At 37.9% G+C, this 72,089-nt stretch overlaps 1 long non-coding RNA gene across 4 annotated transcripts; it reads left to right on the plus strand.

Moving 5' to 3' along the window:
• The first annotated feature begins 42,697 nt into the window (after positions 1-42,697).
• LOC132335807 (uncharacterized) lies at positions 42,698-59,992 on the plus strand. 4 transcript variants are annotated; one of them, XR_009488733.1, is made up of 6 exons: positions 42,698-47,631; positions 49,154-49,437; positions 50,229-50,377; positions 52,241-53,969; positions 57,756-57,884; positions 58,742-59,992. It is a non-coding gene; the product is annotated as an uncharacterized LOC132335807 (long non-coding RNA). The 4 variants fall into 4 exon arrangements; XR_009488731.1 differs by having other exon boundaries at positions 42,698-46,570; positions 47,426-47,631; positions 52,241-57,884; XR_009488732.1 differs by having other exon boundaries at positions 42,711-47,631; positions 52,241-52,389.
• Positions 59,993-72,089: the final 12,097 nt, after the last annotated feature.

Raw genomic sequence — 72,089 nt, forward strand, 5'->3', positions numbered from 1 at the left:
TTTTTCTACAGTCACAGAAAGTGGCCTTGTGAAACCGTCACAAGTTCTTTCCTGCCTGTGTTTCATTTTATTAATGTTTGGCAAAAGATATTATATTTGCGTAGTGTGGGTTTAAAGCAGGCTTTTATAACTATAGTGTTATTACCTTTTACCCTCTATGGTGAACATTTATGAAAAAATCCCATCTCAGCAGGAACTTCTGAGAGCTGATGAGTAAATAGAGGTAGTTCCAGGAGAGCACTGGAAACAGGGCTTGTGGTTAACCACCATCCTGTTGGATGCAATGATGCTGCTACCTTTGTATATTGCCATGTATGCCCCTTTATGCACTGCAATTTTTCACAAATTCCTAAATATTTTTATGGACTATAAATCCATTAATGAATAATTCAGACTTCAAGTTTGGGGACAGACATGCAATTGATGGGGTGAAGAGAATAATTAGTGGAGTTCTTTGTCTTGTTTTCAGGTGCTGAGATAGGATATTTGCCAGGAGTTCCTTGGCCACATGATAAGCTGAAAATAATTTTCAATATCCTGCTAACAGCTCTTTTCCATCTAATGCCAACAGATGCCCTGGGTAACTTTCTACTAACTGAAGATTAATATTGGGAAAAGTTCTTTTTAAAAAAAATCCCAAGCATGCAAAGCTTGTCAGGAAAGAAGGTGGGGGAAGCTGGGAAAAGTTGAGTACCAGAGGCCAAAGCTGAGTGGCAGCTGTTGCACGGAGGAAGCTCAGTAATGGATTCCTGCACCAGGAGTCAATGTTGAGATCGCTCAGATTTCAACAGTGTTGATGGATATAAAGTGTGCTGGCAGCATCACTGGAAGCACAGAGGAACTGAGGAACTTCCTCACAGAAAGGGTGTCAAACATTGGAATGGGCTGCCCAGGGAGATGGTGGAGTCACCGTCCCTGGAGGTGTTTAACAAAAGACTGGATGTGGCACTCAGTGCCCTGGTCTGGTTGACAAGGTGGTGTTTGGTCATAGGTTGGGCTCGATGATCTCAGAGGTCTTTTTCAACCTGATTGAGTTTGTGAATCTGTGATTCTCTGAAAGGCTTTACATTGCTGTGAGAGGCTTTACATTGGTCGCTGCACAAGGAAAACTCAGAAAAGCTTACAGCCCTACATGGAAATACATGCTTTTTTCACAAGTTAGACACGTCTTCTTATCTAGAGGTAGAACATTTCTTCTCTTTCTGGCACTGAAAATTTACTGTGATTTACTCATTATCTCTGTGAGTAAGATGTTTCTTATGTTTAGAGAGTGTTTTCCTTTCAATTAAGTCTGAATTTTGTTGTCAGAAAAATTATCTTTAACAGTCATTAAGTACTAAAGTCAGTGGAATTAAGACCTTGCAGATATTCCAGCTGATATTTTATCCATTTTATATTTCAAGCAAAGAGGAGAAACCTGCATAGTTTGAGAACTCATTTCTCTTGCTTGATCAATAGCCTATGTATGAAACTTTCCAACAGGCAGAAAATTCTTGAAGTATAATTCTTCAACACAGTTAATCTCCCAAATTAAACTCCACCTATGAGCAGATGTGTCATCCACTGGAGCACTATTTATCACAATAAAACTTAAATATAGGCTTGGCTTACAACAGGCCCATAAATTGAACTGTCTGTTAGATACTTTATGTCCCATTGGTTATGAACCTCTTCACAATCTTGCCTGTAATTACTAAAATGTATTGCTTGCAATTTTTGCTGAATTTTTGTATTTAAAATATTAAGTGCTTGATGCACATGTAACTTGGAGAAGAATTTAAATGCATCTTATCTTGAGAGAACCCTTAATAAATTGTTTCTATTTATTTCAAACAAAATCAGAATGTCTTCTGCTCCCTAACATCTGATAAAAATACCTGTGGATAACTATTATGAAAGACTGGAATTTCCACCAGTCATTTCGGCCAGTCTTGCGTATTTTGAGTTCTATCTCATGTCTCCATTAGACATTTTCTCTGAAAACAACATGAGGGTAAAAGGCTTTTAAAAACCTTGGGCTGAAATGAAATGTTCTGGCTGATATATTTGTACTGTCATATTAGCTTGGGTATGAGCTCACTCTTGAAACTGAACTCTCTAAATAATCCTCCTTCAGATTTTAACCATGCAGCCACTCAACTGGAATTCCATATGGGGAGAGGCAAATGCATCATGAGTGCTCGCTGCAACCTCACTCCTGTGCATACAGGCATGGGCAGCAAGCAGCTCAGGGCGTGGTGAATAGGAACCCACACTCATATATCTAAAAGAATCCATATTAAAATAAACCCATTGAAACCTGTTGTTGTTGGGTAGCAGTGATCCCATGACCCTCATTGTAAGGATCCTTTCCCCAGCTCTTTCTAGATTGCCTGCTGTTATGTGAAATATCATAATGACAAATGTCAGCCCACAAGTGTCCAGGAATACTGCATTGATATGAACATTTCTTTTGATCTTACTACTTTACAGATGAAAATACTACAGAACTTAAATTTGTGAGGAAGGTTTCCATTATGAAATAATAATAATACCCATACACTGTAATTTTTTTTTATATTGAACCTGTGGACCATGGCTTTTTGGCTTTCCAAAGAAGCTTTGGAGAATACAGCCTAATGTGTAAAGTAAGTTAGATGCCGCAAAAAGCATAGCCCCAAGCTCCTTTGTTTCTTGAGTGAACCCCACAGCATTCCTATCCACCCATCTAAATATCTATAAGTCAGAAATCCATTATGAGTCTGTCTGTGAGTCTCTGAAATCCAATGACATCTGGAAATTTGATTGCAGTGCGATCTAGTGGATAAAACCCAGAGCCAGGAGTTTGTGATTCCTCAATGTTTATCTGATTTTGCTGCAAACATATTGCCTATCATTAGGCAAGCTGTTTAAATGCCATGCCCTGGTTTGCCATGCTGCACTAATGGGAGCAATAAATACCACGGAACCCTGCTAATTAGAGCACCACGCACTCCTGCTGCTGGTCAGACTGGTGAAAAATTGCTGTACTATAGCTAGAAGCAAATACATATTCAACTATGCTACAGATATTTCTAACCAACATTAGCTTTTCCATAGAAGATGAAAGAAAATAAGTCATTGTTTTCATGTTCTTGTAATAAATATATTTCTTAGGATAATCAGTGCAGATAACACAGAAGTTAATGTTGAGAGAAGTCAATTATGTATGTAAGTAAATAACCAGAAGAGTAAGGCTTCTCTGTGCCTGTATTGCTGGGTGTTTTGAAATTTAGCACATGAATACATTCTGCAAAAGCAAATTGCATATCATTTTTTATCTAGCATCTATTTTTATGCAAATACCACAATTAGTAGTAGGTCCAGTGAACATGAACACTTCTAATTACTCCCATGTTGTCATGTGATTTAAAATGAAATCTTCTGCTTAGTACTAAAGCATTTTTCAAATTATAGCACAGACTGTTTAGCTGTTTTGGCAGCTTTAATATGGTTTACAAACAGGAGTTCCTGGAAACAGGAATTATAAAGGTATCATAAGCTGGATAGTTGCAATCTAATTGCAAGTGTCAGGAAAGACTCTGGTTAGGAGATATATCCCTCACTCTCATTCTCAGCATTACATTTTCAGCCTTTTTTCTCTAGCAAGGTAAATGTCCTGCAGATCTAAGACTACTGCTGCTGCTGCTCACAGTAATGAGCTCACCTCTACCCTTTCTTATTTCATCCTCACATCAGGTGTTTTACCTTTTTGTACTCAGTTCATTAGTTTTGTAAGGCAGGGACCATCTTTTATATTTTGCATTCTCTAAGTCCGATGAAGGCTGATATATTTTATGTTTATAAGTCACATTCACCACTCAAACACCATTTAAATGTTGCTTCTTACAATTCATATGTCATAAATTTCTATATTGGCTAAGTATGACATCAATCAGAGCATACTAATGTAGATTAAATCAAGCTAAGGAGGGGGTTGTTACATCCTAATGTTACAATTTCCTGTAAGAATACAAAACATCTCATGATTTTTGTGTGCAAGAGGGGACAAAACCATTTCTGTTTTGCAGCCAGGATCCCCAGTGTGTATAAGCATGTAGTGACAGCAAGGGACAATGACAGACTGCTCTGTCCCATTGCTCCTGCTGGGAGGTTGCAGAGTGATCCTGGGTGGTATGTGTGGGATGCAGAGACCAGGAAAAGCTGTCAGGAGCTGCACCATCCCTCAGCTTTCTCAAGGGTGTTGTCAGGGGACCTCCAGATGATGAAGGTTATGCCCACAGATCTTTTTCAGAGTGGGAGGTAGGCCTTATGTCACTTATGAATAATAGATTTTAAAAAATAAGACAAATTACTTTTCTCTCTAAAGCAATGATCAAGATCATTTTTAGAGTGTCAGAATGCTATTATCATGTAGAATCTCTTTTCCAGCCATCCCAAAGTGTGGTATTCTCACTGCAATTCCCTGTGGTCACACAATGGAAACAGTACAAAAAGTTGGCAACAGGCTGTCAGCACATAAAGAGAAGGACAGGGGCTCCTAGCCATCTCAGAAGGCCATTTAAGCCACTGTCCATTTAAGCCTGTTTGTGTGTCCTGAAGTGGCACTGCACAATCCTCAGCTGCTCTGGTGCCTGTACATGGATATGGGACCACTGTCTCCTGCTCCATCACTCTGGCACCTCCCGTCACACCACCACCATGGAGAGATGGTGTCGGGCTCAGTGCATCTTTTACAAAGAGCTCAGCTAGAAAGAAGATTGCAGGTTGAGGCTGGTTTAAAGCTGATGCCAAGATGTCTTTTTAAAATGTATTCCACGGCTTCTGCTGGGGCTCCATCCTCACCACAGCCTGATGTCCAAAATCTCCTCATAAGCCACTCCCACCCCACTGCAGAACACAGGCATGCCCCGAAGGTAAGGCACTCTGAAATCAGCATTCCTGTGAAATTCTGAATCTAAATTTGTGAGTTAAACCATCTATAGTCATGTAGACTTTATGACATTTGAGCTTTTGTGTGCAAAGGAATCTTATTTTAAATAAATCAAATTAATTATTCAAGAGAGCATAGTATTATTATGCTAATACTTTAACATGCAGAAAAAAAGCATATTTTACAAAATAATATACAAAAGCATATTTTTATGCTTTTGTACTGATATAATTTCTCATATGCATCACTTTAGATAACTTCTTTTGATTAATTGCAATATGGCTAATAGTCACTGTAAGAATAAGGAAATGCAACTAATGAAAAAGTAGATGAAATTACTATGTAGGGTTGAATGGGTTATATTTTGAGCCAATTTACTTTCATACATTAATGTATTATCTATGTAAAATATAAATATTCCTTCATTTGCATTTAGTTTTTAAATCAGAGATTTGAATACAGAGGACTGAAATTATCTGTCACTAAAAGACATATAAATACATAAAAAATAATTCACAGAGGCTTTATACTATACCAACTTTCAGGTGATGAAATTTTCAAAAACTGTTTCCTCTGGCCAAGTTACATTGTGATTGCAATAAAACCTGAGTTAAATTCACAATAATACACAGCAATTGCATGCAGTTGGTCCTAAATGTGCTCTACAAGATACCAGCATGTATTTCATTATTTTATAGCTCATAAGGAGATTTTTATGTTTTTCAGGCTGTAGAATCTATCAGTAACAAAACAATGTATACAGACATTTGGCCACTCACCGTTTTCACCAATGCAATAAAACAAACAGGTATGAATCAATAAAATGCTGCCAGGGAAGGATATCCACTCTCTGCTTGGGGAAGTCAGAGGAATGGTTTCTGACACAGGTTTCACCCAAAGCACCAGTGGTTCCCAACAGTCCCAAGCACAGCTTGGGAAATAAAACTAGTCAATTGCAATAGGGAATTTGGCTACAGCCATGCTTTTTTAGATGACTCTACAGTATGTGCATAGCCCTTCCCTTGACAGTTGTCCTCCACTCAAGCAATGGCATGATTGCATACTAACATGGATGCAGCCATATGGTTCATGGTGAAACACAGGGGAAAATGATCTTGTAAACAGAAATTTCAGAAAAAAGTCCTATTCTGTCAACTCTGATTTTATTGTAAGCACCTATTTTATCTAGAACCTTAATTTCTGGAAATAAGTGATTTCATTACTACCTATTAAGAAGCATCTTCTTGATGTGCTTGAAGAGCACAGCTCTGTTTTAGTTTTATTTTCTCTTTCATTTAAATTTTTAATCTTAATTTTTATTACACTATAAGGGAGGGGCTGCAGAGTGCAGCCTCATACTGCAACCTGAAGTAATTGTAACATCACTTGTTAAGGGAGTCAGTGCCATGCTAAGATGAGTAATATCACTTAACATTGCAAACACTGCACTTTAACCCATGGAAGAGGTTTCCTGTCATGGGGATAAATTTCTGCTTTAGCTTCATATTTTACCAAGTCTCTCCAGCCTAAAGCCACTGTAACTCTGCAGAAAAGCTTGTGTTGGATGACACACACAGAGAAAGAGGCTGAAATGAAAACCAAAGACCTGTCTAGCCTTTGAAAGATCTTCCAGTGCTTTAAAAGCCAGGTCCCAGTTTGTCATTTCTTCTGGGCTCTTAAAAAGAAATCTCACTTGAATTCAGTTTTTTGCCTAAAGGGAAGGATGATTTTGCAGCAAAAAGTGCGAGTGAGCTTTTATGTTCTGACTGATAAACAACAGCGTACACCAATGGCCACTGTATGAGCTTTTGAGCTTTTACACCCATTGCCAGGAAATTATTTCCAGAACCCTCTCCTGAAGTATTGTATAGTAAAAGTGCAAAGGCGAAAAGGGAGCTATCAGTAAGAGCAAGATGTTTCTTATGGGGGGCGTATGAATAAGCTTTAAATTGACATATCTCAAATGTTGATGCTTCATGATATGAGAAGTGTGTGAAAAATAAGATTACTGTTTCAATAATATGTTTTATTGGCTTTTCCTAAAATTATAATAGCAATAAAGATGGATGTTGCAAAGAATCAATTTTAGCCCTGTGTTTTATGCTGAACCTTCCTGACATCTGAGCTTCTGCAACATTGGGAAGTGACATTATTACTTGTTCAGCGCTATCAAACTGGAAATTTCACCTTATTAAAATGCAGTTGCTATGGAAACACCATAGTTCTGTGATTTTTGCTTGCAGGCGGTATAGAAAAAATCTTAGTATCAATATACAAGTCAATGCATGTCATTTTAAAATATCTTCTTGGTTCTCTGATGCTTATATATACCAGTAGGAAATGTAAGATGTAGCACTTTATCTTAATGTGCTGGAGGAGTGAAAGACACTTTTCACCAACAATCTTGGGTATATGCCATAGAGACATAATACCTAGACAGATACACCTCCTGAAATTGCTTTCTTTTTTTTTTTATTAAAGCTAACACTTCTAAAGGCCCAGTTCCTGTCACTGTTTTATTCATACTTACTTATTTCATTTGAATATTTGCACTTTAATTGCTTTGTCCTTGGGGTTTAAAGGCCACTTTTCTTTCTTGAAAACCCTGAAAAACCTTTCAAATATATACCATGCTATCATCCCTTATGACAAGGAAATACAGAGCCTGATAAGATTAGTGCCTAGGATATACAAAGAAGCACTGAGTAGAGCAGGAAGAAAAGTGCATGAAACAGTGCAGACTGACCTTTGTCCACTTCACCATGTTAGCATCACCATTTAAACTGTCCTTTTTTGACAGTTTAATTTTCTTATTCTACCTTCTGTCATTTAGGTCAGGAATATATATTCAGCTTATCAAATTCTGGACAGCTAAGGATTTATTCACAGCTCTGGCACAGATTTTCTGGATGTTTAGTATAGCAATAGGATATGAATTGGGTCAGAGCAAAGGTTTGGTGTGAATAAAGATTTTATTCAGAGTCTGGTCAAAAGTGGATGCCTAATAGCAAAGATCTTTTCTGAAGTTGTCTTGTAGCCTCCAGCAATGAAGTGCAGGGTCCTCCAGGATAGATTTTCAATTCCATAGTTTTTTTTAATGCGTGGTTTGGTCAGGTAAGTTTTATGCCAACCAGAAACCCCTACTGTGCTGCCCAAATTTTGCCTTGGGACTGTGTGAAGAACCTCATTGGTTTTGAGTTTGCCATCTGATTATCTCACTTGATGCTCTCTAGTTCCTGAATGACAGGAGTCAGTAAGAAATCATGAATTAGGTATGTAACCCACTTTCTCCACAAATTCATGACTTCATAAATCATTATTGCATCATTCACAGGCTATTGGTTACAGGCCAGCCACTGCAAGTCCACTCTCCTGTGTCTCACCTTGAAACAGAAATAATGAGAGCTCTCATTTTCAGAGAATGCATCACTGCATACTAAAGAAACCACTTTATTAAAGTCAGAATAATAAGTAAGATTATGGCAATGGATTGGTACTGAATATGCCTGGTTGAAAAGAAAAGCATCTCAGACCTTACTGCACCTGTAGTGGGAGTGACAGACCAGGGTGGGCTCTTCTATGTCAGCCACCTATGTTTCTGCTGCTTTGGCAAGGTACCATCGAGTGGGAAAGGCAAGGGGGCTTTTCCCAGAGATTCAGTTGCTGTGCTTTGGAGCAGCATGGATCTCTGTGTTTGGATTGCTGAGGTACCAACCATTCTGAAAAGGGAAGCTTTGTCAAAAAACCAAGCCTGGGCTTGAGACTGGTGTGGCTGCACCTCAGATCCTGTGTTTGGTTTTGGGCCCCTCTCTACAGGAGGGACGCTGAGATGCTGAAGCCTGTCCAGAGAAGGACATCAAAACTGGTGAAGGGTCTGGAGACAAGGAGCTACTGAAGGAGCTGGGGTTGTTCACCCTGGAGAAAAGGAGGCTCAGGGAGGACTGTATCACTCTCTACAACTGCCTGAAAGGAGGCTGTAGCCAGGTGGGGGTTACTTCTCCCAAAGAACAAGCTACAGGATGAGAGGAAATGGCCTCATGTTGTGTAAGGTGAGGTTTCAATCAGATATTAGAAAAGATTTCTCCACTGAAACGATGGTCAGGAATAGACTGCCCAGAAAAGTAGTGAAATCTCCTGGAAGTGTTAGAAAAATGTGTGGATGATGACACTTAGGAACATGGTTTAGTGGTGAAAATGGCAGTGCTACATTAACAGTTAGACTCCATCTCAAAAGACTTTTCCAGCCTAAATGATTCTTCGATTCTGTGACAGTGTGTTTGTCCTGTAAACACATCCTGAAGCATTTATAGTCAAAATAGAGGGCACTGTGATTGTAAGGCTGAGGTTTATAAAAATGCACTGAGCACCATACTGGCAATTTTTGTGTTGAATAAGAGTAGTTTGGAGGTTAGCACTTCTTCCAGACATCACTGCCTCCTCCTTCTCTTATTAATTGAGGTTTGCCCCCTCTATTCAGTTGAAACCAGATGGTGACTGACTGTATTTCAGTCCCCCATAAGCACAACTCTGCCTGCATGATGGTGAGGGCTGGGTGACTGATTGATGCCTAGAACTGCTAGAGTCCACTAGGGGAGACATTTCCATGCAGCAACTTGAACATGAAATATTTAAGTCTGAAGAGTATATGTACTGAGATGTGTTTGTGTAAGCTAAGGCTAGGACAAAAAGGATTAGTTGAGAAGATTTCTGACCCATGCAAAGAACCTTAAAGTGCACAATTAAATGAAAATCCTTGTTCTAAAATTAAATTAATTGCCTTTGTAAGACTTGATTTCTTGCTGAAGCTCTCCTTCAGCTCTGCATAATTATGTAAGTAAATATCAGCAAATTCACCATTTTCAAATGGCTTGAAAACACTTCTTTTAATGTGATGCTATTACTGCTAATTCTATCCTGGAATGACTCTACTAGAAATACTTTTTCCTCCTTGGTATAGAGAAATTATCAGGAGACTTGTTCTCATTTAACTCCTGCATAGAACTCTAGGAATTTCAATAAACTATGTTAGTTCTTAGAATGACTACATTTTCTTCCTTATTTAATCTTGAGGGGGAAAAAAAATGGGAGTTTACAGCACACTATCTGAGGCTCAGTAGCACTCAGGAAATGAAGCCTCTGGGTGCACAGAACTATTATGTGCCCCATTATTATGAAGGAATGTATTTTTCATTTCCAAGAAGTCTGAGTCTGTTAGCTATTCAGTATAGCTGTAGGTTAAATGTTAACATTTGATACAAGTGGCAGGTGTCCAGACACTTGGTAAGTGGTCAAACCTAAAAACTCAGAAAAATCAGTCTGTTACTTCTGCACAGGAGTTTTGGCAAAGCGAAGTAAGAAATGGAAGGTGGTTACTTTCTCCACATTTCACAAGGGCGATGAATCTTTCCAGCCCATTTCTGTATTGCAGTATATCCCTGAAGTATGTATTTGCTAATTTTAAATTTTTAGGAGAGCAGAAGAAAGACAGAATTCTGTTTGATGGTTTCAGAGTATTTAGAGGCCTGAAGGGTCCAGCCCTCTGTTAAAGCCAATCCCATGTCACAGTGGTGGGTGGCAGTTTGTGTTGATCTGTGTGTTTGAAACCTTCCTGTAATATCCACACATTTGAAACCTTCCTGTAATATCCACACATTTATTCATGGGTTGTTTGCACCCAGTCACTTTTGTGCCAGCTTCTTGCACAGCCAGCTGTGTTCTACTTTGAGTATTAGTTTTTGACATGCACAGATTACTCAATCACACGTGGGTAATCTAAGTACACAAGGACCATTGAATTGTACTCCCATGTCAATAATTTGCAAATTCCTACTCTGATTTCTTCACATTCTTACAGTGTAAACAAGAATCAAATACAGAGAAAAATAACCTAAAGTTCTACTTGAACGAGTTGCATTTCAAACTACTCTCTAGAGAGTGAAGGGAAAGGAGAAAAGAGAGTCCATTATTTGAACAGCAGGCAAATACATAATGTGATAGAAATGATGATAGTTTTGGGGAGATATTAAAACAGTATCTTTGTGCTGCTACATGATAGGGCTCTAATTGCTAAATTAAATGACACAAATTAAAAATACTTAGTCATTATCATAACTCCAGAAAAATTCTTCAAGACTTCAGAAGCAGAAGTACTTCAGGGATAAAAACACCAGCAAGAAACTGGGGAAAAAAAGTTTGATATATAATGCAAACTGAGTTGTTTAAATACTCAAAATAAAGGGTAAGTTTCAATATTTTATTGCAAAAAAGATCTTGCCCATAGGTAATGGTAACTCTGTACTATGGTGCAGTAATGAACCAAATTCAGAAGCACTCCTTCTCTTGCTACATTATTTCAGTTTGCTGAGGGAGTTCCAAATTTTGCCATGGTTGCAATAATGCAATTTTTACAAGGTATGTTATACCAGATATGAGCAGTATAATATTTGGAAATGTGTTTTCATACGCTTAATTTATTATGCACCAAGGACTTTGTGTCATGAGGAATTCCATTCTGGTTGAGTAGGCTGCTGTAATAGCAATTTGACATCCTTTTGCTGTCTCTCATTATCAACTCAGATAATGTTCCTATCTTGGAGCTGCTGTCTTTGATAAAGAGAATGAAAAAGATTTCTTCTTTTTCTGATGCACCTCGGGGTATTTGGCCAGGCATACATCAAGTCAACTGCACATGGCTGATATACTGAACCTTAAATTTACTAAAGTTTGTTAAAAGTTGATTTCTGATAAATCCTTAAACTTCCAGTATTTGTGATCCTTTCAGTACTGTTAAAAAATTTCCCCTTAAATACAGTAGTTAACAAGCATCTCTGAATTTCTAGAATCATTAAAGAAGCCTAATTTTCAATGCACGAATATCAGTGGTAAATTCTGAGCACTGAGGGAAAAAAAAATTAATGAAAATTGAAGCCAACATCCTGTAACAATACAAACTACCTGTAGTAAGTGTTTTGTTAATATTCCTGGCTTGCTGTTGCACTCAAAATTCTGTTGTCCCACTTGTACAAACTGATCATTTCAGCTTCCTTGCTGTACCATAGTAGGTATAGTTTCTAACCTGCTTATTTGAGCTCTGAATGGGGTAACTGTAGCAACATTACAAAGAAATGGCATTTTCTATGATCAGACAGCCATTATTTTGGGTAATCCAAGAATAACACAGAAAGAAAATCATGGTGAAATAACAGCTACCTTCATACTCCCTGCCTTGATTTAATTTGCTACCAAACTGGAAATAGAAATTGGATCATCACTAGTTCTTGGCCATTTTGGATATTGTAAAACAGAAAGCACAGTTTACTCTAAAAGAAAACAGTGATGACCACATTTTCAATGTTAAAGAGAAATTAATCAGCTGTCCTACCCAGGTATGCTTTGTTAAAACTTCACAAGTATCAATTTTCACTTAGTAACCGTACTCCCCTTACTCCAGCCTCACAATAACATCTAACAGTCGTTTTTTGACTTTATCTTTAGAAAATTAATGCCTTTGAAATGGGCTTTTGAATCTGTAGTAAGAAAAATGACACCAGCTAGACAGGTTATAGAATGTGATAGAGACAGCATAATAATCAAGTTGAAATAATGCTAAAAAATCGCATTCTCAAATTTAAAAGTTTGGATGTCTTAGAATGACTTTTAAATTTCACAGCAAACATCTGCCCATTGTTACTTCTGCCTGTATGCTCTGTGCACTTGTTAAAAGGGAACACTAGAAGAATCTACATTCAATGTACAAAAGATCTAAGACAATAAATCTGGAGCTCAGAGCAAGGTTTGTCTTCTTCCAAGAGCCTGGTTGGTCAGCTAAATTCTTTCTTGTGCTCCACTGAGTTGATGAGGATCTTAGGATGCACCTGTGACACCGTAGAGCTCTCCAGGACATCCATATGGCAGATGTGGCAAAAGATTTGGGCATACTCATGTCCTGCCGGGTAGAGGACTGTGGGCCAAATGTGATATCTGACATTTCTTTCAGAGGTCTTAACAATGGCATCTAATGTCCTTTGATGTGAGCAAGCTCCAGGGTGTCTGAGACATCCATATGGGATTGGCAGGTGTGGTACTTAGGAGGGACTGGTGTCCTTCTACATCTACAGCAGCACCTAAAATGTCACTGACCCCTCAGGCTGGTCACAGACCATACTGGAATACTTTTTCGTAGCAATCTAAAGGACACACATAATTTATAATAAATAATTAACATGGATAGTTTAGGCATATTTTTCTCACAGAAAAGCTATGAGCAGATTTGGATTTATTTGAATCTATGCATTATTTAAAATTATTAGCACTTTCTAGTGTTACAGTTTTTATACTCTATAGATCAACTGCACTTAATTCTCTAAACATTATTAATATTTGATGCTCCAGTTCTGCTGTTTCTTGGTGAAAGATGGCACAGGGCTGGAATGGATATATCTCAGGTTAAAGTGGAGTCTTGTTCATATGTCCATGGCACTTCTCACTGCTTTTCCTGATAATAGTGTCATGTTTAGGTGAAAGGGAGTTTATAAATTCTATAATTGGGATAGTGAAAAATTGTTCTAAATGGTTGTTTATTGGGTTTAAGGGTAAAATATTTGCTTTACTCTTGCCCACAGTCAGTTGCAGTTTACCCGCTGCTGAGGGCAGGTGAAGGTTTAGCTCAGCAATGAAGACGTCAGCCGCCTCTCCAAATCACTGTCTCTCTCCATCTGGAAGGCTGCCTGGAGATGACCACCCTGTGGCACCCTCTGCAATCTGGTGGTGCCTTATGCCACAGTAAGAGCCCCAGGAAATTGTCTACATTTCAAGAAAACATTTGAGTCACACTTAGAAAGAAAGCTGAAAATGAGCAGCAATGTTTAATGTTCCAAGATGCAGAAGGATTGATAGTCCTTAAGTCAAAATTTCAGCAGGAGGAAATTAATCCACTTGCTAAACGCAGCCAACAAACTGAAACAGATCTGCCCCAAGCCTCTTTGCTTTATTTAATGGCTTAATATAAAGAGTAAAACTCAAAAAATTAGCAAAAATCTCCAATATGAACACTGTCATCTTACATTTGGGAGGTTAATGGGGCATTTTATGGAATTTTTGAAGCTTTTGTTCTTTGCTGATGTAGGTCACGTGAAGCAAGTTAAGAATATGTCTGGTTAAATGACATCTTCTATCCAAATAATCACTGAGACCTGTGAGGTGTTTAGTGGTGAAGTACTGACACCATTATGGATAAAGATACTTTTGAGCTGCAGAAGGAATGATACTTTCTTCTGGAATTGATTTCTTAATGATGTTTATATTATCAAGTCTCACTTGGTAGGAAAGAATTTGGTTGGGCCTTGGCTAGGAGCACTGTAATTTAGTCCATGACTACCACTGCAGAGGCTCAGTTAAGTGCTTATGAAGTTCAAAATAAAAAAGGAGAGATTACAGGACTCACCATGGGTTTGATCAGGAGAATAGCCCAGCATGGTGTATGGCACATTGGATTTTCTTCCCTAATTAGTGTGGTAAGGCGGCAAATATATTGAATTGCAGTGTTCACCAGCTTAATCAGACTTCAAGATAATTGCTATGCAGTCAATGTGCCAGTGAGCAGAGGTGCCAGATATCAAGGGCTGATTCTCAAGGGGGAATTCAGTGCTTGGGTCTTCTTCCCATTTATACTAACAGCTGCTAACTCACAAGGTCATAGGACACATAACTGAGCAGTTTAAAGGAAAGAACAATAACTGTGATGAAAGAAGAGCTACCTGAGTAATGCAAGCTGTCAGCTACTGTCTTAAAAGGATAACACATCTGCCTTTGAAGAGTGTTGCTTGAAATGTCAGTAACTAGATGTCTGCTTCCTTCATGGTGTACTGCCACAGAATGCATCTTCCACAAACAGCAAAACGCAGGTATTACAAAAACAGGTTTGTAATGCTCAGAAAAACAAAAAATCATTTAACACTCACTGAACAGGGATATATATTTAAAGCTATTGTAGAAAAGTGCTGCTCATGAAGAACAGCTTAACTGTTTTCAGTGTGAGACTGCCAAACAAGAAAATTTAGCAGGCAGAGTTCTGAAATGCATGACAGTTTATAAGGAAAGAAATGAAAATTATCATCATGGGAATAGCTATAAAACAGACAAATCTCGAATTTTTTTACATGAAAGCAAATAACAATCTATGACAGAGAACAGAGCTGCCCAGGGACAGAACTTTTCAGATGTAGATGAGAACAGGAGTAACTAAAATGTTATTTTGAACTCAAATAAGTATTCTAAACTAAACAATTTAGTGTTGTTTTGGTTTTTTTGTTTTATCCGGTTTCTAATGATGGGAAATTTTATGGACTGGAATTATTTGAATAAAAAAAATTGCTTAGAGGAAACATTATAAAATTTAACAATGACCAAAGAAATTACATATTTAGACAACGCCAAAGAATTCTAGGAAAAATAGGTTGGGCAGACTATTGGAATTTGGAAGGCTGGGCAGAGTTTTTTCTTGCTTTGCCAGAGCTTGGGATTAAGCAACAGATATGGAAAAATATTTCGTTCATAAAACAAATAAATGGAAGACAGTTTTCATGTTATCAGGTTTTGTTTGCATAGGCTGGACAGATGAAATTGCAAGCCCTTTCCTTTTGAGGAAATAAGCCTTGAGAAATATAGTGTGTGGCAGCTTCTGTTGTTTTAATTCCCTCTTTATATTACCAGCTACAGACTTGCAAAAAAAAGTCTTCTTAGTAGGACAAATAATGGAGGCTTTCTATTGACTGCATTGAGGATGACTTTGATTTCAAAAGCTTGTCATATTACACCTTTTTCATTTAAGATATCAGTTACTACTCCCCACACCATAAGAAAATAGAGATACACTTTTTAGTGCACTTCATTTTCTCCTGTTGCCCTGTAACAAGCCAGGTCTTTCCATGCCCTTGTGAACCTGAAAACTTTATATATCCTGGGAATTCATTGTCAGACAGTGTCAGCAGGAAAACAGAAGGAAAAAGGGTTATAATAGACCTTCTATTCCTTTCTCTCACCAACCCACTCAATCAGTTCTGAAATGCTAGAAGGATTTCAGCTTCAGTTCAACATACCCATTTTCACTACAGCCTTGGACCAGAGACTATTATAACAATCCTTTTCTCTCCATTTATAACACCAGCCTTTCAGACATCATCCCTGGCCTCTGAAGTGACAGGTCTAGTGGCAAAATGCAATGGGGTGGATTCAAATCTAGCTGGGAGTTTGGTCTGAAAATACTCTCCAAACTAAATCAGCATTATTCTTACAGGTCAAGCCTAGTAATGAAATATAGCTTCATCTTCTCAGTAGCAATGGCAAGCTGGGAGCACAAATGTGAAAAATTGGACTCTAAGAGTCAAATACATTTCCCAATTACAATTTTTAGTATGATTTTTTTAGAATCGTACTAACACTAATGCAGCAGGAAAGATTCAAGCTCTTATTAGATACAATGAACTTTATCTGTACAGTTCAGAAAAGAATGTATAAGTCTTGTCTTAAAAACACAAAGTTGTGCTAAATTGCCTTTTGTTTTTCTTTTTGTTTTTCTTTTTGTTTTTCTTTTTTTTTTTTTTTTGGCCAAATTTAAATAGAGAAAAAAATCTACAGTGTACAGCTGGGCCAGAAAATTCTCTGTTGAACATTACATGCCTTTCATCTACCAAAGGAAAAAAAAATTATTTGACTTAGGGATTTTGGAATATTTCATGATGTTTCATGCTAAATAATTAAAATTTATGTGTTTAATTTTTAAAATACCAAAAATGTTAAATTTAATGCTCTTTGGTAATAAATTATTTTCTCATTTTAAAATGAGTGCTTGGTCTAAAAAGTTTATGGCAATTTTCCTCTTAGAAAGACAAGAAATTATTTCACATCTCTGAAACTATTATAAACTAAAATATTGCACACAGAACCAAAATAAATTCAACGTTTTGTTTCACAAAAAAAAAAAAAAATTCAGTTTTAATTTAAAGAAAATTTCTTTTTCCTGGTGACAGTAGGCAAATAGGTACTGAATATATTTTATTTCCTGTCAACATGCTTGCATGTGAGAATGACTAAAATACACAATTTCTTGGCTTATATTTAAAATTTTTAGAGATTTTATCCTTTGTTTTTCTATTATTCTTCTTGGAGAGAGCACATCTTGAGATACAGTCCCCTGCATCAGATTTTGAAACATAGGAACCATCCTACAGGGATTCTGTCTTGTTTGTTTACACCAGAGGTTACAGGAGCACTTTCTGTTTGAGTATGTAAATAGTTAATGAAAAGCCAGTAGATGGCACTCCAGAATGTGCAGCATTGATCATACCTAAGAATTAGAAACCTTGCTGTGCTCTGCAAATGGCTTCCTCAGCCTTCTCTGCACAGGAGACCTCTAACACCCGGGATCCAAAGGAAGCTGAAGGAAACACTGCGCTTTGTATCTAAGTGTTTGGCCTGGTCTTCTCCATGAACTTTGCAAGTCTGGATTTTGTATGTCTGATATAAATAATTGCAGTTAGCTTCTAAATGCAGTAAAAATAAATGAGAAACCTGTAGGGAATACTTTTGGTTCCTTTTTGGCTATATATAAGACTGGATTTCAGTTGGCAAATGCAAATTACTGCATTTTCTTCAAACCGAGTTTGGTCAGTTTGTTCTGATGCTGTTTGATATTTTTCCCAAGCCAAGATTTATTCCTTTAAAATAGGCCTTGTAACACTCCCCTTTAACCCAATATCAATTACTTATGCAAACAGAAGAAAAACAGTCTAGTGAAGGGGCCTTCTTGGTTTTCTTGGAAACATCCTCATCACCACACTGGAGTCTGGGAAGATCTGGCCTCAGCTGGAAATGTGGGAAGGTAGAGACTGCCCTCCCAGGTGACCACCATCAAGTTGTTCTAATGCCCTGTGGAGGCTGACCTAGAACAGAGGCTAGATGGAGTTAAAGAATAAGGTAGGTATTTATTAGGAGGCCTCAAAGGATCCACCTTGGGCAGTACAGGAGCCCAGCCAGGATGAACCAAAAATGGTCACAAAATGGACAACTGGTCACAGGGTCTCACACTTTTATAAGTTCTGGTCCATTTACATATTGGGGTTAATTGTCCTATTATAGCTTTAGCCCATGAAGTCCCATCCTTCTTGTTTTTTCTCTCTTCGTTTTGCCATTGTTTATGCTCTCAGGCCTGAAATTTGGATTGGTTGTCCTTGGTCCCCAGCTAAAGAAAGAACTGTTTTGTTTACCTACTCTATGAAGAGAGCTTACCATCCCTTAATATGAAGCTCAGAACTACACACTAAAGCAGTACAGAATCTGAAAAATATAAAAGCTAAAACCTGAGGCACCAGTAGCAGGGGAGAAATTGTGTGTGGTCAGTGATCTGTGATCTGAATGGCTTCCAGATATGGCTCTGTTGCTCATAATGGGCACAAACACCTGTCTGATAAGGGGATATTTATAAACATGGGCATATTTGAGTCTAGATGGGGGCCACAAATACGAGCAGAGGTGCTCCAGCACCTCTCCTGTGAAAACAGGCTGAGAGTTGTGGTTGTTCAGCCTGGAAAAGAGAAGGCTCTAGGGAGACCTAATAGCACCTTCCAGTACCTAAAGGTGCCTACAAAAAAGATGGAGAAGGACTTTTTTTTACAAGGGCTTGTAAGGACAAGGGGGAATGGCCTTAAGCTGAAGCAGTGTAGTTTTAAAATAGATATTAGGAAGAAATTCTTTGCTGTGCAGCTGGCAAGACACTGGAACAGGCTGCTAGGGAAGCTGTGGATGCTCCATCCCTGGAGCCATTTCTGGCCAGGTTGAACAGGGCCCTGAGAAAACTGGCCTCTGTCCAGGTCTGGAGATTTGGAATTAGAAGAGCTTTAAGATCCATTCCAACCCAAACCATTCTATGATTATATGAAGTTCCTTGAACATTCATTTCAAACTTATTTTTCAACTCTCAGGATTGCTCTGCAGGAAAGATCTTTTGTTAGTGGGCTCTTGTGAAACTAGTGAGGCAATTTAGCACAGATTTGTCTGAAAACAGCATGACTTTGGCCAGCCTAGCTGCTTGTCTGAAACATTTCTCTTACCCTTGTGTGAGGCACAGTGAAGTTGTATTCTGCCAGTTAGGACAATTGAAATGAAGAGAAGACAGTCAACAAATGTGGCTAAGTTAAAACTATCAGGAGGAGCAAAATCCAACTGGGAGAAGCAAAAGGAGCATCTAAATTTCTAGGAGTTCTAAATTTCTATTTGTTCAACTAACATAAACTGTCCATCCAAATGTGAGGGGTATTGACTACTCTGCTGTGCTAAAGGGAGGAGCAGTGCAGGAAGCAGGATGGGGAAGAGAGAAGAAGTGATACAGAGAAAGAAGAAAGCAAAGCCCCGGAGAGTTCTGTTCCCCACAGGGAAATGGGAGAGTGCAGTCACTGCTAGTGGCCAAGGCAGCCTGATTTTCCATCCCCACCAGCCACTGCTCCCTGTAACAACTCAGCCACCCATGGTGTTCCCCTGCTTGTGCTGGCCCTAGAAGAGCAGCAGGCTACACACTGGCTGACAGAAAGCAAAACTGAGGCATGGCCATGGGGTGTGGCATCCTTGTCACTCAGGTCTGCAAGTCTGACAGCCTGCATGACCTCTGTAGCCACACCATCATGGCTGGGCTTCTGGGGAGATTTTGTAAGAGAGGAAGAAAAGTGAATTTTTGTTGTAGGATACAAAGACACTGAGCAATACTTGTGCCATTCTAATGGACCTGAGAGATGAGAAAACTCATCTAACACTGATGTAACATGAGGCCTAAGTTAAAGAGGACAGTGTTGAAACATGGCCTTAATAGGAATATGCCTTCTTTGACTTCCAACTTTGCTAAATCCTTTTCCTAACCATCACATGCTAGGTCCCTCCATCTTCTGCAAGCTAAACAGGCTTCAAGGATCCATCCAGTTCTTATGACAGACCTTGCCTTGATCTTCAGCTCTTACTGTTTTGATAGGTTAGTGATTTTCCTACCTGGGTATTGCTCATGCTCCTCTGCATTCCCTTTCCTAAGCAGCTTCATGCTTGCTTCCCCTGTCTTACTGATGTCAGCCTTTCCCCCTTTCCATCATATTCCCTCACTCTCCCCCCTGCCCCATCACCTCCTCTGTTGGCAGCCAACCTCCTAAGTGTATTTTTGAGTATAAAAGCCTGCAAGCAAGGAGTAAGAGAAGGCAGGTTATGAAGGATTGCAACTGAATAGGCCCATAAGGTGCTAAATAACCCTTCTCAGTAGCACAGAGTCTGGAAGTCTGATAAATGGAGCCTTGCAGATGTTTCTAATCCAGCAGTTTTGCCTGGTAGGGAACATATACTGAGGGGTGATTTGGCAATTCTGATATCAAAGAAAGAATGAATGAATGGAAACCAAGTATTGATGGTTTAGCAAATGGAAGTTTAAGCAGCAGATGCACTGCTTTGTACCACAAAGCAGTGTACCAAGAAACTTCTTAGCAATAAAACAGAAACAGAAGGGACTTGTTCTATTTACATAAGAACAAAAAACATATAGCCTAGAACAGTTTCAGCTGAAAGTGACCCCTAGGTTCCTCTGTTTGGCCCCCCAAAACCACCATCACTATTAAGAATACTTTCTTTTCTCTAGTCAGAGCTGTCCTTGATACAGGAGCCTCTTGGCAAGTTTTTGCCAACAGCGAGAGCAAGTTTTGGTAAACATCAGTTTTTTTGCAGCATGCCTTGTTGAATAGAGCAGAGGTGGTATCTTATGGGCCTCTCAGCATATTGATAAATGCAGTTTTATCTGCTCATATGAACTTACAGAAAGATGTGAGATTGTGTCAGAGATTTTTAAAGAAAAGTGCAAGTTCATGATGACCTATGCACATCTTTTTTTTTTTTTTCTGTCTTTCTTAGGGTGCATTAAAAATACTGAATGAGGAAGGTTTCTTCAAAACTATCTGATACCAGAGTGATGTACTAACATTAGGAGCCTCCATGCCTGCAGGAGCTTATCACCCCGGCCCTCTCCTGCCCCAGCTTTGCTAGATCCTCACAAAGCTAAGCAGGCTGACATAAAACACAGGTTGAAGACATTAACTACTTGCCAACTGGATTAATACTTAGAGAGAGTACAGTCATTTGAAAGGTCAAACACTGTAATTGTAGTCATATCTGATACATTACACATTATCTTAATCAGAAAAAAAAAGGTGAGAACTGAAAAATAAAACACTGCAATATAATACAAAACACTATCTGGGCACTGTTTAGAACTAAAAACTGTGGGAAAGTGTCAAATCTAAAATGAGCTGCCTGCAGAATAAAACTGTGAAAGAAGTACAAAATTCAATTTTGTGCTTAACTTGAACAGATCTAAACCCCTTGCATAAAATAGGCAGATTTTGTTTCTATAATGATGTAAAATTTTTACAAATTATTTATCTAATTTGTTAGAGAAAACAGTTTTTATTACTGTACCATTCATCACCTGGGTTGCATTTTTTCCAGTGATACACAAAGAAAATCACACATGGGCTGCTATTAAGAGTACACCATTATCCAAACATAAAGAGACTCCAAAGACATACAACTGGTTTGAAAGAAGTAGAAAATCTGATAGAATGAATGCACTCATAAGGGCTGAAAAAGATCACGAAGATTTTTCTTATATCTACAAAATGTTTTTCAAATTAAGTTTTCCCTTTTCAAAAAGAGGATGCAGATGCTAACAGAAAGGCTGTAGATCCTATTCCCTTAGGCCAATTTAACACACAGCACCCAGTACCCTACTTGGGTAGGACACTTTTTGCAAAAGTGCAAATCATTCAGAAACCTAAATTTATTAGAAATCAAATATTTCCCCATAAATTTTATTTTTCTTATCCTGAAAGGTAACCACATTATAAGGAAAAGTTTTCCAAAAGCAAAAATATGTAAAATTAATCATGTTAAGGTCATTCAAAAGGTAAACCTAGAAAAAGTGAGCACAGAAAAAAATGCACCTGTATTAACTTACATCCATTTCATCACCTCCTACCTCCTGTCACTTGAAAATCCATTGACACACTTCAGCAAACTAGCAGGTTTCTTAGTATGAACATTTCTCCTCAGGTGAGAGGCAGTGATTCCATTTTTCTGTGTTTTATAATCCTTTCAGGAAAAAAAACCAAAAACCAAACAATCAGACCAAAACAACAAAAATTGGAGGGAATAAGAAACCCAAACAATTTGATCTGCTTGATATTGAGGTCAGATATAGTTCCATACAAAGACTCACCAGGGAACAGAACACAAACCTGCTGTACATAAACCTTTCCAAAGAGCAAGAACTACATATTAAAGATTTTTATTAGATGGTGGTTTAAAGTGTCCCTAGGCATAATACAAGCTTTTATTTTTTTTATGTGTTCAAACAGCACAGTTGTAAGAGAATCAAACTGTAATGCGCCATGTGTCAGTAATTCAAAAAGGAAAGCCTGTAAAAATTAACAGTCAGGAAATAATAAGAAGCTGTATATCAAGAGAAGGATTATTAAAACAAGAAGGATCTGAGCTGCCAGCATGTGGTGAATACCACGCTACAAGAAGGCAAGAGGAATTATGTCATTTGAGTAGCATACACTTGTATGCACCCCTTTGGCCTCAAAGCATCAGAGGAGGCAATGCTTAGTCCCCAACATCAATGGGAGTACCACAGTTACTCCCCCCAATCTCTTGCTTAGTTTTTTTTTTTTTTGCTTTTGGCATATTTTCAATTGTATTCTTAACTGTTGCAAGGCAGTAATAAAGTAGTTGAGAACAGCTCAGTGTTTTACAGACCCAAGAGATCCCACAGCCCAAGATTAGCCATGATGAGTGTTCACTACGTTTGTTAATCCCTCCTCCCAAAGCTGTGATTTAAGATAGTGTAATAAAACACACAGAAAGACAATGAGATCTTCTGGTTGTTTTTTTCTGCAACTCATTCTATACAGGCAGAATCTGATCCCAGGAAGCTTAGAATTCCAATTTGTTTCCATACTTGTGACCTCAAAGAATCATCAAAGATGGAGCCACAATTTAATGCATTATTTTTTTTATACTAATGGCACCACAGGCGCTGCAAGGCTGTTCAGAGCTTGGTGTTCAGGTTTGATCAGGAGTGTGAGGGCTCATGCAGCAAACACTCTTGTTTGCCTATTTCTTAAGGGAAGGATTCCATGGTAGCAAGGTCAAATGTGATCCCTGAAGGTTGCCATGGCAACTGTATATTGATTCATTACATATCAGAGTTTGTTCTGAAGCCTCTCCAAGGCAGGATATTGTCCTGCCATAATTGCATTCCTCTCTGCTCTTCAGCTTTAGTGCTTTGTGCCATGGACAACTGATTCTGAATGCAAAGAAAACTGATGCACACTGATGTGTCTGTTATGCAAGGACAAAAGGAAATAGAGAGAGAAAGGAAGACCAGAGAAAGAACAACAAAAAAAAAAGACTAAATAAGGCTGAAGTGTACACAGTGCACATTTCAGGGAGAAGAGAAGAAAAAGGGGTAAAAAGATGTTCTGATGTTGCACTGAGTCAATAAATTCACTTTAGAGAGTTTAGAGATTAAATGTCCCTCTTCCTGATATGAACTAAAATAAATGCTGTTATGACATGGTGAATCCATAATCCCCAAAGCTGAAAGTATGAGTGAAATATATGTTCCTTTAAGTTCTCCTGGCAGCAGAAAAGTAGAAAATCTGCAGGCTAAAGAGATATGTGTACAGAATCATAGAATAATAGAAAACAAAATCACAATAGACTACAAAAATCAGAATTGTTGGGGTTGGAAGGAACCTTAAAAATAATCTAGTTTCAACCCCCTACTATTGGCAGGGACACCTTCCTCTAGACCAGGTTGCTCAAAGCCCCCTCCAACCTGGCCATGAACACGTCCAGGGATGGGTGTCCATAACCTCTTTGGGCAGCTGGTTCCTATGTCTCAGCACCCTCACAGTAAAATATGTCTTTCTAATGTCTAATCTAAACCCACAATCTTTTAGCCTAATAACACTTCCCCTTGTTCTGTGGGGACTATATGCCCTTGTAAAAAGTCTCCTTTTTTCTTGTAGGCTCCTTTTGGTACTGGAAGGCTGCTGTAAGGTCTCTCTGGAGCTTTCTCTTCTCCAGGCTGAGCAATGCTCTGTATCATTATCCTGACCTCTCTCTGCTGGTGCAGTGTTAAGGAAATATGGAGTAAGCATTGATCATAGCCACAGATCACCAGCTGCATTTCCATTTCAAATTCACATTCAGCTTGCTAGTGAAAGGGGCTTTCCCCCTCCATGAGGTCTTGTACTGTTCATTGAGTGTTACAGGGTTTGTCTCTTGTTTTTTGATAAGCTTTCAGTTCTGCCTTTCATGCTGGAAATTACTAAATGTCCATCACAGACCAGATAACCAAGAAAAGCCAGTCACCACCTCTGAACTTTGGTGATTTCCAAAAGCAATATTTTTTTTGCATGGAGAAATTAAATTACCTTCGGGGGCTGCACCCAAACCTGTCTTCACAAATATCTCTCCAGCAGACACCTCATCCAAACAAACCTGGTCTTTCAATCAGTCATGAAAACCAATCAGCAGACTACTGCCCATCAGCAGAGCAGTAGAATTCAGTTTTAACAAACATTATGACAGATTTACCCTTTTGTTGACAGTAACAGGTGTATACACAGATATATAAACTCTGCTCTTACTTCAGTGCACAGATTACAAAAGTGACAGAAAAACTGAGCCATGCAAGTTGTTGACAAACACTGAACACTGCACTTTACTGAACCACATGTAAAAATTGATGTGTCAAAAAATAGTTAAATAAGAAATATTAAAATTCTGTTATTTAATCATCAAGACATTAAAGATTAACCTGGTTTTCTGCTAGTGATAGTAACTTAGTGTTTTCTTTCTTCTTAATAGAGACACAATAGATATGCAAATTTTTCATAAACATTGCACCTGTATTATTGATTTATTAATTTAGGATTAATTAATTTATGATTTATTATTAAAAATCCTGTCTTGACCTCTATATGATCAGTAAAGTGTAGTGTCATGTAACAGAGAAGAAAATTATGACCAGCTACTACATCCATGCTTTAATTTGATCTGCTTCCTCATAAGCCTTTTCACTAAATTTATGGAGAAGTTTTCATCTCTTCTACTGTCATTAGGTTTGCTGGATATGTTCTGGTTTTTACCATTATAAAGGGCAATAGAATCACCAGCATCTGTCTCGAATTTCTCTATGAAATATTTATATTTATTTGCAGTATTATATGAATATAGAGTTAAAATAATCACGTGTTGCCAACACTTTTGATTTTATTTTCGCAGAGAAGTTAGGTAGTTTCTCTGAGAAAAAGACATTACTTTTCATGTTTCTCTCTCATGTCTGCCAAATAAACTCAACTCCACACCCAAACACATTGCTTGACAATGTTTTATCAGCTCTCAGAAGCAAAGTAGGATCAGTCTTGGTCTTGGAAGTAAAAAATACTAAGAATATTGCAAATATTGTATGGGAAAGGGATCTCCTGACGAACACAAGACACTGGATATTTATCTAATTTTTAACTTTGAACATACTTTTAATTCCTAGACATCCAACACTGCTGGCTTTAAGCCTCTCTTTTGTGACTTTGCTTAGCAAAGGCAAGTGCATGTTTATCTACTACATTTCAGCCACTGGTGCAATGCAGGAGCTCATCCCTGGGGCAGGGTGGTGGAGTGCCCTGCCTCTCCAATGCAGGAGCTCATCCCTGGGGCAGGGTGGTGGAGTGCCCTGTCTCTCCAATGCAGGAGGAGCACCCAGCCCATGCTGGACTGGCCAAAGGGGCTCTGTGCCTGTCTAGGCACAGCTCCCATTTCTCGAGCTGGTGAATCATGTGAAAAGTATTGATTGCTGAAGGGGGTTGTGTGAGCTGTTAGTCTTCCTGTGAGAGCAAGCACCGTGCCCTGCTTGCCCTCTGTCCTCTTCACGTCACAGTGACATGACCTTTTCAAGCACAAAGAGGAATGTGGATCCAGAACTCCCCTGGTTTATTGATGCTGCCACTCAAATGTCTCCCCCTCATATTTCCTGTGATGCCCAAACTTCACAGCTGAAAATCCCACAGGGGCTGGGTAGGGTACCCAGGGTGCACCCAACCAAAGGCCATTCTCTAAACTCCCCTGGTTAAAGCACATCAGACTGAGTTTCTGAGAGGCACTGGGTGGGATGACAGCTTGTAAGTGGTGTCGGGGGATGGCAACCACATCACTTCTTTCACATCCCTCACAGCTCCTGGGAAAAATGGAAGGTATGTTCTTGCCTAGAGTCCTCCCTGCTGGTGTCTTGTGTGAGATATGGAGGCTCCAGGGCTGCATGTGGAGCCATGGTGATGTGACATAAAAACATCAGTAATGTCACACTGACAGACCACATGCTTTGTCAACGTGGCAAAGATTTGCACAAGCACAAGCACTTCTTCACAGCCCTCAGCAAGACAGGTCCTATAGGACCAGACAGCAACCTAAAGAGTGATTTTTGTATCACAGCCCCATCTGCATGTCCCTCTCAATGACCATATCAAGGCCTTTGCATTGGATTTGCTTGGATGGCTTTTTGGCAAATCTTTTTTGTCAAATTCCTTTTCCCATTTAAAACAAGACCTTTAAAATTTCTATAGTTAGTCCTATGAGAAGTATCCGACATCTGTGGAACTGCATTTTTGCAGTGATGAATGAATACAAAATCTTCTGAGAAAGTCCCTACCCAGACTCTTCTTAATGGTGAAGAGGGCAGAGGGGAAAGATCAGTGATGAAAGTGTGAATAACAGCCTACATTAGCATGCACCAACAGCTCATAGCTATTTTAAAACTTGTGAGAAAATGCTGAAGAGGCAAAACAGTACAAATCCTTATGTGTTTCTGTGTTTGCAAGTTTTGAGTTAATTCATTTTTCCTGTGTTGGTTAATAGCAGAGCAGTTTCAAGGCCTGATCCTGTCATTGTCCTGCTGTTCCTACTTTTCATATGCACTCACTGGAAGAAGCCTTTCAATAACACAGGAAAAATAAGGAAGGTTAAGGAATCTTTGAAGATGTGGTATCATTATATCATATCTTTGAGGATGTGATCTGTGTGTTTCAGCCCAAAGGTAACAGAGCTGAGGGTCAAGGGCTGGAACTTAGGGATCATTTTATGCAGAAGCTGGGTGGCATGGCATGATGTAGAAGGTATGACTCTCTTTTCTGGAAAAAACATGCACTGAGACATCAGGGAAGAAGCAGAAGTGCAATTTATTCTTGCTTAATAACAAATTGTATTTCTTAAAGATCTTAAGATCTTTTTTTTTTTTTTTTACTTATCTGATCCATAGTATTGACCACAATTTAAGCCAGCTCTCCCTATAGACATTCATCACTCTGGTCTGGTATTTTAAGCACCCTGCTGCACAAAATAGCCTGTAATTTTATTGCCACTCACACACTGTGACTGAAAGGACCAAAGAATCTGTACATGTGAAATGAGATTTAGGAGGAAATGAGGGTGAAAGGACCAAAGAATCTGTACATGTGAAATGAGATTTAGGAGTAATAGTCACTGAGCTCAGAGTACTAGCATTCAGGGTTATGTATGAGACCACTTCAGCATCAGTTTAAATATGGGTTTTATTGTTACATTTTTCCCCCCCAGAATACTAACCCAGCAAACAGCACAGGTTAGGAAGTGGTCAAAGGAATTGCAGAAGGACTTTTGTCTCAATTGCCCTAATTCCAGGATGTAATCCAAGCAACCCCTGTTCCATTCTGGGGGGGTAATAGAGGGGGGTAATAATTTTAGGAATGATAGATGATTAGTAATGAATGATGACTACAAGTATCAAAAGGTTGTTTTAATCACTCTTTTTCCTGTCCATCTGTTTTAAGTGTGTTTCTGGAATTATCTTTAAACAAATTATGAGAAAGCAGGCTAGTGTTCAATATAAAAAAATAATAAAAATGTAAGGCTGCCCCTGTAATATCCAAAATATATGTTCCTGCTTTGGGGGCCAGATGTCTTCCTCATTATTGTGATTACCATTTATTACCTTTGAATAATCTAGGACCTGTCCACTCAATACAAACATTTCAGAGCACAAAATGCCATCTCTTTTCTTATAAAGCATCTTCAGAAAGAATTATTTTCCACTGTGATTATTTTGACAGCAGCAGAATAAAATGATGAGATGGAATTAATATCTACTGCTGGCCATTTGAGCAAAAGAAGCTACAAATTCATTCCTGCAGGATCAAATAGTCAAGAAAGTTTAGCCTTTCTGCTATCACCACCAGGAGTAATATTTGCTTTGGAAATATTCTATCATATCATGGCACACAGTGCTATAGGAGTAAAACTCATTTATAAGTGAAGTTATTTATCAAATTTGATGAAAAAAAGTCTCCTACTACAAAATAACCCAAGCTTAGAATCCAATTTCCTCAATATTCTCTTTCAGCACAATGTCACTGTCTTTCACCAAAGCACAAATATACACAGGAAAGAGAGCCTACCAGATTCTTTCTTTAGAGGAATAAAGATAATGAATGAAAGTTGTTGCTGTGCTTAATGAAATTTGTTGACATTTTAACCTATAAATGAATTAAGCCTAGGCAGCTAGAACCAAAAATACTTTGAGTTTTCAAATGTGAAGGTCAAAACCATAATTAATCTTTTTACTTAGGTTGTACTTTGAATAAAAAGGCTACTTGCATATTTCAAAATTAGGTCTTTGTATAAATGATAGGAAAAGTGCATAAAAATGTGAAAAACACTGCTTTCTAATTGCAACTCTAACATGGAAGCTGAGGTAATACAAAGAGGAGAATAAAGAGGGCTGAGATGAGACCATATTAAATGAATCAAGGGGTTATTGAAGTGAATAGAGAAATAAGGAGTCTTAAATTTGAAATGTTGCATTTGATTAATTAAACTGCATCCTGAATTTACTAATTGGATGCTTACATGTTGTTGTGGGACAATGACAGATGGCATTGCACTGATGGCAATTAATCCTAGTAGCACTTTTAAAATAAGGCATTAAACTATCTGGTTATCCCTATTTCTGCAGTCATTCCTCTCAAAAACTGGGATGGAAATAGCTATGAGCCTCATTATGGGGAAGAAAAAGGTGATGAGTATCCAAGTAGTTCTAAATAGCATTTATTTGCAATTTAGAATATAATACCTTTCAAATAAAGATATTTTGTGAAATTACCAGTGACAGTGCCTCCCTTTTAATTAACACCTATAGAAGGGGTGGAAATACACTCATAAGCTTACATTTAATTACTGTATCCTGTACAAGGGAACGACATCAAAAATATAAAAAGTTGAAATTGCAAAGTCAATAGGGAAACCACATTTCTACTGGGTTTTGTTGGGTTTTTCTCTCTATTTTTAGTATCATTTAATATCTATTTTTTATATCATCTGCACAGAACAGATGTCCTTTTGGACTGACAGGGGTGTAAAATAATGAACTTTGCTACTCTGAGCTCCCAGGGAATTTTTATGAATACCAAAGCATGAAATGTGTGTTCGTTTATCCTACTGAAAAAATCTTTGTGAGAACTTTGCTAAAGCCTCCATGAGAAAGAAATGAATACTCACTGTGATTTAAGTCACTTAAAAATAGACACAAGGAAGGTCAAAGTTCAGTGCTATGCAGCTGACTCACCCTTTTTTCTCACTTTGTAGTTTAAATTGTTGCAAAAGTCCATGTGGTTGACTTCCATCACTGCAAGTTACATATGAAAACAAATCTACACATTGTCATCACCGGTAGAAAAAATTTTGCTAAGATTACTTTACACATTTGTGTATCTGCCCTCTCCTATATATTTTTTGTAGGCAACTCAATTTTCAGTCAAAAACCATAAAGGAAATTATGAAAATTACTCTGCTTAATCCATAGGTTTGGTTCTGCCACAGAACTCCTTGAGGTTTGGGCAAACCCAGGAAGCACTTTACAAAATACAGACAATAATAATTAAAATAATAAACCTCTTTTGCATGTTTTAGCCTGTGATGTAACCCTGCAGCAAGGAATATTGAGGCAAAGAGTAACTAGGCTGTAAAAGATCTTGTCTAGGAGATCTTTAAGAATGCTGGGATATGCCTCTTAGAAGAAAAATGTCCAATATTTGAAATTATAAGAAGAGAAAGAAAAATTGAAAGAAAAATGTCCAAATTACCACACCTCAGTTAATGCCTCTAGAAGTCACTGGAATTAAAATAACAAATTTATTTAAGTTTTGTGATGTGACGTCTCTAAGTCAGTCCATCTGTATGAAGAATGCTCGGTAGGTGATTGCAAAATAGGTGGCAGAATTTTTTTTTTTTTTAATAATAGATCAAGATTTCTTAAAATAAGAAGCTTCAGGATTCTTTGCTCTTTGACACTGTTTCCAGCCCCACTGAAGTCTCACACTGCAGGAATCCACACATTTGAGTTGGACTTAAGGCACAGATTCAAGAGTACAGATGATAGTCATCACAAAAAACATGTAACATTAACTGCACTCAGAGCATAAGAAAAGGAGAATGTAAAGACATTTTTTCCCATATTTTTTAAGGACCACAGTCATAAGATTCCAACATTATTCCAACCACATAATTTATTGATTAGTGACTAATGCCAAAAGGTCTGAATTATCACTTCCAGAGCAAAAGTGTGAAATAATTCTTATAGATAGTGAAAGGAGAAGATTGTTTATAACCTGACCATGAAAAGTACTGGCCTCAGTCTGTGTTTTCATTTACACTGCTTTCTTTGAAATGCACATACTTCTTAAAAGGTAATACTGGATCACATATGAAATTAGCAATGTCCTTTAGCACTTTTTCTGTCTTATCAGCACTGTTTCTTCTAGATGATGGTAGAATTATAGCAAATCAGCAGGATATTAATCGTGTTTTGGTGTCCTGCATTGTAAATTCAGGTCATCTGTAGGGGTTTGCACTAGAAGCCTCTTATTACCATATTGATTAGGTAAATTTTATAGTCTTCAACATTGTTCTATGCAGTACCTCTGAATACAATTGCTGTTCTACAATTCAATACAAAATATATATATAACACATATGATGACAAATAAATATGTTTATTTATAGAAGTGGAATGAATCTGACTGAGAAGCCTGGAATGGCAGTATTGACACATAGAGAGAAAATACTGATGATTCAGACTGAACTGAGATCTTACAGTGCCTGCTTAATCTTTGCCTCTCTCGCTGGCTCCTTTTGGACCATTGCAATGTGTTGTAGAAAGTATACACTTAGGTCAAGAGAAACTTAGAAAGTAAAGTAGTAGTAGTAGTTATTATAGTTATTATAATTATTATAATTTTATAACTATTATTATTATTGTGATTGTTATTGTGATTGTTATTGTGATTATTATTGTTATTGTTATTATTTTGACTAAAAGGCACCTTTCTGAAGCAAACTATTGCCAGCAGTTTGCTATTCTGTGCATAGTGAAAAATTTGGGACTCATAAGACAAAAGTCCCGACTGCTTCCAAAGACATTAGAATTATGGAATATTCTGAATTGGAAAGGACCAGTCAGCATCATCAAATCCAATTAAGGTGTCACCTTGGAGAAATCTGTGAAGCATTTTTTCCCAACAGTCTCTATTATAGCCCAAAAATTTTAGTTGATTTCTTTGCCCATATTTATTTAATAATCTGTTCCAGACACCTTATTCCCCTGAGCTGCAATACATTTGGAAGTACCTCGATTCCCCATTTACAACATGGTTATGGACAAAGTGATTTTAGAGTATCTTTTAAACTCTTTGGTGACAAATCAGCAAAAGCCAACAAATACCTTGGTGAAACACAGCTCATACACCAGAGTTAAATCACTCTCATCATCTCTCTAAACACATTTGACCCCAATGTAATACACTAACATATGACATGGCTGTGCTACTTAACAAACAATCCCAATTATTTTTTGAATCATAGCAAATATTTTACATTTCCATTATTCTAACCATCATTGCTAAACAATGAACTAGGTATTTAAGGAGCGTGGATTTTTATTAATACCACAAAGAAATTTACTTTTCAATTGAAAGAATAGCCTGTATTTCTCTCAACCAGCCACCAAGGTGGGGGGAAAAAAGGTAAATTAGGACTACCAGATCATTAGAATCTTTGAGACCTAGAAAATTACATCCAGAACTGCTGTCACTAATCATGAATGTGTCCAAGGTTTTGCTATTGAGTGCTTGCCATCCTTAAACAAATCTGTAGTTTGACTGCATGTAGCACCCAGGAAGAATCTCTCAACCCATAAACATAACCCAGTGCCAGGGGGTGGCATGTTATGAGCACCAACATTGCATTTTGCTAGACTGTCTAGTTTCCTACTGAGAAAAGACAATTGATTAAGGTCCTGGGGCTATCCCAAGTGTTACAGAGAATCCTGATTAATGAGCAGCTCACTAAAAAATAGACTCTTCCCAAGGAGCTGTCAAGCCCTGAAGAATTGTGCCAGCACTTCTTAGCTGTGCCCTCCACACCTCAGTGAGCCCAAATTGTTCAATTACTCTTGTATATTTTTGGAGGCATGGGAGGTTTTTCCATCTTTCACAGTCGAGACATTTGCTTGTCAAAAAAGTGACTTTCCCTATCCCAGGGTATTTATTTTTATCAGATAAAGTTATATAAAAATGGCCTTCCTTTCCATTTTGGGTCACAGCTGCTGCCTGTGTGTTGAGCAGTGTTTGATAAGAAGCCCTCACCCTGAGTCAGGTACAGGTGTCCAGCTAAGACTGACTGGGCAGGATTGCAGTGGAGGAAAGGGTTGGTTTTGTTTCCCCTGTTTCAGTGTCTGATAGAAGATGGAGGGACAGACATTTTCCCCTCACTACAGGCTAACAAGGCCAAGCCTGCTTTTGTCTATTTTAGGTGGCAGAACTTCTTTGGGGTGATCATATTGGTGAACAACTGGGGAGCTCTAATAAAATCCATTGCTTCTGGCAAGCCTCTTTCCTAAGGTATAGAGTTGACCAAAGCCAAAATTTTCCTCAGGCCAAGGAAAAACCTAGAAACTTTTAGGATATTTTTAGGACTCATTGCAGAGTCATTTTCTGCACAGGACAGAGACAGGCCAGAGCTTTTCTATATATCAGCAGCAGTCAGCTTGTATGACTGTATTTGGCCATGGTCAAAAATCTTCCTGTAGACAAAATCCAAAATGTAAAACCCTGCTCCTCGGATAACAGAGAGTAATTGCTGTGGAATGATGTTCATCCAGGGATTCACAATAGTGTAACCCTGCCCTGTCCTGAAGTGCTTCATGGAAACAGGAAGGTTATTGAGAAATACTGCTTTGGCCTTCACTTGTCTCAGAATAGGAGGGCAGGCTTGCTAACATAGCAAAGTGATAAATGTGAAGTTCATACACCCTTAAGTACTCAGATGGAGTTTGGATATTGAGTCCTAGTTTAAATAAAATTAAAGAGGAGGTAGTACAACTAGTCCAGCCTGTTATAATACTATTTTTTAAAATTAAATACAGGATTTATTGAATTTTTATCTTTATTTCACTTCTGTTTGCTCTCATTTACTCTCTTGACAGGGTTGGTGGCCTGAGACTTCCTTTAGAAATTAACAGCCTATGACCATATCCTTCAGAAGATGAAAGATTTTTCTTACTTGGTGACTGAGCACTCAATTCTACTCCGAGTTACACTTGTACAAGTCAATTAGCCTAGGGATAATTGAGAAAAAAATCACCAACAATGCTTCTAAAACCTTCAGTCTACTTGCTTTTAATATACTGCACTGAAATTGTTTCAATATAAGAGAAACTAGAGACCCATGTAATTATTAGTTATCTGTTCTGAGGTAGGCAATAGTCAATTCTTGCTCTATCTAGAGCAGATGGTACATTTTCCTCCAGATTCTTAAAAGCTTTTAAGCTATATGAATGTTTTTAATTACAGCTACGCAGTCAAGGCAACTAAAACCAATTGGCTGAAGATGATCTTTAACCACTCAGAGGAAACAGTTAGTGATTCCAGTGTCTTCTTGCATTTTCAGTGTATTTTGTAATAAAGAAAACTCTAAGATAAAGACAAGAATGGATCTCAGCTTACAAAGAGGCTGTGGTATTTCAAAATACAGTGGCAAGAAGCCCTGCTGCTGAAATTGACTCTTTTTGTGACCCAGAACCTTTCTCTGGTGGGCCCAGCTGTGTCAGGCAGGGCTCAGACAGACCACCCACATGTCTTACACAGCACTGGGAGACTTGGGGGCTCCTTTAAAGAGAAGAAAAAAAACAAGAGAGAGAGAAAATATACAGGGCATATGGTCATGATACTATATTTAAAGAAAAATGAAAATAAAATTTGCCAATAAATCACATTAAATTTGTCAGCAGCATCAAGGTTGATACATAACATATGCTCCTATAACAGTAGTAAAATGTGCTTCTTATCCTGATACAAAATGTTTTCTATTTTGTTCTGCAACGGCCAGATGAAAAAATTGTCTCAGTAAACCTTTAGATTTAATCTTAATTGACTTTTATCTGTCTGCTTCTCCTGTCCTGTTGTATTTTTTGGTTAGACAAACAAATTTGAAACCAAAACAGATTTGTTTGGAGCCATATTGGCTCAGAGTGGCACAGGGAGGAAAAAGCACATGCACACTGAGTCAATGCTTTCTCATGTAGAATGGAAGAATCTTAAAAACGCTTTTCCATAATGGCAAACTGAATTATTTTCACGCTACCACCCACAATTAACTTACAAAGTTCAACAGTGTTAAAAGAATGGCAAAACAAAGAAGCCATGTATGCTTTTCACTGCCAGCTTTTCCCATAGCAATTATGCAGCCCTGTGAGCACAGTTAATATTACCTCTGCTCAGAAGCTGCACTCCATGGCCACGAACTGAGATTGCTCTATAATAAAACATCAGGTCCATTACTTGACATTAGAAAGCAATAATTATATCAGTGCATTTGAGGTTCCTTTCCCCTCATAAAGCTACTTTTCTTTAAAGGATTATTCTGACAGACAACGCAGCTGCCTTTTTAAAGGGGCAATATAATCAGCTCCCTCCCACCCCACTGCTACTTGTTTCTCCTATTTCTGGGTTGATCTGAGAAATAAGAGCAGTGCAAATGTTTGTTCCAAGAAAGCACAATGGCAGCAGAGGCAAAACTGCTGCCTTGATTTAGTGGGTCAGGAGGGTCCCTGCGGATGCAGGAACCCCAGACACGTTGCCCTGTTGCTAGGGAACTGCATCGATCCTCTCCAGCATCTCCACTGACACCCTCTCTGCTCCACTGTGATTGAGCACCATCCTTTACAGGAGGGGGAGAGTTAGAAGCTTTGCCTTGGCTTTAATATTTATGAAGTAAACGTTTTAACCATTGAAGCTTTAAATGCCTAATGCTGTTTTCTTTTTCCAGAGCAGCAGCTTCCTTTGGGAATATTTCCATCACTCTAGTATGGCAAATTACTTGACGTTGGAGGCAGAGAGCTTATTTTCTCTGAACTAAATGCAATCGCAAGAGATTTAAGATGTCCACAAAAATAATTGAAGTATACTTTTCCTCATTCATTTTAATTCTCTCATTATTTCAAGATAATTTACGTTTAAAATGCATCATGCTACAGGCTTAACTGAAAATCATCAAAATCAGATTGAAAGGTAGACCTTTCAATTCAGGATATTCTGAATATTTTTATACAGGGTAAAAAATATAAAGCATACATACAAAAATGTTGTGTGTACATACAGAGAATGCTGTTACAAAGAAAGTATTAACTTATCCCAGTGCGGTGCTGTGGGAAATGCCCAGTCCCATACCCAGAGGAATGAGGAGAGCAGGTTATAAGTCTTGAGCTGGCTGATTCGGATGTTCATCTCTGTGCATACACAGTGGGAGGTTTTTAACATCCAGCTCTTCGAGAAGGTTCTGCAGTGGGTGTGCCCAGGTGGTGCTCAGCCCCACCACACTGGTAAGGACCTGCACTAGGGGATGTGTAGCTGTGCTCCTATGTGTAAGGCCCATGTGCAGCCTGGAGGCAGCATACTCTGCATGTCAGCTGTCTCAGGGGAAGGTGGGCCTGCAGACACCTCAGCTGCTGCAGGCAGAGAGCAAACATGCTGTATCAAGCTATATAATTGAAGGAGATGGAGCACCTGAGTCCTGTCCCAACAGATTCCCAGGGAATATGTATTTAGAGAAAGGTGATGCCATGAATCCTCCCAGACTGGAAGAGCTATCAGATGGTATGAAAGCTTTCCAAACCACTTCTCTGACAATAGTGAGAAGAAGGTGAAGAGATGATAGTTTTCCAGATTAAATACAGAAAAATCTCTATCTGAATTTTAAAAGCCACCATTAGAAGTGAACAAAACCCACATACCTAAATAAACCCCTGTTGATTATACATCTATATAAAAATCAATAATTTAAAATGTATGTGAGATGATTAAGCTCTTGGCATCCTTCCTATAAATACTCAACACTGGCAGAAACTATCTAGCAATAGCCTTAGAAATTGAAATAATTGCTGTAATCAGGCACCAGATGCCTGATACTGAGCTGCATAACAGATACCACAGTGACCCGAGGGAAGAAAATGTAGCATAAGGACAAGGTACTCGTGTGAGCAGGAACAAATTTATCAGAAGAGCTATGGGGACAGAATCTCTCTCCCTGTCAGCTTCACCCTGTGGGTCACATACTCTAGTGTCATTATAGGAAATGCTGCTTTCTGCTCTTCTGTTGTTCTAACCATTGGGAATGCCACACCTGGCCCTGCATCCAGCCCTTTCTTTTAGGAAGCCCATACCAAACAACATCCCCCACTGAAATCCCAGGACACTGATATAGAAAATCAGGTTTGTAAAAGCTGTAGTGGTTCCCTGCAAGGCAGCCAGCAGCTCACACTGTTTCCACACATGCAAAAGTTCTTTGATGTTGACATCGTGTGGGTGTGCACAATAGGATCTGTCTCATAAGCACAAATCTGCATCTTTGTCCTAAATCACTCTGTGTATCCTATGGTTAACCTGATTCCTCTGATTGAAATACAAAGTTAATAAACAAAAGAGTCAATTTTGTTTAAAAAATAAAAGTATTCAAACTTGTGCTTTTTAAAAGATGTCAGCAAGTTCTAGAGGACTTGCCTTCAGCCTTGCTACAGCCTTTCTTCTCAGTCTAAAATAAATTCTCGTCCTTTCCCATTTCAAAGCTAATCTTCTCCCACTCGCTCTAATACTCAGTGTTAGTGTGTAACAGACCATGAATTAGGAAATGGCTGTTAAGACAGCAGCAAAGTTCTTTTTTTCTTATGCCCTTATAAGTAACAATGTTATATAATTTTCTACAGCATATAACATAATGGTCTTCTAACTAAGGTGCTGCTAGCACTCAAACTAACACTCTTTCTTCATACAGCATTGACATGATAATAGCATAATACTTCAGGCCATTAAGCCTATTGAAAGCAAATTATTGTCATCAAATGTGATAAAACCTAGTTGGATGCATTAACAATCTTACATTCTGTCTTGATAACACTACTAAAATAGTGATTTCCTCTGCTTAGACTTGCATTGGCAGTTTTTTATCTGTTTCTTCTTGAAATGTGTTGGTCAAATGTTCTGCCTGAATCACTGCTCAGGAAACATTTAGGGAAAATAATGCCTTGTGAAGGCTGACCAAGAACAGAGACTGGACAGAGCTAAAGAGTAAAGTAGGTGTTTATTAAAAGGCCTCAAATAGATCCACCTTGGGCAGCACAACCCAAAATGGCCACAAAATGGATGACAGGTTACGGGGTCTCACACTTTTATAAGTTCTGGTCCATTTGCATATTGGAGTTAATTGTCCAATAGCTTTAGCCCATGAAGTCCCATCCTTATTGTTTTCTCTCTTTGGTCCACCATTGTTTATGCTCTTGGGCCTGAGATCTGGATTGGCCATCCTTGGGTCCTCAGCTGGAGAAGGAATTGCTTCGTCCACCTGTTCCGTGGAGAGAGCTTACTATCCCCTAAAATGAAGCCCAGACTTACACACTAAAGCAGAATAGAATCTGAAAACCATAAAAGCTAAAACCTGAGGCATTGAGGGCAGCAGTGCAATACTTTGGATCCTAACCTGAAGTCTGGCAAACTCAAGGGGGACCCTGCTGTTAGCTGCCAGGTCCCCAGCTCTCTGTGGGCTATCTCATGTAACTAGTAACAGAGATATGAAAAATTCTACTTCCTCTGAAACCTGCTGACTTCTGCATAGCTGTTATACATAGATCCATGTCCATGATACATGTGTTCCTGTATTATACACATTCAGGTATGTACATTACTTATTATCCCACTAATAAACTGAATTCCCATGAATCCCCTCTGGTAGCTAAAAGGTGTTTACACACTGTTATTTTTGTTTTAATTTCTCTAGTGACTTTTTTGGACAAATGTTATAAAAAAGGTTGTTATAAGTATCTGAGAAACATGTACAAGTTTTAAATACTGCCAATAGGATGTGTGTTTTTTATTGCTCAGAATTTTTCCATTTTACTTTTCTTTTTTAACTTGGGGTGGGCATAAGTGAGAAAAGTAGTTCATTTTCCAAAGTGGTTATAAGTTATTAAGTATTTTTAATATCTTTTTTCATAGCAGGATGTCCCTGTTATCTGACACATATCTAAGTAGTATGATTTACTTGTAGAATTATAAAAATCCATCATAAAGTACAACTTTGGAGCACACTAGGTTTTTCTCTAAGACAGTGGAGCAAGAAATGGCAGACTTGTCTCTGATGTGTAATCTAGGCACCACTGCCTGTACAATAGACGTGTAACACATCAATTTTAGTAGCTGTGAACCCTGTTTCTACACTCAATCAATTTAGCAAGTAGCAACAGTATAGTCTGTGGACATTTACACACCAGCAGGTGTGGCAAGACACGCAGCTGCTTGTGCAGGTAGATAAATCCATTGTAGCAAAGAAGTCTAGGTCACACGCGGGTCTGGCTCTTACCAGAGTAAAGCACTGTTAGTGTGTCTCTATTAAAATAAAGGCAGTTTCCCACCTCCTCTACCGTGTCAGACTTTGTAGCTGTCCCTGCAGGTGAATAGATTGTTTCTTGATCACAGCAATTAGCTAAGCTGCTCTCCACATCCCTGTCCACTACTCCTCTATTCTTACTCCAAACTGCACAGCTTCACAGGGGATGTTGGTGTCAAATGCACTTGGAGGGATGATGCTCACTGCTTAGCATTCAGCTCCGAAGCCTCTCAGGGAGGAAGCATGAACTTATCTGGCTGCCTGTCAAAAAAGCTGGCCTGGATGGATAGCAACTGCCTGGAACCGTACGGTAAATAAGACCTAAAGCTTCTACCAAGGGTTTACAGGCTCTGGGCAAACATGCTCACTCACAGTTGGTACATTTGACAGCTTGTATCCCTCAAGTGATCCCTGTGATTTTTTTATCAAAGCTTCATCTTATTTCCACTCCAAGAGTTTAGCTATGTTAAATTTTTTTCTCAGGAAGATGGGGTTTCTTATTCCAGAAGACTTCTTCCTCATGCATGTAATGGGAGAAAGTGGTGACAAGTAATACAACCTCTCATATGAGGTTTCACTTAAGCACATAACTAACATTTATTTGCCCCCTTTTTGTCCCAAATTCTGCAGTGTATCAGCAAGACAGAGAATCAGAAGTAATACAGCCACTGCAGCTTCTTGCAATCATAATGCTGGGTAGAAGGCCAAGGCAAGCAGTGTGGGGGGGTAGAAGGAACAGGAAAAAAAAGTCTTATCCTCTGCTTGGGGCCTTCAGGAGTAAGGTGTTGGTTATGCTTTAAATCTCTATCTACTTTTCTTTTATCCCATTTTACTCATTTTCAGAGACATCTGATTTTAAGAATTTGGAGCTGCCGTCTCTTGGATATCATTAACATAATTACTTATTTTATAATTTACTCACTGGATAGTTCAACACATTCTTGTTGTTTTGTATATGGAATGAGTTGTGTGTTGCATATCACTGATGAACTTCAGGAGCTAGAAATTTAGTACACGATAGAAAAAAGAGAACTATTTAAATGTATTTCTCTATTCAACTCATGACTAAGTGCGTAGGGAGCTTAAAAGTATTGGGATATCAAAGGCTGAAGATTTGCATCTTCTAAGAATGCCCTATGTGTCCACACAATCACTGGTAAAAGCTTTTGAAAGCCATTTAAGATGACATTGACCTCCATTTTCTGACAAACTGGAAGCATTACGTACAACTTAATAAGAGAAAAAGGTGGAAAAGTAATTGACATGGAAAGGTCAAAGCAATGTAAATGTGATGTTTTCATGATGGGAAATATCTTCATAGTTGAAAAAGAAATGAGGCAGGTTATTGCAGATGTTAATATAAAAAAAGCCTGCTGTTAACATTAACATCTGATTTGCCTAATACAGTTCATTACTGTTCAGCATTTCATCTAAATCATTTTCTTATTAATGCTTAACCAATACCAAATAACTCCCCAGCAGTAGCCCTAGACATCTCTATGAATTTTAGCAAATTTATTATGCTTGGTCCTGTTTTAATGAAGCTTCAGTGGATTTATAATGATCAGTTACTTAGAATAAGCAGTGAGCATTGAGGAGACTCTTCATTCTGCTTGGGTGAGCGCAGTAAAATACCAGAGGTTCACTAGAGACATCCTCAAAACTGGACAGATAGTAAGGCTGGGGTGAAAAGATATCCTTTTTCTAATTGTAAAGAGGCACAACTCTGAACATCTGCAAAACTGCTAACTTGAATTCCTCTTAAAAATCCTGAGGATTGTACCAGGACTGATTAGGTGCACCAACTATCCAGACAACAGTTAGTTGAGGAGAAGGCAGCCTGTTGTCCCTTTATCATGCTGGACTGCATCCTTCAGCAGGCGACTAGAAAATTTTAGGAACTGTCTCCTTCCTCACTTTAATTTCAAAATATTAGCCAATGGAAAAAAAAAAATAGTTTAAGGCTTCTAAAATTTTGGACGCTAAGAAATAAAGAAATCAGTATCTCACCAAGAGAAGGGATGTATTATGGCAAAATCTGCAATATTTAGGTAATATAATATTCTTCACAGAATTTTGTGGAAGGAGATCATTGGGATTGATTCAACCACAATGATCAGAATGTTTGCATTTTAATTAACACATGAGAGAATATGTATTTTAACTTTGTAAGAGAGCTGTACTACAGCACCTTTCTCTGAGCACAGATCATAGTAGTCAGCTTTAGAAAACTGTATATTATCTATTCTGAGAAGAAAGGCAGGTGCAAATGTGGATTTTTCTTCTAACTTTGGTGTTTAGCTGACTGCACTGCATTTCAAGCAAAATATGATTTTGATTTAATATTCAATATTTTATGCCAGAAAATATCAATGTCACAATCAGTAGCTGAAACCACTCCTATAACGTGACTCACAATATTTCACAGGTGTGAACCTGTGTACTCAGGACTCACCCTGGACCATTTAAAATGCTGGTCACAGTGAATCTGATGTACAGTAGATAGTAGCCATGGAAACCAGTCGGAGCTTACCTTAATAATATATTTTTTTACAGAAAACTAGATTTCAAAGGGTGATTTTTCTATTTCTTTGGGGGCACAGTGCATTATAGCATCTGGGAAATTATCCATTAGAGGTTTTTCAAAGCAATTCCCTCTTAAAATCCCTTGCAGATGTTGCACAGGGCTCATTTCTGCCCACTGAAGACCAGGTGTGTTATTAAGGCATGATAAACACACCAAAACCTCCCTGGGGAATGCAATAAGTGAGAAGCAGAATCAGACCACACCCAGGCTGCACTGAGAGGAAGCAGCTCCACTGCTGAAAATTTATTTCCAGCCACTCCTGGAGGGACCAAACAGTTGGGGAGGATGTGCTAAGCAACAGGGAAGGCAGGCAGCCAGGCACCTCGAGAATACCTGCAGGGCAGGAGAGGAGGGGTGGAGTCTCTTGTGCAGACTAGATGCATGGTGAGATTTAATGCTTGAAGCCTGAGAATAGGGCAGATGGAAGCTCTTGGTAAATACAGGCTTTGCTGAAATTTGCAGCGTGGAAAGTGAAGTTTTCTGGGAGTAAATAGTAATTTAGAAGGTTTTTTTTATAGGAAGCAAAAAAGCTTTTTGACAGAACATTGAAATCAGGTACTGAAAAGTGCATTCACAACATAATCTGAGTTTCCAGGGACCCACAAGGACCATCAAGTCCAATGTTAAGTAAATGGGCATTGAACCCACAAACCTTGAGTGCATTAGCACCAAGCTCTGACCCACTGAGCTAATCTCATCTCCCTGCAGGGAGGAAAGCTGTCTGGTCAGTAGTGATCCCTGGGGAGGTGTGCTGCTCAGCAGGACTTCTCTGACAACAAAGACTTGGCAGTTCTCTCAGCTGCAAAAATGAGCATGCAGACCTGACTGAAGATGTGTTTGCAGCTAAATATAAGCTCTATGGCTGCGAAAAGCATAGGGGGGGAAAGAAAAAGGGAGAGAAACCTCCCCTTCCTTCAGCAGGGAGCCTATTCCTGCCTCTACACCAGCCTGTGGGGCAGCAGACCTTCACTTTGGCTACTCTGGTGAGCAGCCAGAGAAAGAGATCCACAGGCAGAAGAAAAAGGAATGGAAAGGGTATCAAATGAAGTGGAAAAAATAAATTATGAGCAGAAGCAGAGCTCAAGATGTTTTCCATTGCTTTGAAAAGATACTAAACCTACAGAAACAGGAAGACATTTTATAGATGTAAGATTGATTTTTTTTCACTCCTTAAAATTTCTGTATTTTCAAGTTTGTCATGCATGTTCACTTTAAAACAGTTTTCTTGTCCCATTAACTGTGCTTTGGTGAGAGCATCTGACCTCTGCAACATACCCTACAGGGAATTCCATGGGCAAGTTAACAAAAAATAATATCCAAGTGAGACCTGAAGTCACCCTTGTCACATTCTTCATTACTTCCTATGCTAGGGGAAAAAACCCCAAAACCCAACCAATCTTATGGATGCTAGATACCTGCCACATTAGTTAGAAAGTAAAACCACCAGGAAAAAATATCGGTGCTTTGTGGTGCACAGGGCATTCACAATATTAATTTCAATTAATTTCACTTCACCACCAAATTTAGCAGGGTGCCAAGCAACAGCCTTCAAAGTTTGTGTGACTCTGTAGCTGAAACTGAATTAAGGTCCAAATTTCATAGAGTGGTAAAAAATAGTTAACTGCAAAGGGTTGACAGATTACTATGCATTCTTCCCCAAAACCCAAATATAAAGCTGATTTACTACAAGATTATTTCCTGTCAAATTAAGGAACATTTTTTTCCAGCTTGGTTGGCATTTTATAACACTTAGATGACAAGCTAACTGTCTGATCTCAAATTAAATCAGCAGACTTGTGACATTATAACTGTTCTCTTAAAAAGGATTGTGCATGGAGAGGAAAGGAAAAACAACAGCAACGATTTTAATGAGATTTCCATCTAGACTCTGAAAGTATTCCCTGGTAAGATACTAGCTCACCCTTTCCTGAATAAAATGAAACTCTAAGAGATGTCATCAGGATACCTGAGACTGTTTTTTACCCTGTGGAAAAACAAAAGCTCAATAGCATTTATATTCCTCAAAGAAATAACTTACCTTTGAAAATTTGACTCACAATAGCCAAAAGCTCAGATGACTAACTTACAGTTCCAAGAACATGTCCTCTGCTCTTAAATATCAATCACAAAGTGCAATGTAGCCATCAATATTTAAGACCTTCACCACTGGGAAATAGAGAGCCACTTGGATACTCTTCCTCAAAATTTATTGTCACATTCCAAAATGATAGATGAGATGTCCTCCAAAGTTTTGTCCCATGTAATTGTCTTGATTGTCTTTTGAATTACATGAAATTATGTTCTCTAAGATAGAAACTTTCTGATGATAAGAAAAAAAAAAGGAATCAATTTTTATGAAACAGCTTTTTTTGCCCCCCCTATGCCAATGTGCTGGCATCAAATTCATGAGGCTCTTGAATCCAGTGCAGGAAGAAACATCTCTAAGGGTCACTGTTGACACTCTTCCCATGTTCCCAATTTCCCCTGTCCCCATGAATAATTGTTATCTCTATTGCTCACTGAAATTGTCTTAAGGGATGATTCCAGTTTCTGGCTTTTCCTGTGTTCTTCCTTACTCAACATGAGCTTCCTCCTGTTGCATGTGTGCTGCAATTGAAAGCAGAATGTAGGTTAACCACAAAAATTGCTTTGTTTTGATTTTTTGCTGATAATTTGGTGATACTTTCATGAAGATGCCATCTTTCCTTTTGCATCTCTCATTCGATAAACTTATTTAATGCGGGAAGCCTTTCATTGCTTTCTGTGCCAAATGTTAATCATATTTATTGAGAAATTATAGAACTCCTTCTATAATTTTTCACAAATTGTGAAATATAAATATCTGTGTAATTTAAATATCATCATCTTAATGATTTACAGGGACTCTCAGAATGAAGTGAAGGTTTATAATGAAGATACCATTCCTTCTCTATGCTCTCCTTCTTTCCATTCAAGGAACTAACTAGTAGGAAATTCAAAACTTTCTAATGAGTAAACTGATCCAAAGAGCCTATGGCTTGGTAAAAGTGGAATAGCAAACACTTAAAAGGTCACAGTTTAGCAATATTATGCTGTACTTAAAAAGGAATGATCTGTATTCATTTCAAATCCTCAAATAAAATTCAACACAGATCCTTCCTTAATATAGAAGTGTGATATTTTTCTTAAAAATGCAATTTAAACTGCATTTTAGATCTATATTTGAAAATTTGCATTAGATATTAAAGTGCACAGGCCTTTTTTGACATGAAGCAGACTCTCATTTCTGATTGGGAAAAGCTGTTAAAGGTTGATAAGTGAAATGGCTGAGTAAGTAGGAAGGTTTATCCAGAAGAAAACCATATGCTCCAATGACTATAAATCTCATTAAGAGGTTACGACAACTGTCTTCTTTTGATCTAGTTCAGCACAGAGGTGGGAGTAACCAAATACTGAAGAAAAGGAAAAGCCAATTTTTCTGTTCTTTATATGAATCCTGGGAGCTCCAGTGATGTTACAAGCACATTACAATAAAATTAAAATACTGCCAGCACATAACATAAACCTAGACTGAATTATATATTGACTAAACAAAACATTTAAAACTATCTTGTTGGCATCTTCTGTTAGACGCAAATAAATAATGTATAAAATTACCAATTTTTCTTCTTCACAGAACTTATAGAAAAATGTACTTTTTCATTTAGCTTGGATCAACTTGTGCACAACTTTGTGCTTCTTTCAGCTCCTGTAATTTGTTGCAGAATGTTTCAAAACATTGCATTCTATGCCTTCCCTCCACATCCCCGGTTCAACTTTCTTTTTTTTATTAGCTGGAATAGCACAGCTTATTACATGTTCAATCAATCAATCAATCAATCAATCTCCTTGGAATTCCCATCCTTTGACCAGGATCTTTTTTGCACCTGCTCCTGCAGTCTAGTCTATGAAATTTCAGCAAATGTCACTGTCAAACACCCTAATAACATGCTCATGGCAGGCAACATGTGCACTGGTATTAATTAGTCAAGACCATTCACTTTCTTTGTCACATGAACTGTGTTGCTTCTTCTCTTTTTTCTTGTATCTGAATCAGTGGTTGCAATCCCATCATGCTGTGGCTGCTTTCTGCAGATCATCCAGACACCAGGTGTAACGATGTCTCCATCTTTTTTTGGCAGAGAAGATTTGGTTTTATGCTTGCTATGCTCGAATGTTTTGGCCAGTGAAGTCAGCCAATCCATGCTGCAGATTTGACAATGTTCTGAGTACAAGCAACCAGAAATTTCAAATCTTCTAAGGCAAGAAGGAAAGCTCCCTATAATTATGTAAACATGTCTGCTGTGCTGTGCTAGTCACAGCTGCACACCACCACATTTTGCAGAATGGTTTATTAGACTCACTTTTATTGCTGCAATGCAATTGGAGATAAATAGGCTTTACTCCCAGCTAGAGGATACTGCTCAAATAGCAGACAAAAACTTCATGTATAATTCTCACATGAACACATGTTATGTGAGGAATTCATGTGCACAGATAAATTTGGGATCAGAAGAAGGAATGGTTTATGTGCTGGACGTCAGTGGCAGAAACAGGCACATTCAGTCTGTGTGAGGAGCCTTTTCTAGAATAAACAAAAGAATAATTCACACCATTACTGAGCATATTATCAATGAACCTGAGAAACTAAATTTGAACCTTTCTAAACATTTTGTTTCTCGCTTACCCTACAGTCGGCAGCCCCTGGGGAACTGAAAAACCTGAGCAACTGTACCTGAAGAAAAGGGGAAGAGTATCAGAAATGGGACTATTCAACCAAAAGTTTGCTCCCAGCTCAAGTTAAATTCAGAAAGTCATCCTTTTCCCACACACGTGTGCTCAAGTCTAGAGAATTCCATGTTGGGGAGTTAAGTTTGAATGTGTTCTTTACCTGCCATCCAGTCCAAGGTTGTCAGCACCATGAAAGCAATAAATCACATCAATCTCTGGTACAGAATCTCTTCTATTCTACTTATTGCAGATGTGACATCATTGCCTATCTGCCCCGGATGAAATGTCATCAGCTTCAGGCCATCACTTATCCCATCCAGTTCAAATCATAAAATTAAAATTACTGCATATAGAATTCAGGCATTTCAGGCACAGAATAAACAAACCAACCCCCCCCCCCCCACCCATGCCCAAAAAAAAGACTATTTCGCACAATTCTATTTCTTAGAGAATTCTGTATTTGCTACCACTCTTGATCTATACAATACAAACTTAAATTGGCCTGTGTTTCACCTAAATTCCAGGCTCTGTGATGCTTTCAAGTATCAGTATGACTTCCATATTTGAAATTTTGTATTTCATAATACTTAGATACATATTTTTAATAGAGTTGTAGTAATAATTTTTTCCCTCATGTAAATGTAAACAAATTATAATTGAAAACAAATCGTGATTTAAGCAAGAAAAAAAAAATCTGTGTCCTAATTTATGATCATGATAAAAGTATTTGATTTTTTTAGCTTCTAGTGATTTCACAGCCCATGTTGCTTGAAGGTTGTGATCCTTGCTCAGAAAAAAATTTGGACTTTAGGCAACCATAGAAATGAATATATTTTTCATCCATGTGGTTTTGTTCAATTCTTCCACACTATCTTGTTAAGCTGCTTCTTACAAAGCTCTACATTAAAGAGTAGCTTTTTTGCATTTCTCAATTCTCCTGACCAAAAGCAGATGCAAAGACTTGTCATGTAAAGATTCTTTTGCCTTTTGATAATTTTATTAATGATAAGTTTGTATGTTGTAGAGGGAATACTCTACTAGAGCCTAATTCTGTTATAAATATTCATTACCAGACGTACGTGGTCTTCAATTTCCTTTTGCTTACCCCTTGGCAAGAATTTGTAATCAACAGTCTCTGGAATCTTCCTTCTCATAAGAGTGTAATCTGGAGATTTTCCAGGTACATCAAAACTGAATGTGTAAAGTCCATTGCTGATATCTTGAACAGCAGAGGCAGGAATGATAACACTGAGGCAGAACTACAACATCCTGATTGCAGGTAAGGCATGAACAATGTTGGCAACTAATTGCCATCACCGAGGGAACATTGCAGTCACAGACTGTTAATCCTCAAATCTTTCATTAGTTACTGAAGTGTAGCTAAGGAAGTGTAATTCAGGTAATGAGGAGGACATATAAAGCAGAAGACACCAAAAGTTGTCTCCATGCTAATCCTTGGAAGTGATACTAAAGAAGTGGCGGGAAGATGCCTTCAGCATGGGAACATGACTTTGGATTGGTTCTAACTATGGTCAGAGTATGCCCAGTCATGCCTCCAGGTGTACATTATCCCTTTGCTATTGTGATGTCCTGTGTAACTACCACTCACTCCTTCAATTTCTTCCAGAACCATCTCCAAAGCTTCCTGTGCCTTCTGGCAGCAGCACATGAAGGTACATGAACTCCCAGCTTCTCTGAGAGGAGAGGCAACTCAAAGCCTGAGGAAAAATCAGGACCACCATCTCACCCTCTAGAAAAACTCATCATGTTATAACTGGAGTAGTGCTCAACAAAAATTGTTTCCCTCAGTTTCAAGAAGGAACTGATAAACTGCTACACAGGGAGGGCATAGAATTTTCTGTGCAGTGAATTATGAAACACAGAGGGATTTTTATCCATTGTCAGTCTTGCACTAGACAAATGCAAGACATGACAGGATCAAGTGGCAACGGTTTTAAACTGAGAGTAGAGTTTAGGTCAGGTATTGGGAAGAAATTCTTTACTCAGAAAGTGGTGAGGCACTGGAGCAGGTAGGCTGGGTAGGTTTTGGACTCTCCATCCCTGGGAGTGTTCAAGGCCAGGCTGGATGGGGCTCTAGAAACAACCTGATTTAGTGGAAGGCATCCCTGCCCAAGGCTGGGGGGGTGGAACTAGATGACCTTTATGGTCCTTTCCAACACAAACCACTCTGTGATCTATAATTCTACACTTGGTCATTAAGACAGTGCAGTAACACAGGTTGGTAGGCTGCCTTGCACTGGTAAACATGCAACTAGCCACTTTAAAGTTATCACACACTCAAAAATACCAAAAGTTTAAAGTGCTGAACATACATTAAAAACTGGGCTCTTAAGAGAACTGAAAGATTAGAAGATGAGATAGAACAGAGGTAGAGGAAAGAAGGAAGAAAGAAGCTGCATTTCAGAATCATGAATTGAGATATATAATGATTACATGGCAAAAGAGTAATGGAAATAGTAAAAATAATAAGGAATCGAAAGGCAGATGAATATTTAGAGTAGGAGTGAGTTAGTAGGTATTTGCCCTGGATTTTGGAGGAATCTTTTCACATTAATCAAATGAAAATCGTTCAAAAATTTCTCATATTTTAGTACCACAGTTTCACAAACTTCCTTACCCTCTCAATTTTTTTCTGTGTTTCTCCTCTGTAGAAATATGCTGCAAAAATATTAAAATGTTTAGGTCTGAAATTTATCCTATTTGTAAAATTAAATTTGTATGACTAAATGCCTTCCTTTGAAAACACTTATAAGCCTTTTCTGTTCTTTGTTTCATTTCAGCAACTGGAAATTAATTTCTAAATCTCTCAGTTATTCCTTATGACGAATGTATAATTTTATAAATAACTGACCCACTTTACCATGACAAGAGCTATATGTCTGAGAACTGTTTATCCAGAAGGTTGAGAAGTTCCTTACCTTGATGCAACATGTGATTTACCAGATGTTTTGTAGGGAAGACAACCATGCTGATAAAAACAAATTGCACTACGAGCCAACTTTTAGTGAACTGATTTGGATTTTATGTTAACCTTAGGATGGACTGATTCTATCACTCTCTGGCTGTAAGTGTCTGAATTTGCTTTTCCTTATTGTGGTTGTAATGAGCTGTGCAAGAAATTGTCCACCCTCTGCCCCTTCAGTTGTCAAGAACAATAAATGCTTTTTGAGTGAAGGGTTTATTAGGCAAAAATGCACACACTGATGTCTTTATGGAAGGGAAAATATATCCCAATTACAATTGTTTTTTAAGCTATCCTATTACCTTCATTTCATGTTAATTAGATCCACAATAAAGTTTTCATTGCATTGATGAACTGTAGCAAAGAAAGTCATAAAACCTGGAGAGTTATTTCTGTTTGCTCAGTGCCATTGGACTGTGTGGCAAATGGGAGTAAGTTCCTTCTGAAGCTCTCAGTTACACATATTCCCTGAGAAAATAAAAAGGTTAATTTGATTTCTATTTTCAATTTTCTTCTTTTCCTATATACAGTGGGCAGTAGCTGTCATCTTTACTAACTGTCTTGCTTTTCATAGTATTTTATTGATCAGTAATTTGCTGTTGTAAGTTCCTTCACTAAATTTGCTTTATCGGTGATATTTTTTTGTTCAGCTATTTAACAATTATTTTAACTTTGATATAATATTATAAAAATTATTGATAAAAATTGTATTTTATGTCAATATTTCAGTAAAAAGGAATTAGTAAACAGCAGAACCTTTATACTACACTATTATGAAGGGATGGAATAATCATTAAGCAGTATGATTGCTATAACCATACCTGAACAGTTCTTTATAAATTGTGGTAGATGTGGAGAAAATGGTTTATGTCGTCTCTCATCTTTTTCCACAGTATCCCAATAACACAGCTGGGAAAGGGAATTGGACATTGTTGATGGAAGAGAATTTATATGCAAACGTGCTGGAATTTTCCAAGCCATGGGATGAAAAAATGTTATAGGAGGATAACCTGTGCAAAAGAGGAGCCATGTGTTTTGAGTGGTATTGATTTTTCTCCTTTAGATTGTGTATTGATTGCTCGTGTCTGCCCATTGATTAGTGAAAAAGTCTATTTTTCACTTTCAAGAGAATAATTTTCATTGCTTTGCTGCCCTTTTTTCCTAGGCAAAATCCCTATAGATACTACACTTCAGGAATTTCTAGGCATACGTGACCTTTTAATTATTTATGACTTGCATATCTATCAGCTGAAATCTCATGGCAGGAAATGAGATTAAATTGCTCTGAAAGAAGAATCAGGTTCTCCAAGTTGTAGGTCTGAAGCGTGGCATCCAAAGGCAGCCTATTGTTCTGCACAGATACTGCTTTGGCATACTAAGAATAAATTGAAGATTACATGTACAAAATTCTCCAGTATTTTTCTTCATTACTCAGAAGACAGGAAATGCCATCATCTTATTTGAGAACAAAAAGTAGGAGCTGCTCCTCAGGGTTTGGTCTTCTTTCTGACCAGGCAGCCCTGCTGGCAGCCTGCCTTGGTCTTCCCCAAAGGAATACAACTGCTTCCCACCCTGCACAAGAAATTGCCCAACCTCCTCCTGCAGAGACACAGCCCCACAGCCCCCCAGAGCAGAGATGGGCATCAAGAACATGCTCAGGCCCTTACAGGAAGTTTTCTGCTGTGTGATTTCAATATAAAAGTTAGACAACCAGTATTGACTGCTGTTTGGGAGTTTATAATTGCAGCTAGCTCTTGGGGCTAGATGTCCTTCAGGCAGCCCCTTCATCCATTCCTTTTTTTATTTGCATTATGTTGCTACAGCAAATACAAAAGGCAGCTAAGCCTACAATGTACTCACACTCTAGAGAGGCACAAAGGCTAGTCTAATAAAAATAAAGACTGTGGAGTGGGAAGAGTGCTCTTGGTTGTTTTGTTGGGGTTTCCAATTCCTTTCTAATAGTTTTATGGCTTTAATTTCAGTCCTACACATTCAATATTTATTTTCTAGAAGAAATGAAAGAAAATTTAACATTGCTAATGTGGTTTTGACTTCACAAATGTATTTGAAACGTGACAAAAACCCTTGCTTTCAAATATGTTTTCTCCAAAACCAGTAATAAGTTTTAATGGCTCAGAAAGAATATCATAAATACAGCATCATCAAACCTAATCTACCATGAGAAGAATAGTAATATCAAATGGCCTCTCCTACAGAAATGTATTTTAATTAATTACCTAATTTGTTGGAGCATTTGTAATATATATTTAATGACACTACAGTCTGGCACAGCCTTCCAGACAGTGTTCTGAGGAAACATGATCTAAGCATAGCCTCAAGCTGATATTATCAAATAACTCACCATGCTGTGTAAAAAAAAAACAGATAAAACAAGCAGCTAATGTTTCAGCTTACAGGGCCTCAGGAAAGCCTCTTTTCACCCTAGCATTTCTCTCTGGCAGCTCCATCACCTCTGCCTTTATTCTGGAGCATGCAGTAAATAAATATTCAGCACTGGCCTGATTGTAGTAGCACCAAGCAAGCAATAGCCCATTACTATATATCACACTCCAATTACTAAAGATCTTGCCATGTGTCTAATAGTCTGATATAAACAGTCCATTAGGCTTTCTAATGGTGGTGTTAAATAAAGGCTGAACAAATAGTACTAGAACAGCAAGAAGCCCCTGGGCAGCTTTGCATCTTCCCATGCCACTCCCTTTAATGAGATTATGTTATTGCTTTGGTCGATAGAAACTCATTTGAAGGTTTCCAGTTCTCCTGCCCTTTTGTGTTGAACCAACAAGGCAGATGTATCTAAATATTTACCCTTTGGTCTATTTTCTTCAACAGAGTAAAATTCTTGCCCTTTATTCTCACTAACATCACTGCCCCTTTTTGCCAGACAGAACAATGTATCTCCCCTGATGGAGTAGGGAATCTCTGGTACAGCCCCTCCCTGGAATCTAATGCAGACTGTGAATCTCCCAGCATCTTTGAGAGAAAGCATCAGTCATGTAAATGGCCCCTGCATCAGTGTTCCTGCAAGGCTTTGTAAGAGTTTATTCAATTATGGTACAATATTTTTTCCAATTAGGGGAATGTCCATTATTTTTCTTTATTTTAATAAAAAATAGTTGAGCCTTTCAAACTAAGAATAACTACAAAAAAAGCTACTTAAGACTTAGACATGTAAATTCAAAAGACAATATATCAGAAATAGTAAGTAAAATAATTTATTAACAATTTGATAATTTAATAACAAGTAAAATAATTGAAGGCATGTTAGATTAGAATAAAAATGTTTACAGAACTGTAAAATTAAGTTTCCTTATAAAGGCTATAGCATAGTTGGTGTGTGTTATACAGAGGATTGGTAATGAAACACCAGAGAATAACATTCAGTAATGATCTCCATCATAGACTGAAACTGCCTTAACTGCTGAGCTTTAGTATAAACAAATAAACTGGAAAAAAATTTAAAAACTGACTTGAAATGCCTGAGTCTCACAGACTGATTATTGTTTAGTTTAAGCTATAATGAACAGTAAACTATGGACATGCTGTTTACTTTTAGAGATGTTAGTATGCCAGAGACAGAAATTAGGCAGCTTTTTAGCTTAGAGCTAGCTGACAAAGCCTGTTAAATTGTTGTAAAAATTCAACTTTGATATCATACACTAACCAAGTCCAGAATGATGGGGTATTTCATAGGTAAAACACAATAAAATGTTACATGTAATATTCTGGCACTTATTTGTTTCAGCAGTGTTTCTTTCTTCTAAATTCTGCTGATTTAGTAATTACAGAAACAATCAACAAGCCTTTTGTCCATAGGTCTCCTATGAAGCTAATGAGCTTAGCAGGAATCATGATAAAAGCCAGCATCATAGCACTGGACTGACGCAGCTCTGCATCAAGGGGACCTCCTTTCAAGACCAGAAAATAGGCTGGCATCTTTTTGGCTGTCATTTTGGGGAAACTGCCTGATACAACACCTTGGGTGTCATCTAGAGATGACTGTGAATACAGTTTTACTGTACAGATAAATTTTCCAAATTTTTCACTACTGTCCAAATTTTCCACGGTTGTCACTGAACAAGTTTTGCAATAATATCAATCAAAGTTTACAGGACAACCTCTGCTCTGCATTGCTTTGTTCAGTTTGGTAGGGATTTCCCTAACAGCTCAAGCAAAATGTAATCAAGGATACAAAGAGGCTCTATCACCTCTTTGTGACCCAGCTTCAAACAGAAAAACATTATTTAAATAAATGGGTGGTGCTCCAGAACTTTCTGGTGAGGAAAGGGGATCTCTTGGAAGCTATCATGAGCCACAGTTAAGCAAATGGGAGCAGAGACTGCACTTTCCCCCAGTATATCAGCTGTTAGCTCTCTGTCTGTAGCTTTGTTTTTCTAAGAAGGAAGCAGTTGAAAATCTGAAAAGGACAAAATGATAAGTGTTCACAGAAGTCACAGAATGAGAAGAAAATTCTGTTCCTCAAATAAGTTCAGGCCTGAAATCATTTGGTGGTAAGCAAAAAACCAAAAGCTATTGGAAATGAGACTGCACACACAGATGGAAGCCACATCCAGGCAAGTCGGAAGTTTCTGATGGAATTGACAGATATTAAGGTAACCTACATGTTAAACTTCACAGATTCATGTTATATGTGGTTTAGACTGACCTCATTTTAGATACCTAAACTGTAGATTTTTTACCTCTGACCTCATTGCTGGAGGTTCTTCTTGTAATTGACAGTATGAAGGAGGTATATAGGTAGTTTTAGGGCATGTTTCATCTTAGCTGCTCTTGCCTTAGATGAATCTCATTTTACAAATGCATATTTCATTTCTCTCATTAAAAATTAATTTTAGGCCACCAGTTCAGTCACAAAGCCAGATCCACATTTTAGTCAGTCACATCAGATCAAATGTGGAGCTGGAAATGCCAGTGTCCCAAACCACAAATATCTTAGAACAAAGAATCTGAAAAGCTTCTAGATCATGGGGGAAAAAGGAAAGCATGAGAACGTCTAACAGCTAAAAATCATCAGCCACTTAGTATGCTATGAGGAAGCCAACAGATATTGAATTTGGACTTGTTACTATGACTTCATGCAACATCAAGTCATGATTAAAGCAGGCTATGAGGGAGCTGTTATGCTGTATTACCCTGGCATAGCACTTCAAGGAAAAAGAGATGGTAAATCACAAATCATTGACTGGTCTACTTGAACAACCTTCACCACTTCAGACATTGTAAGAAAGCCAAATGGTGACACGAGGCCGTACACTGACGTTAAGAAATAGTCCATAAATAATCTCTCTCATGTTTACAGCACAATAGTTAAAAACAGGAAGAAAAACTGTAGCAGTTTAAACTTTTCATACAATACCATTTTCAACACACCTGAGCATGTAATGAAATGCCTCCTGGTTGTCTCAGTTCTGCAAGAGCCTTTTAGATTCATTAAAGTGTTGAAGACATTTCAGACTTAATAAATGGCCCTCATTTAAGATGTGAGAATTAAAGACAAGCAGTGAGGTAACTGTCTTTAATTCCACAGGACACATAAGAAATAGTTGGTAAGAGGGTAAACAGCAGCTGCATAACCAAACAGGACTGGAAAGAACAGTCTGGCTCACCACATCCAGTCTCATCTCCTCAACTTACAAATCTCCATCTAAAGAAAATTTCTTTTTCATCCCGACCCCTTACCAAAAGTCTACTGCAGAACCATCATCAAACCTTTAAACCAAAGAATTTTTTTTTTGGTCATAATTAACAGAGGAATTTCTGCAGTTTATCTGACCACCTTGCCTTCCATGTCAGCTTGTATGTCGCAGCAAACCTTTTACTCAGTGCAGCTTCCTCTTCAGAATGCTTCTTTGAAGTATTGTTTCTTTGGCTGAAAGAGAATACCTATGTGTTGGTTTTCGCTGGGGTAGGGTTAATTTTCTCCACAGCAGCTAGCATGGGGCTATATTTTGGGTTTGTGTTGGAAATAGAGGGATCTGTGCTTGATAACACAGGGATGCTTCAGCAATAAGTGAGCAGTGCTTACACAGGGTCAAGGCCTTCTCCCCATCTTCACACCAAAGGAATATGTGATAAGAAGCATAATATTAATAATTTTTACTTCTTTTTTAAATTATAGCTATGATATATAACTTATCAGAAATGACAACTGAGTGGCCATCAAAGTTTTGCAATTGTCCCTAACAGTGTTCCCTTCTCTTCTGAATAGCTGGAGTCACACATTGCAAAATCTCCCTCACTGCCAGAATTCTGCCAAGAGTTAACTTTATCATCTCTGAATGCTCAGTCTCATATAAATATCTATATTTTCATTATATTCCCAGAAAGGTTTACTGTTCATTATTTGCTGTAGTTCCACTGAAAATCCTTTGGTTAACCACTAGGGAAGAGAAACGACACTGAGGAGTTAGATGTGCAATAAGGCTTTAAGGAGACAGATTAAAGTCAGCAGAAAGATGAGGAGTTAGGTCTTGAAATGAGAAAGTTGAGATTTTGAGGTGTGAGGGTGTAAAGGCTGAATGTTGCCCAGGAGATGGAAAACCACATTAAAAAAGATTTGTCTGCTGTACCTCACTGAAAAAATTTGTTAGCATAATAGTGGAGGAAAATTGCAAATTGAGTGAGTAATAAACACTGATGCTTGAACACAAAAGGCAAATGCACAATCAATATTTATTTGCAAGCACATATGGGCAGAAGCAATTGTTACCCCTCAGTCACATTAAGTGTAAATGGATCTTGCAATAATTGGGTTTTGCCATTGTTCTGGTCAAACTATTCTGGAAAGCAGCTGAACTTAAACATGTGTGACTGCAGTGAAGCAATTTACCAAACTTGGAGAAAAGGCCTTCAGGAGGATCTGCCTGTGCTATAACCAAATCACCACAAGGAAAATACATCCACAACCTACACTTAGGCAAAACCTGACTAAACAAAAGAGGCATTCAAAAACTTAGCACATTTAAAAGCATGAGCTCTGCTCTAACATTTCAGCTTGCCCTAGTGTGGACTTGGACTTTATTTATTGAAATAATTCCAACATATGACTTCACACTGCTACATTTATTATTTGAAAGGTTTATAGCAAGGCCCATTTGGTCTATGTGAGTTCAAAAAGAGAAGAACTTTGTCTGAGACACCCACACAGGTCAATATGAGAACTCCTTGAAGGTGTCCTTCACATAAAATGTACATGCCCAAAAAGATCAAGTGGCTGCTGCTACTGGGCATTGCATCCCAGGTTTAATCTGTTGGCTATCTTAATTATTTCCTTCTGTATTTACTTCATAAAAGAAATGGCTAAAAGCCTATATGTGGTGAAACTCCACCTGTTACTTGTGGATACAGAAAGGCTCCAGAGAAAAATGTGGGGGTAGAAAATACAGAAGCAATTATTTTAGCCACGACAAAAGCAGATTTTACTTACTACTTTTTCCTCCTCTAAATAATTCAGCAACTGGGAGATTTCATGTCAGTGATTTCATTATAAGAATGAAATTATTTCACAACCCCCATTCCTTTCACAATTGACACAGGTTCAGCTCCTCAGAGAGACTCTTAAATTCTTAAATGTCAACACTAGTGCTAATAACCATCAGCCCCTTCACTTTCTTGCTTAAATTTCCTTAGCACATGGAAGAATGGATCCTTTAGTATCTGGATTACTGCATTTCTAAAGAGAATGGAAAGTGAGCTACACTGTAACTAACTGGGCATAATGAGCTTTTACTGGGATACAGAAGCTGTTAATAACCACAGTCTGTCTCCATAAATTAAAAACAATACGTGGCCTCTTATAGTTTTCCCTCGCTTGGTATCTGTCTTGTTCATACTTTATGGTGGCTGTCAGTGCCTTTATTGTACTAGAAGTGAAGATTTCCCAAATGGAAGATGTATTTCTAAGAAAAACTGCCACCACTGTACAGGTGAGAGAAATGCTGTCCTTTAATAAATATGAGCAAGAACTTTGAATGAATGTTTTAATCTTTGCCCAAAATATTGAAAATTGTCTTCCTGTAGCTTGGAGGAAATATTAAACCAGAAGGGCAGTTAACACACTTCCTGGGACTAATATGAAAAAATAATGAGATAAAATCAGGTAAATTATGTTAAAGACAGGATATGAAAATGCAGGCATAACAGTACACCTGCAATAGCTAGCAAGAGGGAAGCAGAAGTAAAAGGTGTTCTGCAGCACAGCCCATTGGCAGCAGCATGCTGAGGGCACATCTTCACCCTGTTAATCTTTTCCAACCTGACTTTTAAAAGTATATATCTTTTCCCCTGAAAAGTACATTTCTGTATTCTTGGACAGCTATATTTCCTCTCAGTGCTACAGGAGCTTTCCTACTTGTTCTCTCTGTGTTTCTATATGGCAGTGGCATGTGCTCCCTTCCCTTCTCAGTCCAGCCATGCACAGCAGTGGGCTCCAGAGACACATTTTCTCTGTTCCTCTCCCGACTGGTGGTAGAACAGGCTGGAAAATCTGCATGCAAGCACAAAAAAAGGTAAGGATTGAGAAATATTTTCCCTTTCCAATCATCCTGCATTGAATACCCCACCCTGATTTATAAAGTATATTATGCTAACACCTAAGGAGCACTGGTTTTAGCAGTGTCTGAAGACAAGGGACGTAAGCACATTCCCTGTTCTAAATCCTGTCTACTTCCTCTCTGAAATAACCTCTTGCAAATGCTGCCCAATTTCAAAATGCTCCAGCCCATTCTCAGCACAGTCCCCATGCCTCCAGATCTCCCTGAGAGATAACAGGGACCTGAATCCCCACACTCCCCTCAGCTCCAACAGAGCTAATTTTTCAAACTCCTTGGTTTTATAGTCTTTGAGAGCTGTAACTACATTTTTAAGCTCCTGAATCTTTCTTTGCAATTTTTTAATCTGTTCTGGTACAGGGACTTCCTATAACTGGGGAAAATCCTGTTCAGATTGCTAATAAGGGAATCTATCATTAAAATAGGTAAATTTCTAAGAGCAAAAAACCAAAAATCTCTTTTGTAAATAGTAGCACTGCCTCTATAGATATCTCGGAAATTCAGTATTTTCTTGAACCTGTAATTTACCGGTGATTATGATGCTTGAATGTGACTCAGTGATTTAAACATAATCAACCATTGTTCTCTTTCTATTGTCTCATTTTCTCACTGGTAATTAATGTCTTAAATGATGCATTCACTGGATTATAGAAAAAACTCTGCTTGACTATTTCAGCTTTTTTAGCTTTTTCAGATTCTTTCCCAGAACTCACTTCTGACAAGTATCTTTCTTCCAACTCACTGTTAGTTTTTAGAGTATTTCCTCCATTTCTTGCCTTCTTGCAAGAACATACACACATATTTTTTTTCCCCAGGATGGAAGGAAAGGGAGTGGAAATGGCAGCACAAGTCCAGTTTTCATGAAGAAAATCACCTTCTTCAAGCAAAGTTTTAATCCTCTGTCAAGCAACACTAAAAGGTTCCAGGCATCATGACTAATAGTGGGGTGACTCTCCCTCTTACTGGCATTGCACACACCACAGTACCTTCCAGGAGACCAAGTCCAACACCAGGAAAAGCTGTCCATTGTCCTGTCTGTCTGCTTGAACTTATGCTTTCAGAAAGTGAGAAACTTCTATCAACTAATTAGAGTTAGATATACATTACTTCATGTCAAAGCATATATAGAGGAGGAAGTCAGTGATCCCTAGTATTGGTTTATTGAAAGTGTTTTGTCCTTCCTGAATTTCAGAAGCCTGAGCATTCATGGAACAGGATAAAATAGATTTATTTTTTTGTCTTTAATATACAACATTTATTGTTTTCCCCGTAATGTAGATCAGAGGAAAATTATGCAGCTGATACTACATAAAAAGATGAAATTGCTTCTTTAATACCTCTTAGCAATTTCTTTGGAATTCTTCTGATATCCTGTTCTCTGAGAGATATATGGGTCACTTCAGAAAGACTAAATCCAAGCTCTAAGAGCTACACGTACTAATTAGATTTTTCAATAAATAATTTAGCAAGCCTGTTTCAGTTGAGAGGTTTCATTAAATACTTGAAAATAATTTAAAATTTTGTATCTTTTTACATCTGACACAGGTTTGTCTCCCCAGAGATGTCTCTAGGTTTTTAAATGCAATTGCACTGTTATTCCAATAAACCATTTGTAGCTATTCTGCATACATTTGCTTTGTCATATTGATTATTTTAATTCTTCTTTTTTAAATTTTTTCTAGAGTTCATTGGTATTCACTCTTTAAAGAGGGAAACATTAACTTGAGGCTTACAAAGGTCTGTCTTGCCTCTGGAAATTTTTCTGCCATGGGATTAATGAAAGTTACAAATAAAATAATATAAGAAGAACGCCGTATTTTGCTATTCCGCCCTCTTTCACAAATTTTATTTCCTCTCTTAATTTGAAATCACTTTTGCTTTGTAATTAAGCAGATTCTGTGTTCAATATTTTTCTTTCTTATCACAAACAAGGCTTCAGTCTGTGAAATCTGCATGGGAGTATAAGAATGTTCCTGTTTTGTGGGTGGTGTTTGACGTCATTACAGGGTCTTATTAATGGCTCCGTTGTACTTCTCTGAATAATTAAATTCTGCTAATGGCTGTAATATTTTCATGAGCAACATAATCTTTTTTTTTTTATTATTGTTACTGCCAATGAAGGATAGGAAGATGCCAGCCACTAAAATGCAGCTCTTGTGGAACCCAAGGACATATATTTAGCATAAATCAATCCCATCAGAATGAACTACAAAACAAGGCAGAGTTCTTCTGGAAGACTTTCAAAACACCATCAATAAATGCTACAATTGATGCTGAAAGGTCTTCATATGCAAATAGCAAAAAGCAATACATAAACACTATAAAAAGAACCAAACAGATATTAGAGACAAAAAAATACAGGCATGCAGATATACTGCAAAAATGCACACAAAGACTCCTTTCAATACCCAAACATGTTTGTTTCACAGATATTTACAAAGTAAAGATAATTACTAGACAGAGAGATAAAACAATGAAACATTGAAGTTAATCCACGAGTTAAAACTCTTTCAGCAAGATAAAACTTGTTTCTGAGTTTTATCAGTTACTGCTTAAACTCCTAAATTTCTCTCTTAATAAATCCTGAAGGGCTAAATCACACCATTGAAGCAATATCATGCAGTAGGGTTGTTTGCTCAGAGCTCCTTTGTCTTGGAGGCAGCTTTTGGCAGTCCACTCAGCAGTCCATTCCACAATAAAAATAGGAAATACATAGACTTGTGCTCTCCTGGAATCTTGACAGTTGTGTAGAAGTGCACACATGTCAGACAAACAAACAGAATGAGACAGACGAACAAATAAATAGATTGTCCAAATCTCTTTTGGCCTTTGCAGTGTGGAAAGACACTTTGTTTGTGGTGTTATGTCACTACTGCCAGCCCAGCCAGACACACACAACACAGCCAGGATCATTTAGGAGCCAAAACCAACTTCTCCTGATGGAGCCATTTCTGGGAAACCAATACCATGTGTGCAACGTATTTACACCAGCATTTAGGGAGAGAAGGATTTCTGTGCCTCGTAGAAGGGAGGTACTAAAATATATTCCACACAGAAACATTGGATGGAAACAAACAGTGACTTTAATATATAGGTCTATGAAATATTTATGGGGAGGGGCATTATGGAAAGGGATATAACTGTCACCACAAATAACCAGCAACTGAATGTCATAACCCATTTTGCTCCTCCCAATCTGTCACCCAGCTTGTGTTTATTTGCAAACTGGCTTCAGTTCACGTTTACAAGGACAACATAGTTACAAGGGAAATGTTTCTATTTAGAATAGATCCACAGTATGATTATTTTTCCCCACAGTATAAATTTTTTAATAATCTGTGAAATTATTAGTATATAATCCCAAAGGATTATATATTAATCTAAAGACCTATGAAAATCTGCTTTTAATTTTTGACATTCTTATTAAAAGATTGTCTCATTAAAAATGCTGGCTCATTCTGGCGTGTTTAGTTTGGATTACCAGGTAACATAAACTTTCAAATATGTCTGGTGACTTATATAAAAACAGAAATTATTTAACTTGCATAGTTTTCTTACTTCACTGCAGTAATTCCTCTATTGTCAAAGATACCTGTTACCAAGAGCTACCTTCACTTCTTACACTCACAATGACTACAATCACCTGCACAACTGTCAGCCAGACTCGGTGGCTAATTGTATTTCTGAAGTGCATTATTTGTGTTCTGCTAATAGAAATAATGGAAGTTTAATGTTCACTGCTTCTAGAGCAGAATGGTGATGAGTGTATGATTTTTAAAACCAGATTAATTTACTGAAACTAATGCCTTTTTTGCAAGAAAATGAGCACGTCAATCTTTATAATAGAGAGGAAAGAGAAAAAACACGACCGTGTCAACCGTGTCATTTTCGACCACAACAAAAGTTCATTGGATATTTTCTCTTTAAAAAAAAAAAACACCTCCTTTTTTTCCCTCTAATAAGAAAGCTGAATAATATAGATCTGTTCTTTCCTTGAAACTGCTGTGCTGAATGAAGAGTGATGAAAGGATCTGAGTGTGTCTTGAGCAGCAAAAACAAATAAGCTTTTTCAGCTGAAATACTTTAGAACTGACACCTTACCTTAGTTGGAATATTCAGAATCAAAAGATAGCAATTTTAGAACATGCCCAGCTTGAAAACACAGGGATGAATTCCTTGGTCAGGTACGATTTGATGGTGATTTATCATTTTAGACCAGTAGAAAATCCAACTCCTCCATTACAAAATAAACATTAGACATAATATCAACAAAAAAGTATCCACCTCTACAATACTTTGATCAGCCTCTTTAATTTCTTGTTTCAATGATAAACATAAGGAAAAATAAAAGCTTTGACCCTCGTTCAGATCCATGCTGTACCTTGGGATAAGAATCATTGTCTCAATCTCACTGCCCACAGGTGTTCAGATACCCTTTATTACCTTTAAGGACATGGCAACCATAGCAAATGAAATCACCTAACAATGCTGAACTGTATATTGATATTGTAATCACAGCATGATTCTTGCATATTAGATAAACATTTTTCAATTTGAATAATACTACTTTTCAATTAATTTCTTATTCACATCTCCAACTCAAATTACTGAAGTACATCAAATATTCACAACTATCATCAATACCTAGCTGCCTGAGAAGGAATCCCTAATGATAACATGAATAAAGCAAAAATGCTGAATGTGATCATAGAATAATTTATTTTGTAGCTTTCATTATAGCAAGAACCCTTTGATGGATATTATAACAAATGCCTTCTTCTAGCTGTAAAACTTTAGAGTGTTGTGAAAAAATAAAGTGGAGGATTGCTTTTTTTAACTAATAACTCAGATTGAAATCTTCTCATCAGCACGTGCACTTACTATGCCTCCAAAATGTCCTTATGTCTGCTTAAACTAAGCCTTTATAAAAATTCAACCTGACTTCCTTCCTCCCACCCGCCCTCAGGGGGTTCACTGAATGATCTGACATGCATAGAACATTATCTATCATAAAGGATGATGAATACTTATAAACCCCCACTTCTGTGGAAATCAGGACTTTTGTGGAGAAGGCCTGGATTTGGTGAGGTCATCTGCTCTGGAGTCAGTGCTGATCCTGTTGAGCCATGAGCAGTCCACCACAAAAAGCCCAAGCCCTCCCCTCCCCTCCTTCAAATGGGTCATTGGAAGGAAATCCAAAGGAAGAAAATAGAGAAGGCCACACTAAACATTTCCCAAACTAAATTGGGATGTCATTTCAAAGATTAAAATTACTGTGCTTGTTTGCTTTTGGGCAGTAAAATTGAGAGAAGATATAAAAAGATCTTAAAAAAGAAAAAAAATAAAGTTTTGGGGAATTTTATGCAGTAAGGAAAGAAAAAGTATATGTATGATAGAAAGGTAAACTTTTTATAAATATTGAGGAAAAGTTACATAAAATGTTTCTCCACTCTGAGTGTGTGTGTTCATGAGTGTCCTAGAATGTGTGCACACCTATAAAGACACGGGGAGAGATGAACCTGCACAAGCTGTGTATTATTGTAGCAAGCATTTCCTTCCTTCTCAGTGTGCTCAATATTTTTTGTGGATCACACTCAGAAGTTCAAATTCAGTTTCTGGTCAGGTAGGAGCCCAGCTTATGCCAATGCAAGTGTTACTCATTTCAAGGACGAAAAAAAAAATATAATTAGGCCCTCAGGTAATAAAATATCTTACTGCAGGGATATTTTATTGTGAAGATCCTATAATGGTCTCCTCCAAAACTGTATGAAGCAACAGACAGAACCTCAACTGCAAGCAAAGCTCCTGCCAGGTGAATGGTTCCATGTACAAACCCTTTTTTGGGCAAAAGAAGGATTTCTGACCTGAGAGGAAACACAGCAAACTGTCTCAGCTTACAATTAAGTACTGGTCTTAAAAGCTTTCTTATGAAATTCTGCAGGCAAAAGGACAGGCATCCCGTCTGGTCTTACTTTTTTAGCATCCAAGCTCTGCGTTCTCATACCACAGATAACCTGAAATTGTCAATACTTGTCACAAGAGGGTTATTCTTCCATCATCAGTTTTCAAAGCTGCCAGTGAAGCATCTTCTAGGAATTCCCATGGGCTCGATTTCTGCTTGACTGAGGTTAGATTTCTCTGCCAACCCCCCTCCAAGGAAGGCAGAATACGTCTCTGCACAAAGGAGGCAAAAAGTGCAACGAAGCCCTCCTTGTGTGTGAATGAAATGCAAGGGAGCACTTCATGGATAGCTGGAAATCATAGAGGAGATGTTTCCATTGCTGGTGTTTTACCCTAAAAATTAGACACCTGCCATCCTAATAGATATGAATCTAAATCATTGACTTTAGGCTCTCAGAATCCTTGCAAATCCTACCAGAGTTTCCAAAACTGCCTTGAAATTCATGTTAGTATAAACTTGCTGGTGATTTTTTAGAATGTGTATGAGCCATTTGATGCATAATAGCATTATTAAATGTCCTGCAGTTAAGGAATCTTTCCTGTATAAAAGAGCTGTTGCCTACATTTCTCTGATGTCTAATTCTGCTTAGATTTATGGTGCCTGTTCACTGTCCTTTATTAAATGCTTCTATTAACTTTTCTGTTGCATTTTTTCACAGCTTACAGCTCTATAAAATTGACTTACTATCTATGCAAATTCATATCATTTGCATTTGTAGAAGTCCTGATCCAAATAAATGTGTTATCTCTCTACATATCTGCTATATGTAGAAGCAAACCTTTGCCTAGTTTTTCAAGAAACACTGACTTTTCATATTTCACCAAATCTGATTAAAATAAGTCTCTGTACCCTCTTGTGATGATGTAGGGGCAAGGTAAAAAGTTAGAGTCAGATCTGACCAGTACATAGTGGTGACAGTAATTCTTTGAGTCAGGATCTTGCTTAGTCAAGAACTTCCAAATTGGTTTTGATTTTCTGTCTATGGACTAGGTCTACAAAAATATTGCATTACAATTATTTAAGGATGTATTTTGCTTGGTCACACCTTCCACAGATCCAAATTTCCAAGTTTCATTAGTGCTGTGCCAGATGCCTGGAATACCACTGCATGCAAAGATTTAAGACTTTCTTAAATTCTATTCTGTGAGTGATAAACATTTACACAATCTTCTGGTGATACAAAGAAACTCAAAGGAGAAAGAAGAGTGAGTATCATTAAAGATGGTAAAATATACCCTTGTGATCAACATTCTCAGGATTCAGGGGTTTATTCAAGGCGATAGAGAATAGTCAGATCCACACCTTATTTTATTCCTCATCTAAGTCTAACTATCACACCAAGAGTTTTGGTATATTGATTTTTCAATTGATCATGCCAAAGTTCTCACACTCCCTGGGTCTCACAGGCCTTTTGGTCTGTGTCATTTCACCTACATCTTTTTTTTATCTTTTCAAGCAATAACTCTTGCTGCAACTGTGAAGAGTATTTTCTACACATTTTTATTTTCCTCTGCTCAATTTGAAGACTTATCAATACCATGTAGAATCTGATTATGAAACTACATTTCCTATGCACCAGAGAGCAATAGTCATGACTCCCCTTTTACTATCAGAAGCAGAAGTGTTCTCAAGGTCCTCTGAGCAGAGATGGAATAGAAATAATCATGCAATTACTCTTGAAAACATTTTCACACAACAGATACTTTCTGGGCCTGGCTTACTCTTACAGTTGCTTCAGTTTTATGTTCATAGTTTCTAAATCCTAAAAACTATAGCACTAGAACATATAAAGGATACTTTTGAATGGATGGACTGATGTGCTGCCACTGTAACCTTTGAGACAAAACATAAATGAGACAAAAAGACAGAAATCAAATGAAAGCCTGAAGGTGAGATTAGCTCTCCTGATAAAACCTCATTGACTTTTATGGTAGAGGGCTTTGTCCGAAATTTGAATTGATTAAGGGGAAATCATGAAGGGAGGGATACAGAGAGCATTGGGAAATGGCTTATGGACCTGTCAGGAATTGGAGTGACCTAAAATTAATGTTCTCTTGTCTGCTAGACTTCCTGACTGCTCAGGATGTGATCTCACTGTTCAATCTGTGGAGAACTGAAGCTGCAGAACTTTAGGGATCTAACTTTGCCACTAGGTCAGCTTTGTTAGCAGGAGACTAGTTAAACTGAGATAGTATCCTGGACCTCTCTTACAATGAGTCTGGGGCTTTTTTTCCCTTAAAAGTCCTTCCTTTATTGATAGATGCTGGGACTCATGGATGCACTTTCTCTCAAGAGCCTTTTTTGAGCAGACTCAAGTGCTAAATCTGTGGAATTAGTGTGGCTCTGAAAGTTTTACCGGCCTCTGACAAAACTATTCTAGGTAAAAGTGAATTTATGGAGATGAAAATTTTGTGGACGAGCATAGGCTTGTGCTGAATCAGATTAGATCCTTCAAATGGGATTGTGAGGCCCTGTACCAGCCCCTGTGCAGGGAACCTCAGGGTCAGAACCCCACAGCTTCCTGCTCCTGTATGTCTGAGTGGAGATTTGGATCTGCTGGCATTCCCCATGTGGCTTTCACCCTGCTCCAGCTGCTGCAGGCTGTGTGCAGGCTGGGAGGAGGAAGGGGTTACCCTGCAGCAAGAAGGGTTCATGTCTGAAATGTTTGAGACAAGGGAAGAAGCACAGTCATTCATCTATGGTTAGTTTTTAAAATGGTTTTGGAACAATAATTTCATTTGGTTTAAGTTGGGATTAAAGGTTCCCTTTAATAACACAAAAAATCAAAAATGGCTCAGAACATCAGTGGCCAAACAGTGTTTAAAGCAGTAAAATTCAGTCTTCCCTAAGCAGAAGAAAAAACAGAATTAAAAACAGACTCTAGGAACCTTCTCCAAAGTTAAATCCAAAAAGGAGGAAAAGAAATATTGATGTAATCCTCGACTCTAAGCAAACACAGACTTTGACTATAAATCTATTAATTATCTCTTGTCGTTCACAAATTTCTGAAACAATCATAGATATTAGTGGCTTCATCTGAGGTCCTTTCCCTTGAAGTGTACTTCATAAAATATTTTTATTCTATTCCCTGTTGTGCAGGCCCATCTTGTTTCTGACTTGAATGTAACCACTTGTTCTTAAGCACATCAGAGTAAGCTTCTCTCTTTTACAAACTTATTTCTTTCCCTAGGTCTCAGATCAGTTCTGAAGTTCAGATTTCTAGCAGTTTAGAGTAATTAAAATTCCACTTAATCAGTAACTTTTTGCAGGCCTCTTTTATCCATACAAATATATCTTTGAATGCATTTTCTCTCCTTAGAAGCCAGAGACTGATACTACTAAACATCGTTTTTAGTGCAATCATACCCTTTGCTCCAGCTACCCAGTTGCTAAAGATTTTATTTTCTTTTTTCTCTTTTCTTTTCTTTTTTCTCTTTTCTTTTTTTTCTCTTTTCTTTTCTTTCTTTTCTTTTCTTTTCTCTTTTCTTTTCTTTTCTTTTCTTTTCTTTTCTTTTCTTTTCTTTTCTTTTCTTTTCTTTTCTTTTCTTTTCTTTTCTTTTCTTTTCTTTTCTTTTCTTTTCTCTCTTTTCTCTTCTCTTCTTTTTTCTTTTTTCTTTTTTTTTTCTTTCTCCTGGAAAGGCTGCATTCTTACATAACCCAAGCCTATTGACCACATCTTTCAAATCAGTCTTTGTTTGCACTCAGGATCCCTGAACTGTTTTGGATTAAGCACCAGCTCCCTCTCTATAACTGCATTGTTTATGGGAGAGATCTTCCCAGGCATGTTGATGATTCAGTTATGCCTAGATACAGATCCTCTCCTGTTTTGTATCCAAATCCATCTCAAACATCACACAGATCTACCCAATATCTGCTGAAACTGCCTGCATTTAAAAACAAATTTTATGCTCTGTGAGACATTCCAGTCCAAAACAAGAGTAAAGCAAGTATTGAGGCAATGTGGAGAAAAGTAAGAGGAAGAAATGAGAAAAAAAGGAGGTAAAACAGAGGAAATCCAGTAAATGTTTTTCTTAGCCAGTTTTGTTTGAATTGCCTTTGTTTTTTCTCTGACCAAAGCACAAATACTCACTCCTCTGGGTTTTATTCACTAGCAAATGATCTAGACTGCATCCTTCACAGAGACATTCACAAAGTCCCTCCTCTACAGGACATGTTTTAAGCAATAAGTAACTCATAACCTCCAGCTTCTTCTAGCAGCATTCTGAAAACTTTTATTTTTTTCAGATTACAAGTAGCGACCAAATGAAAGTAAAGAATGGTATTTACTAAATAGATGCTGCACACACTGGTCCTCTTAATTTTTGTCACATTTGGCTTTAAATATTGTTTATTCAAAAAGGACTGAATGAATAGAAAGAGATATCTAAGAACTACATTAGAATTCTGCAGCTGCTACATAAGTAAAAGCCTTTTTTGTTGGAATTATGGTTACTGTATCAGAACAAAATCATGTTATTTTCTGCTAAAACATAAAATTCCAGCCAAAATAAAAAATTATGACACAACCATGGAAGGCTAACAAACAAAAAAATGTTCCTCTGTTTTTCAAAACAAGATTTTGAAGAAAACCACATAGACAAAATCTCCTCAAACTCATTTAGTGAACAGGGTACACCTTTCAGAGATTCATTGCCTTTAGATGACTCACCTTTAGAACATCTAGCACCATGCTTTGCAGATGATTTCATAGCCTGATGTGATAATCTGCAAAGCTGTTCCTTGAAGTTCTTCATAGAAAGGAATAAACACTCAGGAATTTTCAAGTGCTATAAGCATAATGGATTCGAGGAAATTTCTTGTTCATTTCCATAGTAATGAAAAAAACATTGCTTTCACTTTCCACCTTGAAAAAGTCCAGTACCAAAGTCAAAAGCATCTCATTCATTTGCATCTCTTCTTCAGTCTGTCTTCCTTAAAAATGAAAAATTTCTCTTCCCCTCTTTTTGCCTCCTTCCATTTAGGGCAGACATCATCTTCAGTCTAAAGCACAGAGCACTCTCCAGAAAGGTGAAGGATGTGATCAGAACCCACTCAGGCTAAGGGACAGGGAAATGTAGGGAAGGAAGAGAACAGCAGAATCATGACAACAGTCTTCAAAGGAAAGTTAGGTGGTAGCGCCTTTGAAAGAGGGTACTGGACTTAGAACCTGGAGTAGAAAGAACCTGCTGAAGTCTCAAACCACAGAGAAAACAAACTACTGGTGACAAGCCAAGCAGAGGAATTGCCTGTCTCTTCAGAAGTCTACCCTAGATGGCTCCCAGCCAAACAGGCTATTTCCCTGGATCATAGGGAGCACAGATCTATTTGGTTTATATCTACAATGGACATTGAAAAGAACCTACAAACACTCCAACACTGCATGCTGTGGTGATCATATGATGATGTTAAACATCTCCTAAATTTCCATTTACACACTGATTTACAAGGTTTTGTATACTCCAGCTCAATCCCATTCACTCCCCTGGAGATATAACAGCTATCTGCCTGCAGCAATTATTCTGGGAGTCAAGCCTCAGAGGTGCTGAAGAAGGGTGCCTTGACTGCATTCATAGCAGTGTGAAACCTACTAAATTCCTCTAGATCCACAAAGCAGAGATTTCTTCCCACCTAGATTTCCCTTATGTCCTAATCCATAGGTATTTTTGAAACATAAAATTAAAGGAAATACTGGCTTATCAAGTGCCTCTTTAGAGCGCACTTGTGGGATGCAGAAATACTGATTTCCTCTCCTGTTCTGTGCCTATTTCTGCCATTTGGCTTCATACCTGGAGAATAGTTTTCACTCTAAACTGAGCCAAAAATAAAGCAAGAATCAGTACTGGAGAAGTTGGACTTTACTGCTATTGCTTCCCATTACCTTCTCAGTACATTGCATATGAGAAGTCTGGTCATTCTGTGAAGCAGAAGTGAGAGCCAACCATGCAACTGAGGGCTAGCCATGGCCCTGCCTTCCAAGCTTTCTCCCATTTCTGGTTTAAAACATTTAAATACCCCACAGAGGGACCTTGGATAGACAGAAAGGCATCATCAACTGAAATCTGAGAAATGACCAACTGTTTCTTACTAACACTGTAGTAATCTGGAAACAGCTTTATCCATTTGCCCTTGGGTGGAGAACTGACGGTGAATCCAGGGATAGCAGTAAAAAATTTCTCCTGTGGTAAGAATTAAGGAATTAAATGGTTTTAATTCCAATTTACTTTCTAGGAAAAACATTTGAAAAAATAACTGTTTGAATGAACATTTTTAGTTCACTCTAGGGAAAAAAATTCCATTGTCCATGGGGCATCTCTCACATCAAATTTCTCATACAAATCACCATTTAATAGATAGAAAACAGCTTGATGTTGGCACTGATGCAAGAATTACTCTAATCTCAGTAATGTTTGCTCTGATTATTATGTTTGCCACATCATTCTTCCAATTATTACTCCACTCCCCACACTGTGGAGAACAGACCCTATTTTTCCAATCAAATCCACATTGGTATGTGTATTTCAGAAATTCATATTGGGACTACTTGCAAAAATCTTACTGTAAAATCACAGAGCCCATAGAACACTCAAGAATAAATGGAAGCATTATTCCCAAAGCAAAAGGCAACGTCCCTGACTCAGAACTGGTTTTCTACATTGCCAAGGTGAAAAGAGTGTCACTGTTTCTCTTAAAAATCACCCCTAGAGGAGAGGATTGTCTTTGTTCATCTCTTTGCAACTCCAGCGCGGTTGTATGCATTTTAAAATAAATTTTAGAAGAATCCTGACCACACAAGAGAAATATTTAAATAGGAAATGAATAAAACAGCTCCACTTGTAACTGGGCTATGCTACACATTGATTATTTTGGGCTGCTGAAATTCCTTTTGGGATCACTTGGAGCCAAAACTTCAGTTCTAGGAACTGTCCGTAGACTCTCTGAGGCTCAAAGGACAAAGTTGGCATAAAGTTTGTTCTTGGCCCACTACCAAGGTGCTTTCAGGAAAGGGAGGATTAGCCAAATAATCCTTGTCAAATATTCAGTGATGCTTAGCAACATACTGCAGCCTTTGCAATGCTCCTGCACCTCTTCCAACACAGCATAATTCTCATTCTCTCAACAGAGACCTGTACAATCCTATCCCAGCATGGGCTGATTAATTTTGCCAAATTGACTCTATAGCCCATGGAGGGCAAACAGTGATAAGAGAAGAATGAAAGAATTATTTTCAGGAGAGCTGAATGCAGATGGTACCTTTTGTCATCTAACATCTTTGTCATGTGGGCCTGTGTCTGGATATTGTCTGGATATGTGTGTACTGGAGGTTGTCCCATTCCCCATGTTTGTCCTATAGGAGTACACACTGTCTGTTAACCTTATAGTCTTCTCAGGGATATCTCCTATTTAATAGGCATATTCTGTAAGAGCAAAACCTTAGGGTAAATCTTGAACCAATAATTGTGAAGTAAAAAACCCCAGAACTGCTAAATGCTCTGGAACTGATACAAAGCTTTTTAACTATGTACAAATGTACTGGTTTTAAACACAATTGAGGGGGTCATATTTGTTGGATATACTTCCACTCAAAACCAAAACCTCTATCTGTCTGGATCTTAGTGCTGCTCCATTGAGCAGTTTGCTAAAGATGGCTTTGTTTGGGAGTTAACACGCCTTGAGTTGCAGGATAATTCACACAGAGATGTCCACAGTTCATATGGAGAGTTCTTATTGATCCTATTCCTAAAGTGGCAGTAGTCACCACAGGGTGAAATAAGTCATCTTAAGGTTTCATGATAAAATTTGAAGTTCTATCATCAGGACAGTTTGTTTGTCAAAACATAGCTGCCCAGCAAACATGATGAGAATGCATTTCAGTTCCCTGAGCCTTTAATCATTAACCTGGCAATGCTGCTAGTCTTAGTTGTCTTTGCAAGAATAAACCAGCTCCCACATGCTCCCTGGCTTCCTTCACACTCAATTTCTATTACTCTTCTCCCTCACAGAGACAGAAAATAACATCTGCAAAGGTTGCATAACGGTTAAAAATATTTGCTAACAAATAATACAAATTTTTAAGAACAGAATGGCAAAATAAAAAGGCTGAAGAGGAAGCGATCACAAAAAGCACAAAGCTAAACCTAATCAGACTAAACACATCCATGGAAATACACTCCCATAATAAAAAAATTTAAATTGAACATTTT

This window comes from Haemorhous mexicanus, chromosome 1 (genome assembly GCF_027477595.1).
Source record: "Haemorhous mexicanus isolate bHaeMex1 chromosome 1, bHaeMex1.pri, whole genome shotgun sequence".
Lineage (NCBI taxonomy): Eukaryota > Metazoa > Chordata > Aves > Passeriformes > Fringillidae > Haemorhous > Haemorhous mexicanus.